Raw genomic sequence first — 72089 nt, forward strand, 5'->3', positions numbered from 1 at the left:
AGCTTATATTTTTGTTGAAATGTGCAGTGAAAACGAGCAAGTTGAACTACCCGTACTCACTCAATTGCCCGAAAACGACGTATTACATCAGGATCTGGCAGATGCACAAAGTGAGGAAGAAAACAACGATTACGATAACAATGCCGATGAATCGGGAGACGAGACACCATTTGCTCGTGAGGATGGTGATGAAGAGGACGAGGAGGAAGGACCCGATTTGAAGAGAGCCCCCAATAGACGAAAAGTGTACGAGTCTGAAGTGCCGTTTCATTCAAGGGAGATTCCTTATATTGATAAATTGCCAGCCGTGCCGGATGTGGAAGCTCTCACACGGGATTTTGATGAAATCCGGACAGCAATGTGGGATGAGTCTAGACCAACGGTGCTTGCAAAGGGGATGTTTTTTCCTGATAAAGCACGCGTAAGCAGGGCTTGTAAAATGCACAATGTTAAAGAGTGTCGTGAGATGCAGGTATCGGAGTCAAGTCCGATGGTATACAAGGCTATTTGCCGCAGGTGGTTTTGGCCATGTAATTGGATGTTGCGTGCGTCGAAGAAGAAGACAGGTATGTGGAAAGTGGGTAAATACATTCCCACCCATACATGCGAAATGGACACTTTCAACGGGAATCACTTCAACTTGGATATTGACTTGATATCTCTTGTACTTATTCCGCACATCGAAGCGTCCATAAGGTATAAAATCAAAGAGTGCATTACAGCAGTCCACCAGGAATATGGCCACATAATTACTAAAAGAAAGGCATATCTTGGGCGCAAAAGAGCGTTTGAAATAGTCTATGGTAACTGGGATAAGTCATTTGCGGATCTGCCTAGGTACATTGCGAACCAATAAGAATCGATAACTGACTAACTGATACCCGATAATCGATATCTTATCGATTCAGTTATTGATTTAGTATATTTATAAATCAATAACCGATATGTCGAATCGATGACAATCACAACCAAACCGAACCGAGCTGGACCGACCGACTCCTTTTAAGTTGTGGCTGTATTTTAAATACCCTGCAAATGCAGATTATGTATGGCTATTGGTGCACTTATCCCGTCAATAGCCCAATATATAATCAGCCCAAGTTTCTATCACCTTTGCGCCCCACTCTGGTCAGGAGCCCAGCCCACGTTACCAAGTTCCGCGACCGGCATTTTTGCACAGAGCTTTCGCGAACTCGAAATCTAGAGTATTAGCTTCTTCGTGCAGATCAAAGCTAATTCAGCAGCCAATTAAAGAAAGATTAGTGAGATTTCCAAAATAGGATAGTCGAATCCTACGAAACCATTTGAGAAAAAATATATTGGTGAAGAGGAATGTCGAGATTGTGGGCGAGGTTTGCGGGTTTATTCAGCAGCAAAAATTTCGTAGGAGCAGACAAAGCGGGCAATCGCTATTTTAAGAGGACAGAGGAGCTTGATGGTATCAGTAAGTGGGTCTCCTTCTTTTTTTTTTTTTACTTTTGAAACTAGCTCTTACGTCATCATTGATTATTTTATTGTTCTAGCAAAAGTTGTATGGGGTTCAGCAAATGTTACTAGACATTTTTTTTTCTTATATTGAACTTTCTTAGCTTTGGTTACTGCAACTATGGCTAATTCTGATCATTTAGCTGTTTGAAAAATTGATTATCTAATGCTTTGGCGCTATTGCCCTATTAAACGAAAGAAAATGAGTAGAGGTACTAATGATTTTTGTATTTTGGAAGAACGCATTCTGGTGTAAGGTATACAAACATCCCTTTTAGTTAATGTGATAATATACTCTACTTTTTGCAAGATTTTGAAATTGAATATTTCATACCCTATTGGTGAATCTAGCCAAGAGCAGTGCCAGAGCTAAAGGTAAAGAAGGACGTTCAATTGAATTCCTTTCGTCCAATCCGACTGTGCAACTAGGGTAATTTTTTTTTTGGTTTGTATATATATAAACTGTTGAATCCCCTTAACATAAGGGAAGCTTCTAGGTATAATATTCTTGCATTTTTGAATCCCATTGTTAGGGTTCTTGCTCCGCCACTGGCCAAGAGGCAAGCTTTCATGATTCACACTTAAACCAAGTCAAAGAAATTAGTTTTTCTTTTCTTTTTGCATGAGGAACATTTGGAAATTGGAATTGAGAATTAGTTACTTATAACTCTACGAAGTCTTCAAGGCTTCAAATAGTTATATTTAGGATGGTTTGTAGTTTGCTTGTTCAGGTGATGTTATCCAGTGAAGTGCTTTATGTGGTAATATTATATTTTTTCAGTGAAGGAAAAGAGATGGGTGACGTTTAAAGGAGAAGATGATCCAACCTCGATTCCAGGTATGCCTTATTGGAGAAACACAATTTAGCTCTAGACCTTGTTTTTGGTCCAAGTATTACACCCTTCTCCCTCATGTTAATACATCATTAGGAAAAAAATCTGCTACTGCTATTAACTTTCCAAGTTACACTACCACGACATTTGCTGCCATTAAACAGTTACTGTCGATTCTTGTAGTTGAATGGATATGTTGGTTGAATGGACAACGGAAGAGTGCTCCAACTCCAGAGGTAAAATTGGATCTTTCTTGTCACAATTTCATACCATAATTCAGTAATCAACCTTAACCTGCATTGTTTTTCTTCTTTCTTTGTATGAATCGCCTTGTTTTGCAATAGCACTTTTATCCTTTTATTGTCTTGTCCTTCAAAAGCTTTTTTATTTTAGCATAAGTCGATTCCTGAACTGTGTCTTGATGGTTATATATTTTCTTTACCAGGAGATGGCTGAATTGGAGGCCAGAAGGGAATTTATTAAGCTTAATGTTGCTCGTAAGTATTCCAACTTTATGCCTCTACTTCGTTCAAGGATTTGTTGGAACCACTCTGGAAATAACAGCTCTACGTTCTTACTTACTCCTATCTCCTAGAACATTTAAGTTTATAAGAGATGGTGGAAGAACACTTCATTGAACTGCTAGGTGGACGAACTTTTAAATGATTTTCTGCTTTTGGCCTGTATTTGACCCTGGGCTGGAGTCAAAAGAGCTCTATGTGCTTAAACTACAGGGTCATCTTGATTTACTTTTCTTTCCTAATTTAAACCCGGCTCTGTTCTGGTAGCTGCTTATGAGTTTAATCTTGCTATTAGTTTCAGTTGGAGATTTTCCAAACTTACATGCTTACTTGAGACACAATTTGGTGATCATCTTGTTGGCTGTCAGTAGGACCACCACCATTCTTGTTATATATTCTCTTTTTTGTTGCTCTAAGGTCTCAGGAAGGAAGAAGAGGAAAGAAAGGCCAAAGAAGGCAAGAGTAAAGCCACAAGCATTGGTAAGTCGCTTACTACGGTTTTGCTCTATCCTTCGAAACTGGAAGATTGCTACATGAACTGCACATTGTTTATACCTCTTCACCTTGTCTCTAGGTAAAGCCGATGGTCCAGATTTAAAGAGTTTCGTTAAACAATTTCCAGATGCTTCAGAAGGTATCACCTATCCTATAAAGCTAGGGTCCGTTTGGTTTTGCGGAAACTTCTTTTTCTTGGTTTCGCAGTGAAAAACTTTTTGGTTTAGAAACCAAAAAAAATGGTTGCAAAATGATTTCTCCTCTTTGATTTCTGAAAACAAAGAGCAGAAAAGATGATCCCCTGAAAGAGCCAGTTCTCCTAGAAAAACAGCGGGCCGTGCGATTTCCCTTTTTGCAAATTGCACTTCCCTTTAGGAAATTCTTATGTTTTCTCTGTTAAAGTTTTTAGTAGCGTCTGAAGATGATTAATCGATTCTATTCTATTAATTTCACAGTATGAAAGCCTCAAAAGATGTTTTAGGGAATGGGATTTCCAAAAGACAAAGCCAACAGCCATTTGTCACAAAACAAACCCAATGGTGAATCTTAAGCTAGAATAAGCATGTGTAATGGATCATGTAACTTAATCTAAGTTCACAAAGCTGGCCAGAGGACAAGTAGTTGTGTAGCCATCTGCAAGGTTGATACCAAGCTCCTATCATAAAAAGACAACTTCTTCGTTCTCCCAATTTATTCTCCATGTTTGTCCTTCTTAGCCCCCAAACCCCCCTTTTTTTCCTTCAACTTTTCCTCCAATGATCTTCAGTTTGTTAAAACCTTCTGACCTTCAATAGCAAATATCATCACCTCTAAATTGGAAAAGAACTTGAATGCGACATGCATTTGAATGTGTACGTATCACTTATGGATGTGTGCAAGCATCTGTAGTATGTGCAGTTTTTGCTATTTAGTTGTCTTGAAGAAACTGCATGAGTACCATCCACATGCATGTCTGCCCCATTTGACTGTAGTGTGAATGAAGCATCACTTTTAAGTAGCTTAACAGACTCCTTTTTTAATAAGAAGGGTAATTGAGAGTAGCTTATTGGTCTAAGGAGAGGAAAAATGAAATGCTGTTGCATAACATGTTAGAGGTTGTTCGATTCGCTGCCTTTTCCTTGTGATATAATTTGTTAGAGGATGTTTGGTTTGCCAATAAGATGCACCTGTGTAATACTATGATAGGAGTATATACATTCAAATTATATCATGGAATTTTGTAACGCTGGGGTTATGACAAGGATATCAATAATAATGGATCCCTTATTATACCATGTACCCTATTGTATTGTTTATCCTCCTTTTGTACAATACCCTCTTAACTAGTTAGACAACTAAATCAACACCACCACCACCAACAACAAAAAACTCAGTTATGATTATGTGTAATATGTTCATTTATGATTACTTATTGTGTTTATTGAGTAATATAGACGTGATGTGTTCCTCGAGGGAGGGGGATCGCTCGCTTGCAATGAGTCTTATAAGCCTTTCTTATATTGCGACCAAATGGCCAAAAACTACTAAAACTAGAGTGTTTTAGTGCGAACAGAATGGTTTTTCCTTTTTTTTTCTTTTTCTCTATTTCTTCTTTTTGGATTGAGACCTGAGACTAAGGTTTGACGCCAATTGATATAGTGATATATCTTTTTGTTATGCAAGCAATGCTCTTTTTCCCATTTTAATTGTTTTTTTCCAGTTTTATGCTCTTAATTATTTATTGACTTTGTTTTGATTGGTCTTCATTTCTGGAAGGTGATATAATCCCAGAAGCATCTGATACACAGAAAGAAGTAAGGTGAGTCACAGCAATAGTATAATCTATTGTGGGCTATTTCCACTAGGTTGTCATTCTTGTCACTATTAATTAAAAATAAGAAGGAAAAATAAAAGAAAAGTGGAGGGTAAATGAGAAATAGGTACATTCGGATAACTTATCTTGCTTTCTATGAACTTGATAGTGTGTTCGCTGCTTTAAAACTTGCATATTGTGTAATGTAGACATGCTAGATCGAAAGAAACTGAAGCCGAGAAAAATATGACTTATCGTCTCAAACAACAACCACTGTAAGTTCTTGTTCCCGCCTGCTGTTTTCATTTACGCTTCTCTTGATGGACCTAACAAGCACCAGATCCCTCGGAATTTTGAGATTTAAATTGTCACTACATAGAATGAATGATAACAGGATTAATTTAGATCATTTGCAACAACTTATATCGATCATTTTTATTTTCAGGTCGTCAGAGCCAACCGGTTCTGGTGAATCCTTTAGACCAGGAACATGGCAACCTCCCACTTGAGATCACTCAAACAGTGGAAGCAGATTTATCTGGTTTTCTTTTGACGTTCTATTTTTTTATAGTGACCCACTGAATGCAGAAGTCGAACACTAGGAATTAAGGCCACATGCTGTAGCACTCTCATTCTTTATCCGCATGTATGTTTTAGAAGAATTATTTCTTTCCTTTCTGTTATCCGTTTCAGGGTCTTGCAACTTTTGGATGAATAGTCCTCAAGCTGTGGAATCTGCAAGTCTGCACTATGCTGCTTTACCGTTAAATATACTGTAAAGTTCTGCTCTAATAATAAGTTCTCAAAAGAAAAATGAAATTGGAGTACTGTGTACATGGGAAAATTGCAGAAATATTGAAGATTTTCTTGCTTCTTGTAGCCTTTTTCTTTTGCATACGGACACAAGTCATTCCTACATCTTTTTTTTTTTTTTTTTTTTTTTTGGTTTTAAACGACTACTTTATATTAAAATTATAAAAGGTTTACATGGAGGGGCTGCTCATTGGCAGCCTTACAAAAAGAACAATATGTACCATAACCTACCCTGGGGTGCGTAACGGCATTAGTTGTACTGGTAGATGCCTTAGTAGTGTTACTATTTAACATTGTTACATCAGAAATATGAAAACTACTGCTACTGCATTCACTACGGGACGATGGCTTTAACAAAATTATTTTTAGTACAACTTATTTTAAAATCATACATTTTTAATTAAATTATATACAACTTTTTAATTCCTAAAATCTCTCCTTGATATTCTCTCTTACTATAAAATATTTGTTTCTGATTCTCACGTATCCCCTTTCTTCGTGATTTCTCCATGATTCTCACGTATATCCCCTTTCTGCTTCAATATAATATATCTGTGTAGGGGCCGATTTTAATAGAAAATATATTGCTCTGAAAATCATGGACGGTGGTAGTAGAGACATTGTTTGTATTGAAGAAATCTCAGAATCATCTTTTGAAAGAACCAAGTTGTTCTCAACCCGCCATCACCCTCATTCTAATTATCAACAAGTTGCATCGAAAAAAGGAAGATGGAGATTGGCATGTGTAAATACTTAACAAGTAATACTTTGCTATATTTAATGTTGTTATATAAATTTCTTCCTTGCAACACTGAAATGTTAAAACATATATATAGTATATTGAAGATATGTATGCGTGTGTTACTAGATAGAAGTAGTAGCAAAGTATTACATGTTAAGTTACTATATATATTATATTGCTTATAGGTATAAAATATAATGTTTTCATATTCAATATATCATATACACCATCGTATTGAATCAGAATTAATAAATTCACCACAGGTTCTTAGAGTACAGTATCCTACCTTAGGTATACAAAGATGGTGATTCAGGAAGAGAATATGCAATAATCGATGATTTTCATATCAATTACGGCTATTACCTATTTTTGGGGAATATGAAGCGTTTGTTACGAGGTAGTGTTTTAGTGGTAACCTAATAGGTTTATATTGATAATTAATAATTAACAAATTAGAGAATATTTAAGGTTTAAATACCTAAATATACGCTTACCAAATATCCTAGAAAAGTTCCATACGTTAAGGATCTGATGACATTCCCCTTAAATAGGGGAAGTTACCTTATTTTTAGAGTATATTTATAATATATATGTTGTACAATTTGTAATTCAAAACCAAGTTGTATATTATGGAATATTTTACAAATCCTTAAGTAACTATGAAAATTTCCCAAATTTGTTCATATGTGTATGAAAATTTGTTCATTCCTACATTTGCTTGTCATCGTGTTTTGTAAGAAATATTCAAGTAAGTCATAGAGCATGTTCAAATTAGCTGATAAACATTAAGTGCTGAAATTGATTTAATAAATAAGCAATTACATGTTTGGGTACAAGTGCTGAAATTGATGATAAGTTGTTATAGTATTCGATAAAAAAGTGTTGATAAGCTCTTTTTCTGTTAAAATGACTTAAATAACCTTAGAACTGTTTATACTTATAAGGGCATAGTTTTTTTAAAATTTTAGATTCCAGATCGATTCAAATACAAAATATTATATTTGTTATTTTATTTTAAATACAATTATACTTAGATAAGATAATTTTTATGATAAATATAATTTATTTTATGATACGCTATAATCATAAGTTATAATAATTAATAAATTGACAAAAGTTTCTCAGTAAAAAATAAAAATAGGACAAAATATTTGAAGAGAAACAAACACTGTCTTCATCACCACAACACTAAGAAAATAATATACCAAAAATTTGATATGTCCTCATTTATTACATACAGTTCAAAGATTAATATACAATCACATAGATATAAATATGTAAAGAAATAGAGAATTTGTTTATCTTAAATAGTCAATGAGAATTGGAGTCTAGAGGGGGGGGGGGTAGGTTCGATGTAGGAGTTTTGTTTTAAAAAGAAATATTTTAAGGATAAAATAGTAAAAATCTTGGTAAAATTTAAAGTGCTCATAAGCTAAAAATTCATAAGCGGGGAGTGACTAGCTTATGACTTATTTTTGATTTATAAGTACGTGACTTACAAGAGAGCTTTTAACTTTACCAAACACGTAAATAAACCGAAAAGTTGTTATAAGCTAGTTTGACCCTTATAAGCGAAAGAAGCACCTTTATTTCCTCATTCAATTTGTCCAAATTCGACTTAAGTTAAATGGAATAGGTTAGAAGAGCAGATATATAGAATAGAAGAATTGGTAGTTAGGTTCTCATAAGCCATCACGTGTATTCATGCTCATATAACTCCCTCCGACTGTACAATCAGCTAAAACCTCCCCACTGTTATTCCCTCACACGTACCACCCCCCGGCAAAACAAATTCATTCTTCCCCAACTCGCCAGCTCCTTCTACTTCTACACACTTCACTCAACTTTTTGCTATAAATATATACAACAGCAAACAAATACAAACAAGATACTATGACCGTTTTTCATGTAAATCTGATCATGTATTTATCCACTCGCTGTTCTTCATCATCCGCCTTTCTTCGAGCTTCCAGGCTTCCCTTTGCTTCCACTCTCTCTACTGTACCTACGTTCACATCTATTTCCCCTGTTTCTAGAATCTTTTCTTTTCCTTCATTTTCCCGCCATATTCAATCTGCAGCGCCGTTTTCTGTTAATTACCGTTCATTCTTCTCCTCTGCTCTCCCGTCGCTCAGCTACTCTACTCCTCGCTGGAGTCACGGCGTTGATTGGCGTTCTCCGATCAGTCTAAGGGCTCAGATTAGAACCGCGAGTCCCGATATTGAACGTCTGGATCGCAACATTGCTACTATGGGTATATCTCCTCATGTTATTCTTTTTAACTATCGAAATTGTAATCAATCCTCATGCTGCTGTTTATAATTGCCTTAAAAGTTAAAACTCCTGTTTCATGTACTGTGCGCTCGAATTAGTTACTTGGTGTTCAGAAACGGCCAGACTTTGTGGCAACGGTCGAGGATTAAAGTAGTTAATTTTGTGAATTCGATTCTTCAAAATTTTTGGGGGAAAAATTTACAAATTTGGAAATTACATAAAAGTAATATGTCATGTAGTAATAGATAATAATTTAAAATATTCAAAATGTATTTAAGAAAAATGTGGTCATACAAGAACCGCCAAATAGTTAGTGACGTTGCCGCATAAATTAAAACAAAGATAGTATTTTTTTTTTTTGGTTTCAAGTATTTAATCTAAAACAATTATGCTTCTCGTACCTGTACTTGTGTAATAGATCAATTGCACGGTTCTTAAAAACCAAAATCCCCTCCAGTAAAATATAAGTACTTAATAACAGTCCTCACAAAGTAGAAGGAAAAAGAAATAATTTTCAAAGCCTTAAGAAAATGCTTCACGGGGTTAACAGATTTATTGTTATAAGCAAAAACTTAAAAAGGACACGTGCTTCGGAATTCAACATAGTTAAAAAGGAAGGAGGAGAATTCAGTTGTTACATAGTTTGCCCAATTGAGAAACTAGAAGTGGGAGCGTGGAGTATTTGCAGTTTTTTTTCCCTTCATCTTTAGCAAAGATCAAACTACAAATGAGCGGCAGAATTGACAGTTCATGGGAATGTCTCCTATGGAATAAAGATGAGTAACAAGTATTACCATAGATATTTGGAAAGTATTTTATTGATTGCTTCAGGTGGTTGAAATGTATTCGCTTATGAAATTGTTAATATTTATCTAAACGCTGCTTTTCTGTGCAATTCTACCAATATTCAGTGATATTCATTGGGATGAAAGATTTGATCATATAAAATATATATGCACCTTAATGTGTTTAACATTACTTTAACAGGGTTTCTAACTTGATTAATTATGAGTTTTCTAGAGTAGGTATAATTGAGGTTGAAACTAGGTTTTTAATGGATTAGCTGTGTAACAAGGTTGTGGATTTCCGTGTCATTGTCTTCTCTGGATTTGGGATTCGCTAGCCATTTGATGCAAATTTCGATGCCACAAGACTTTATGCAGGAATTTGTGATGTATGATTATTTAGTTTTGACTGAGAAAATCCTAAATCAAATGATCTTTTTAAATTTATATCCAGCTTCAGAACATCCTTTCAGAGGAATATTTACTAGTCTTCCCAAGCCTGGAGGTGGCGAGTTTGGAAAATTCTACAGTCTTACTGCTCTAAATGATCCAAGGATTGGTATGCACTTAAATAGTTTTTCTATATTTAAGTCAAACTCCTGTGATGGTTATCTAGTTCCTGCATTTAATATTGAAAGTCCTTGTTGTCAAGCCAACATTTCAGAAATTTCTGCATTTCATTCTTGTGACGCAGACAAGCTGCCTTTTTCTATAAGGATACTATTGGAATCTGCTATACGGAATTGTGACAATTTCCAAGTATCCAAGGATGATGTTGAGAAGATCCTGGACTGGGAAAATACTGCACCAAAGCAAGTTGAAATTCCATTTAAGCCTGCCCGTGTTTTGCTACAGGTGAAAAGCATGAAATGCTGTGATGAGTGCTGATTGTTGTAGCATTAGCAGATTTATGATCTTTTGATGATGTACTTAGGATTTTACTGGAGTTCCAGCTGTGGTTGATCTTGCCTCTATGCGTGATGCTATGAAGGAGCTTGGTAGTGATCCTGACAAGATTAATCCTTTGGTACACTTCTTGTTCGGCTGGTTCCTGTATTGCTCATGACTTTTATTGCTCCGTGGAGGGTTGTAGTGGTTCTTGATTCCTCATCCAGTATATTGAGACAGTGATAATTTGTCCAGGTTCCAGTTGACCTTGTAATTGACCACTCGGTGCAAGCTGACGTGGTAAGATCAGAAAATGCTTTGCAAGCAAATATGGACATTGAATTCCAGAGAAACAGAGAGAGGTTTGCTTTTCTCAGATGGGGGGCCACTGCCTTCCGCAACATGCTTGTTGTTCCTCCTGGTTCTGGTATTGTTCATCAGGTATGATCATGCCTTCTTTTTAAGACTTTTGAAAAAACAAAGAGAGGCCTAATGTATGCTGCTACCAAGCTGCTATCGCCCTTTAAAAAGTTGTTTCTGGTTTTGCACTCTGCTTGCTACTTCTTGTTTGCTTTGAGATTTTTTTTGGACACCATTTCTCCTGTTTGTTTCCTTATTCTCCTCTCAACTATTGGATAGGTTAATTTGGAGTACCTTGGACGAGTGGTTTTCAACTCAGATGGTGTACTTTATCCGGATAGTCTAGTTGGGACTGACTCTCATACCACAATGATCGATGGATTAGGAGTTGCTGGATGGGGAGTTGGTGGTATTGAAGCAGAGGCAGCAATGCTTGGACAGGTATTTAATTTATTTCACCTCCATCAAATATAGTAAATGAGATCTTCCAGTCCGTAATACTGCTATGCATCACCACTCCCCCTTCTTTTGTTGTCACAACGTTGATTGCTTGAATGCCAAGGTGACACTATTGCCTCAGCATACTTGCCTTTCAGAATATATTGGCCTATTAACTGCTACTTGTTGTTACCTGATCGATTACCACTTTTAAATTTTAATATTTATTCGTTAGCATTCAAAAGTTTTCAAGAGTGATAATCATTTGAATGTTTACCTTTTATTCGTCATTGTACTTGCCCCAGTGAGAATATGAGGTTTTTGGGTGATGTTCCCTTTCGGTAGAATATATTTTGGATGAAAACTTGGGTTGTCGTTTATTGATGATTTTGATGCTCCTACCTCTAAGTTACGGACGAGAGAGAACATTAATCTCCTTAATAACTTAGTGGTTGTTTAGCGTCCTGGTTATACCATATAACATTAATCTCTCAACGTCTGGATTTCTATGTTATCACACGTAGCCCCTTGAGGAACACTGCAATTTAATTTATTGATTAATTCTGTTTCTTTTCTTCTTTTTTATTCTGACAGCCAATGAGCATGGTTTTGCCTGGTGTTGTCGGCTTTAGAATGTCTGGAAAATTGCGTGAAGGGGTGACAGCAACTGATTTGGTCTTAACTGTAACTCAAATGTTACGTGACCACGGTGTTGTCGGAAAGTTCGTCGAGTTCTATGGTATTTAACCATCACTCTGGCTCTTTTAAAATGGCTAAACCAATGTCCTTTCTGAATGTCACTCATTTAGTTTCATTGGTATATAGGTCCAGGAATAGCCTCACTTTCTTTGGCTGATAGGGCAACAATTGCAAATATGTCTCCCGAGTACGGAGCTACCATGGGTTTCTTCCCAGTAGATCATATGACATTACAGTACCTTAGATTAACTGGACGTAGTGAGGAAACAGTTAGTTGTTCCCCTTTTTCCTTCTTTAATTTGTGGTCTGTTGATAGAAAATAATTTGTTTATTGCTCCTAACAGTCTCAATACTTTATATTATTAGATAACAATGATTGAGGAGTACCTACGGGCAAACAAAATGTTTGTTGACTACAATGAGGTAAACTTTCTATTAGATTGTTATACCAAGGTAATGTTTGACTTTTTTGTGATGTACCTTTGTGGTGTAATTTTACACACAGCCTCAAGAGGAGAGAGTTTACTCATCTTATTCGGGATTGGATCTTGCTGATGTTGAACCCTGTATCTCGGGACCAAAAAGGTAATATTTATAAACTTGTTACGTACCAAATTTTTGCATAGCTCATTGTTAGATTCCGTCTAGTGTTCTCACTGTTGTCATTTTTAATAGGCCAAACGATCGTGTCGCTCTGAAAGATATGAAAGCTGATTGGCATGCATGTCTAGATAACAAACATGGATTCAAGGTCGTTCTTTTCCTTGGCGAACGGTTTGAATTTTGGGGATATTGTTTTCCCGTGTCTTTTTCATCTAAAACATGCAAATTCTGACTGACGAAGTATCAATTCATTTTAGGAGCTGACACAAGAATGTCATAGAAGTGTTTACTTATCAAAAAATATGTCATGAAGTGTTGATCGACACAATAAATAAGCCTTTTTTTTTAAATCATGCAGGGATTTGCTGTGCCCAAGCAGGAGCAAGATAAAGTTGCAAAATTTACATTCCATGGGCTTCCTGCTGAACTTAAGCATGGTAGTATCGTTATAGCTGCTATAACGAGCTGCACAAATACATCTAATCCAAGTGTCATGCTTGGAGCTGGTCTTGTTGCAAAAAAGGCCTGTGAATTAGGTTTGGAGGTTAGTTTGGTGCCTAAACTTAGCTGCAAGCCTTGTAGTTTGCCATGTGGCGATTCCTGAGCTAAATTATTTGAAGATGGAGCATGCTTCTAAAAAATAAGTTGTGTGATTATTGAATAGGTTAAACCATGGATAAAAACAAGTCTAGCTCCAGGATCAGGGGTTGTTACAAAATACCTCCATAAGAGGTACTGTTGGTGATCAATTGTTACTTATCTTGGCCCTTCCCTTGTCCTGGAACATTATTATTTGTTCACTCTGAGTTTATTTCTGACCTTGTATTGCAGCGGCCTACAGAAGTACCTGAACCAGCAGGGCTTCCATCTTGTTGGCTATGGTTGCACAACATGTATTGGTAATTCTGGAGATCTTGATGAATCAGTTGCTTCTGCCATCACTGACAATGGTACAGTCCAATTTATAACGTGATCCTTGCTATTTTTCTTCCATCAGAGGGAAAAAGTCTAAGTTATGCATTTTCTGAGTACGTTCGCATGGTGCTGCAATGGCATTCAGTCTGCTTGAGCAGGTCAACTTTTAGCAAGAAAAATAATTGGCTATGTTGGTGATGTCTTGGGATTCTTTTCGCAGATATTGTAGCTGCAGCTGTGCTTTCTGGAAATCGGAACTTTGAAGGCCGTGTTCACCCCCAAACAAGAGCCAATTATCTTGCTTCGCCACCGCTGGTTGTTGCATATGCGCTTGCGGGAACGGTATGCTGAGATGAATTAGTGGAGCACCTTGTAACAGCCCAACCCGATAGTGATATTATCGGCTCTGGGCCTAGGCCCTCACGGGTTTAAAACGCGTCACTAGGGTCTAAGGCTTGTTAACTTATATATCCAGCATCCCTCTTGTGTTTTGCCGATGTGGGACTCTGCCTAAAGTTAGGGGGTGTTACACACCTGTTCCACATTTTCTCCTTTAGATTGATACCCAAGCTAAAGGAGTGAACTTTCTGTGCCAAGATAGCTTCTTTCTGTGCTTTATTTCTCATTAGCTACTCAAACAGTAGCCTTCAGTTTCACTAAATGTGTGTACTAGATCCCTTTCGAACCTTGTTTAGCATGTTTCTTCTTTATAGTTTATGACCTGCTGCTTGTATTTTGTTTCACTTATTTTTACTTTTGTTTTGGCTACCGAAATTTCCATTCTCTCCTTTTTGTGGGATGGGGTGAGGGGTTTGTTTCTGAATCTTGCATGTAATCACTAGATTACCTACTTTGCTAGCATGTTTTTAGTTAAAATTCTTTCTGCTATATTTTTCAGGTGGACATTGACTTCGAGAAGGAGCCTATTGGAATTGGAAAAGACGGAAAAGGTGTATACCTCAAGGACATATGGCCTAGTAATGAAGAAATTGCGGAGGTATTATTCTTTTGCTGTCCTCAATAAACAATGATTATCTCCATGGCCCCTTAAATAAGACTAAAGATGATCTTCCTGTAGGTTGTTCAATCGAGTGTGCTCCCCGAGATGTTTAAGAGCACTTACGAAGCTATTACTCAGGGAAATCCTATCTGGAATCAACTCTCTGTCCCGTCGTCCAATCTCTATGCATGGGATCCAAATTCAACCTATATTCATCAACCCCCATATTTCAAGGGCATGAGTGTGGACCCTCCCGGCCCTCATGGGGTGAAGGATGCCTACTGCTTATTGAACTTTGGTGATAGTATAACCACTGATCATATCTCTCCAGCAGGTAGCATTCATAAGGACAGTCCTGCTGCAAAGTATCTTATGGAGCGTGGAGTTCAGCGGAAGGACTTCAATTCATATGGCAGCCGTCGTGGCAATGATGAAGTGATGGCTAGAGGTACTTTTGCTAATATTCGCATCATCAACAAGCTCTTGAATGGGGAAGTCGGTCCAAAAACCATTCACATACCGAGTGGGGAGAAACTTTATGTGTATGATGCAGCAATGGTGAGTTAAAATGTCTATTCAGGAAGTGTTCCACTATTGTTTGGCTAAGAGCTTTTGTAAATAAGCTCTTCCTCTTATTTTATTACATTCTCCCCTCTTTTTCATATGTAAGGAGTAAGGACTAATTAATGTTTCTTCCTGCTCTATTGAACTACTCACAGCGATACAAATCCGCCGGGCACGGCACCATTGTTATTGCTGGAGCAGAATATGGGAGTGGAAGTTCCCGGGATTGGGCTGCCAAGGGCCCAATGCTACTAGTAAGCATTTTAGACCAGTTTCCGCGGTTTAAAATTTCTTTCTTTGTTTTCTTTTTCTCTATGATGTTACACTAATGTTCTTGAAAAAAGGGAGTAAAAGCAGTGATTGCAAAAAGCTTTGAGAGGATTCATCGCAGTAACCTGGTTGGAATGGGCATTATACCACTTTGTTTTAAGCCTGGCGAGGATACAGAAACACTAGGTTTGACTGGTCATGAGCGTTACACTATTGACCTTCCACATAGTATTTCTGATATAAGGCCTGGACAAGATATTACTGTGACAACTGATAATGGAAGATCTTTCACCTGTATTCTGAGATTTGACACAGAGGTATGTATTTTGTTTCTACCATTTTTAACTCCTTGTCTTTAAAATAATGACCTGCATTGACTTGTGCAGAGCTCAAGTAAAATGTTCGAGTAAATAAAATTAATTAAAATGTGTTTTAAGAATGAATATAAAATAGTTTGGTTACACTGGAAAGCAATTGAATAAAGTTTGAGATTGGTTGAAAGTAGTCTTGTTTGTGATGAACTAGGAGTAAACTATTTTGCGAAACAGGTCATTTTATCTTCGGGGGAATGTTGAAAAAAGAAGTTTTTCAGTTTTACTGTAATGGAGGGTGCATTTTAAGTGGTTTTATTTCTCTTTTTCTTTCTTTCTGATAACAGAATTAATGCTGGAGACTCCATTACCGAAGACCTAGTTTTACAGTTTTAACTTTTAATCATCATTTGATCCTTTGCGTTTCATTTTTTCTTTCATATACTATATACTAAGCTGCAATAGTTGGATTGTCGCAAGTCTTGACACTTGTTCAAACTTGGGCCCATTGGGAATAATGTATGCATAAGAGTTCATAATTCGTTTATCATCTGGTGGTTTCTTCTTTCTTGTAGGGCGCACCCCTCATCTTATCAACTTATTATGGTTAAAGACTTAACGAAGTGAAAAATATGTTAATTAACTTTGGCTCAGTGAGAGAAGTCTATGCATTAACGCATGTCATGTATTTATTATTTTGGTGTAAATGTCCGGTGGGACTACATTTTATCGTATCATGATAGATTTTATATTGTTGATTTGGAATTTTAGGTTGAGCTGGCATATTTCGACCATGGTGGCATTCTTCCTTACGTCATTCGGAACTTAAGCAAACAGTGAACCACAGTCTAGGGCTCATATATGTTGTACTACATGCTTTGCCTATATAGGAGCGTTGTTTCAAGAAGATGGATGTCCTGAACTCGTTTATGTATATAAGAGAATAAGAGATGATATGGCCTATGGGTTGAAAATATCTTGTAATTATTAGATCTTTTCTGCCCTTGTGTTTAGATGACAATCGGAGCGATTTCATAGAAGAGTTTAAAGACCGTCTCAGCAGCCATTGATAACCTCCCTCTTATTGCAAGCTAAGTTGGGATCGCGTAAAACGAGAAAAATACTCTGTATAACCCTTTAAAATTTTAATAGCCCGTATTTTTTCCCTTGGACCATCCCTCCGACCTAAACTTATAACATCTAATATCCCATAATCCATAAATCATTAACGCCTTTTAACTCGCTCCGTTATTTTTCTATTGCACTCGGCTCTCTCAAAACACCTTTCTGCTCAAATACAACTTCTCTATTTTTACTCTTGCTCTCAATGTAAGTCAAAATTTCAGTAGTTTTTTCGATTTTTATTCATAGTCGACTCTATAATGGGGGAAAAGAAGTCTGTAAAGAAAAAAAGGAAGTTGAAGGCATCTCCAAATTCTCTGAAATTAGCTGGTAAATTAGTGAAATATAACTCTAATTTCATTAGTAATGATGATGACGATTTTGAAGATTTACCCGAATTTGGGTGCGATTTGGGGCATGCAACCCCTATCTGTTGAAGGAATGCAAAATACTCCTATTGAAGGAATGCAAAGTACTCCTATTGAAGGAATGCAAAGTACTCATGTTGATAGAAGGGCTTGTTCTCATAGCGGGACTCCCAGCGACAGAGTAACGAGGTCACAAACTGCTCAGCGTGAAGTTGTTGAAAAAGGCACAAGTTCAAAAAGAAAGATTAAAATAGTGGGAAAGGATGTTGTGAAGGATAAGGATAAAGGTTCTAAAAGGAAGGCTAAAAGGGATGGGGATGATGTTCCATAAAAAAAGAGAAAAGTTCATGTTCATCAAAAATGTTCTAGCTCATCTGATTTGAAGGTATTTTCTAATGATATAACTTTGACTTGTGTGCGCTTAGTTTATTTTAGTATGTAGAAAATTAATCCAATATAGCAGTTATGTTCCAGATTTGTATATAAAATTTATCATTTTTTTTCATATTGTATATAATTTGTATCAAGTCAATAAGTAATGTGCAACTTTTGTATAGTGTATCATCTATTCGCATAGTGAATAAGTAATGTTTAAAGTGCGTATTTGTGATTGTTATAAAGCTTATATATATTTATATTTTTGTGTTGTTTGCAGCTTTGGGATTACTATGTTCCTTTGGGTGATCATTATAGTACTCGTATCAGTGTCCATACAAACTGTAGTATAGTGAAACATTTGAAAGATAGTTTGGATAATAAACAGATTGAGATGTTTAGAAGAACATGTTTTGGTTATTTTGTGAACTTGCCCAAATTTTTTATACAAAACCAACTTATCTGTTCACTATTGCTTAGGGAAGTAGTGTCACCTAAAGATAATGAGTTATGGATTAAAGTGAATAGCACCAAGTTGTGCCTTGGACTTGCAGAGTTTTGTATTATCACAGGTTTAAAGTGTAATGGTGATTCCAATAAGGATTATGAATCTGTCCAGTCGAGTCGGTTGATGGAATTGTACTTTTCAAGCATGTCAAAAGTGTATAAGAAATTGTTAACTAACTATTTCTTAAAAAAGATGTGAAAATTTGATGAGGATGCATTAAAGATTGCAGTATTGTATTTCATTCACAGTTTCCTATTTTCTATTACGAATGATGATTTGATAACAAAGAATGATTTTCTGTTGATTGAATCTGGTGATTTTGAGACTTTCCCTTGGGGAAAAGTGGTTTTTAATGCTACGTTGGAGTCAATGAAGGATAAGATTCGTAGCAGGAGAGAGATGTACCGATATGGTGGTTTGCCTTTGGCATTCCAGTATTGGTTTTATGAATGCTACCCCTATACTCGCAAAATACTCGCTTACCGGATTGGAGATCTTGTGTCACGCATACTTAACTGGCATGTAAAGAAGAAGGTGACCTTTAAGAGGTTGAGGAAAAACTTTTTTCTTTTAAGTCAGGAGCAGGTAAAAAAATATACATTTCTGATACATAAATTATGCATTTTTGATACATGAATTATGCATTTCTGATACATAAGTTGTCTTTTTTTTTTTTTAAATTTCATGATTGCTAACTTTTATTTATTTATTTGTAGTTGGTGTTTGGTAACATTTCCCCAACAAATGATGAACAAAAAAGGCTTCAATTGCATAACTTCGTCCCGGTTTGTGAAGATAAAAATGAGATTCATATTGAATCTGGAGTCGTGACTGAAGTTAAAACAAATGCTAAGAAGCACTCCAAAAATAAGTCGGAATCACAATCTATCAACAATGAGAATCCAGATCCACAGCCCAGTAACTTGAATTCAAGCGAGAAAGAGCTGAAACTTCTGAGAAGTGAAATCAAAATGGTACAGTTCTATTTTGTCTTTGAGCAGTTCTGACAACTTAATTGATACTCGGTTTCACTTTTTCTTTTATAGGTAAATGACAAGGTTTCATCTTTGGATCAGTTAATGATTTCCTCATTTGAAAAAGTTTTTAAAGCTCTAGTTGAACGCGATGCTTCAAAGGTATTCTCATGACTATGCTTATTTGTTATTTTTACCTGTTACTATAATTTTACAACTTTTTGTATATTTTTTCTGAACAAGGTAATCGAAAAGATGATGACCATCATGATAAGGAAGTTGCAGAGAATAATTTTGGTAGTGAGGAAGTTATGGAGAAAAATATTGGCATTAAAGAAGTTGTAATGGAAAATGTTGACAATGAGGTAAGTCTAGAGCAAACTGTTGATGTTATGGAGGGTCTGGTGAAGGATTCTATAGAAGATGGTAAAAGTAGTGAAGGAGTTGGTGATGACGAAGCCTGGATTGAGGATGCCGAGCCTGAAATCACTACAATCACCCAGAAGTTCTGTGACAAAAATACTGCTAAATGGGGAGTTTGGTGGATGATTCTGTACAACTTGGTAAAAATAGTTGTGAGGAAGTTGGTGAGGACAATAGCTGGAGTAGTGATGTTGAGGCTCAAATAACTGCAATCACCAAAAAGTATTTCAATCAAAATATTGTACATGGTAATTGTTTAGGAGTGGAGAAAAATATTGCTACTATTCAGGAAGATCGTATAGTTGTTATTTATCATGACTGTCACGACCCTAAACCCGGACCCGATCGTGATAGAACCTCTCGTGAAGACAAGGCCAGCCGACACATTCTCATTTCAATCTTAAGCAATTTAAAATAATAAGAATTACGTCTTAAACCTCATAATAATAATCCCAAAGTGATAAGCAGTGAACATTACGGTTTGCGGAAATAAAATCCAACACAGCCCGATACCGTGGTGTCACTAGTCATGAGCATCTATAATCCGGATGATACAAGAAATGTCTACATAGTCTAATACAAATCTAAAACAGAGGAAGATAAGATAAAGGAAGAAGCTCTGGGTTGCGAAAGCTGGCAGCTACCTAGAGAATCTTCAAATCCGCCTGAGCTGGAAAAATCAACACTCGCTAGCGGGACCTGGTGCGCCTAAATCTGCACACGGGGTGTAGGAAGTAAATGAGTACTCCAACTCAGTGAGTAATAATCATAAATAAAGACTGTAAACAAGAAATCACGTAAGGCACATTATAGGCTATAAGGAAGCAGTAAAAACCAATAAAACAGTAAAGCAGTAAAGATGTGCAAAATTACTGAGTTCAGTTTAAAACTTCATAAAAATGCCTTTTTAACAATTAAGCAAGCAAATGACAGGCAAATGGGAAAGATAAACACATAAAGGATCGCCCATCGGGCAATACCATATAACAACACCAGCCCCTCGGGCTATCTCTCACATCACAATGGGTATCCGCGCTCACTGGGGGTGTGCAGACCCCTGGAGGGGCCCCTTACGACCCAAGAGCAATATCAAGCCATCTCGTGGCATCATTACTAGGCTCTTGGCCTCATACCAACAAGCCACCTCGTGGCGTACAAATCTCAGACCCTCGACCTCATAATCATAATTAGTGTTTCCTCACAACATAGGTCCTCAGCTTACTCAGTCAGAATCTCACAGCCACTCGGGCAACAATAAAACATGGCGCTCAGCCCAAAATATCATTTAAGTGTTAAAACAGAGTAAACATGGCTGAGTTATGAAAACAGTAGAATATAACATGACTGAGTTCAAGTATAAAGTCAAAACAGTGAGGAAATATCAATAAAAATCCCTTAAGGGTTCAAATAGTTTGCACGAGGCCCAAATATGGCATTCCGCCCAAAACATGATGGTAGCAAATAGTTTTCAGTCAAATACGCGGTAAAATAGTCATTCAGGACGGACTAAGTCACAATCCCTAATAGTGCACGACCACACGCTCGTTGTCTAGCGTGTACGTCATCTTAATATAGCACAACGATGTGCAATCCGGGGTTTCATACCCTCAGGACATCATTTACAATCATTACTCACCTCAATCCGGTCCAAACTCTAGCCCGTGACGTCCTTGCCCCTCGAATCGGCCTCCACTCGCGTCGAATCTATCCAAAAGTCAGAACCACGATGTCAAAATATGCTAAGGGAATGAAGCCCAAGCAAAAATATTCAATTTACAACATAAATCCCGAAATTACCAAAACTCGAACCTCGGGCCCACGTCTCGGATTTCGGTAAAAATTGCATCGATGGATTCCTTATCACTCCCCGAGTTCATTCATACCAAAAGCATCGAAATCCAACCACAAACGACCCCTCAAAACTCAATTTCTAGGTCTCCAATTTCAAGCCCTAGTTCTTCAATTTTAGGCTTAATTTTCGTGATTAATTAGGTAGAATTCACATTAGAATCAAGTATTAAGTCCATGAATCTTACCTCCAAGTGTTTTCCCTTGAATCCCTCTTCAATCCTCTTCAAAAAGCTCTAAAATCGCTCAAAATGGTGGAAATAAACCCCAAAATCGCGGATAAGACGACTATTTAAACATTCTGCCCAGGCCTCAATTCCTTCTTCGTGAACGCGGTCAACGCCTCGCGTTCGCGAAGCACAAAATAACTTTGACCAAAAATTCCTCTTTGCGATCGCGACCAGCCACTCGCGAACGTGATGGCTCCTCCACTTAACCCTTCTCGAACACACTCCCTCTCTTGCGAACGCGATGAACAAAACACCTTCCAACCCAGCTGCTCAATTTCCTCTATGCGAACGCGACTCCACCTCGCGAACGCGATGCACCTCATCCTAGCCCTTCCCGAATGTGGCGCCTTCCTCGAGAATGCGAAGGCTAAAATCTCAGCCTTCACCAGCTAACTCTTCGCAAACGCGAGAACCTATTCGCGAACGCGAAGGTCTAATTTTCTGCAACACTTCAACAGTTTTTGTGCAATTCCAAACAACATGAAATGGTCCGATTGACCACCCGAAATTCATTCGAGGCTCGCGGGACCTCAACCAAACATGTCAACATATCCCATAACCTCATTCAAACTTGTTCCAACCTTCGGAACGCTCAAAACAACATCAAAACACCCAATTCGCATCGGATTCAAGCTTAAGAATTCCAAAATCTTTTAAATTACGCTTTTGATAAAAAAAACCCAACCAAACCACGTCCGAATGACCTAAAATTTTGCACACACATCCCAAATGACACAACGGAACTACTTCAACTCTCGGAATTCCATTCTGACCCCTATATCAAAATCTCACCTATCAACCTGAAAACGCCAAAAATCTAATTTTGCCAATTCAAGCCTAAATCTACTTCGAACCTCCAAAATACATTTTGAGCACGCTCCTAAGTGCCAAATCACTCTCGAAGCTATCCGAACCATCAGAACTCACATCCGAGCCCTCTAATTATTAAGTCAACATCCGGTTGACTTTTCCAACTTAAGCTTCCTCAAAAGAGACTAAGTGTCTCAAACCTTACCAAATCCTTTCCGAACCCGAGCTAACCAACCTGGTCACTCATAGAACCAATAAACAAAGCAATAAGAAGCAGAAATGGGGGAAACGAAGTGGTAACTTATGAGACGACTGGTCGGGTCGTCACAATGACATACCTGAAATGAACCCTTGAGAAAGGAAACCAACAGGGATCATGAAGTCACCATTCATGAACACATTTGACTCCGGTGGAACCATCCAAGTTGTTCAAAATAAGCCAACTAAGTCAAAGAAGCTCATCTTGACTATAAAGTATCATTTTCAGCGAAATATTGACAATCCTGTTGATTTCAGAGTATTGTGTAAGTTGAACACTTTCATCAATAGAGGCTTAAGGACTAATGCGACGTAAGTTTTATGTTTCAGTTTTTTCTTTTTTCTTTTTTTTTTCTTGTTTATTTTCGTGTTTCGTGTTATAAACCATATATTTTTATCATGATTCATCAGGGATGGTGTTTATACAGAGGCTAGCAATAAACTAAATAAAATCTTTGAATTTGGAGTTGATGATATTGGAGAAAAAAATGGTTCTTCACATTTGCATATCTCGGCCTACCCTTGTGTAATTCAGTAAGTCAACGCTTTAACTGTAAAATATAAACTGGTGATATAATTTTTAGTTTTCTCATACTGTAATTTTCTTACTATGTGTGTATATTCTTCATGTTTCAGCATATTGATGTAATTTTTTACTATTTGAGAAAGAAAGAGAAGTACAGTGTTGATGTTCCAGTAAGATTCATAACTACTGACTGTTGGTTTAACTGCTTAATTTCAAATTTGTACAAGGAGTTTTTGGAGAAAAACAGAGACATGAATTTGATTACTGAAACAGATCCAATTGTTGAGTATATATTTGGGTATTTTTTAAGATGTAATGTTCCCTGGTCTACTGTTGATGAAGTCCTTTTCCCTATAAATCTATCTGATAAGTAGCACTGGATATTGGCGAGATTGTCATTCAAAGATCTGCGCATTTATGTAATTCCATGAGTGGCGCACAACAGAATAGTGCAGTTTGGAGATCAGTTGAGCCATACTCAGTGTTTCTCCCATATTTCCTTCATCGTATTGGTTTTTGGGACATAAAGGAGAATCCTATGTGAATCCCCGCCAATGATCCTTTTGATATTCACGTCGTTGATGGGTTGCCAACGCAAGATAACACGTAAATTATTATTGAATATTTCTGATTCTTATTCATTTTTTGTGCATGAATTCCTATTTGGATATTATCCTAACTTATTCAATGTTTATGTGCCACCTTGTATGTAGTGATTGTGGTGCTTATGTTGCTGCATTTGCTGAGTACATCATTCAAGGCAACACTAGTCCTAAAGCTATTGATATTGATGGGATACAGAACCGATATGGTATATTGCTATGAGATTATGAAGTGAAGAAACAAAGAGGACATGCAGCTAGTGATGATGAGTCTATTGGTAGATTAAAGGATCAGACAAAAAAGGATAACAAGAAAAAGAGCAAGTCGCATTCCATTGTTGATGACAAGTCTTTGAAGGATATCAAGAAAAAGAGCAAGTTGCATGTTGTTGGTGATGACGAGACTTTGAAGGATATCAAGAAAAAGGGCAAGTTGAAGGGCAAGATGAAGTAGTTTGGGATAGTTTAACAAAAAAATCACATGTAGTTTTAAGATGGAAGTAGTTTGGTTCTGATATTATCTATGATTGGATACAGTTGCATACTTATATCACGTTTTATGCTTTTTGTTTGGGATGTTTTTGAACAATATGTTTGAAATGCTAATGTTGAATATTACTTTTAATTGCGACTTGTTGTGTAGTTTTCAGTTAATAGTGAAATTATAAAAATTTCAGATTTTGTGTAGTTTTGACTTTTCTACAGTTTTATTTTTATAATTTATACAGTTTAATCTGTTTCGACAAGTTTTGCATTTTCGATAGATTTTGCAAATTTAACTAGTGTTGCTAAGTTGTTATAGGAAGTCTTGTGAACGAAGTTTTGGGGGAAGCTAACTGTATAGCGGCAGTTTATTTTGTATATATTTTGTATAGTGATATCTATCTGTATATTTTTTGTATAGTCACAGTCTATTGTATGTAAATTGTATGTACAATAGTGATGGTCTATTTTTTGTATAAATATACATTTCTATTTTGTATATTTTTTGTATAGTGACACAGTCTATTTTGTATATTTTTTGTATAGCTATTGTTTATTTTGTATTTTTTTGTATAGGAAAAAAATATTACATATAAATTGTATAGTGACAGTCTGTTTTGTATATTTTTTGTATAGTGACATCCATAATAGTATTTGGAATAAAACTTCTACCAATACTTTATTATGACAAAAAGTAGCATCTTAATTCATACATCATAGAGAATCTGATTGCAAATCTCATTATTTTTTCATATTTTAATTGTAACATTCAGAAAGAAAAAAATTACAAAATACTAAATCACTGTAGCAACATCTACTAGTTATCTTGAGCATTCCTGCATGTTCTTCTGTTGTATCCTTGTTTCCCACACAATCCACATGTAACAGTTTCAGTATACAGATATTCATAAAGTCTCTTGCGTCGCGACTTTGTCGGTCTTCATGGTTTTCCCTTCACTATCGATGGTAGGATTACATTATTTAACACCTCTGTTGGAAGGTCCCGTGTAGTTTTATCTGGAAGTGGATTAACTGGGACTTCATATGTCTTCTTGAAGTATTCCTTGGTGTAATAGGCAGAACAATATTTGGGTACTTCCATGTGTGTGTAGTCCAATACTGCCATAGCATGTGGACAAGGAATCTCATCCACTTGAAATCGTTTGCATGAGCATTCTCTTTTTTGCATGCAGACTATGTTCCGCCTTTGTTCAGCATCCATTACTATATATACATAATCGGTTGAAGGCCTCACCTAAATTTAAATAGATATTATTAGTAAAACTAAAACAGGGATATGACAAGTATTAATGCATTTTTGTCAAAGTATGTTATTCAGGCGTATGAAGTAAGACATGATAAAAGAATATTTACCATCATCTTCTGTGACAAATAGTTATTTTCCTTCAGTCCTGCATGATATTTTTTTCCTAGGACAGTAAATGCACTTATTGCAGTCATTCTATTTTTATTATTCCATTCCATAACCAAATTCATTTTGTAATCTAGCAAACTCATGATTGGTAGCTCTCTTGCCTATCTGTTTCTTGCATTGAGTGACTTGGCAATATTTGAAGTCATCACCATGGATCTATTAACAGTGGAATGCACTATGGACCACTTTTCATAACCAACTTGGAACAGGTAACCCCATACCCTCTTATCAATGTTGTCCATATCTTCCATGAGGCGATTAAAATCTTCAATTTTGTATGCTCTGGCCATTGCAAAAAATACTTCCCTCAGCCGGTCATGGTTCTTCTTGAACTGCTTCTTTATGTTATTCCAAAGATGAAAGATGCATACACAGTGAGATACCTCTAGATACACAATCGAAGCACCCCTCAATATGTCTGCATGACGATCGGATACGATGCACATCCTTTCCCTTTCCCCAAAAGCCTGTCTAAACATTTCAAAAACCCATTCCCAGGAAGCATCATTTTCAGAATCCACAACAGTGTATGCTAGTGGAAATTTTTTACATAGTTAAGCAAATAAGAAAGCATCCACATGTTATTTTTGTTATACACAGATAAGAACTATCTATACCATATATAATTATTATACGAGTCTGCAACATATTCACCTGCCGCATCTTGTGCGCTAGCTGTTAACATTGTTCCTCTGTGTGATGATTTGAGGAATGTCCCATCAACCACTACAATAGGGTAACAATATTTCCATCCTATGATTAATGCATTTAGTGCGACAAAACATACATGAAGCGCCCGTCCTCTGATTTATGTAACATTGTGACAGAACCAGGATTTGTCATATTTATCATATACAAGTGACCCGGTAGTTTTCTATAAGATTCGTGTGGTATACCTCTTAATAGTTCAAGTGCCTTTTCTTTTGTTCTATAAGCTTTTACTAACTCATATTAATCTCATACTGTTGTTTTATGTCGCTCATGATGTCTGCCAGAGTGTATATTATTTTTGGATTGGCATATTTGTTGCAAATCATTTTTGCAATGGCTGACGAAGTAGCATGACGTTGTGAAAACAGTCTACTCATCTCTGGGCAAGTGTGAACATCATTGAGCCATCTAACCTTGAAGACATTTGATTTGTGTAGACTTGAAGATCTACGACTCCATTTGCAACTTTCATTCACGCATGTAAGACAATACCTATTTAAAATATAGTGTTATGATAATGCATTTCTTCAGATTTTTACACTTGTCTCTCAAATAAACAAGCAGTATACATATGCAATCTAACTATACAATAATTATACATTTTTGTACAAGCAGTATATATAAAATTACAGAGAAGTGCAATCTCATAAGTAGAAATCATACCTTGTTGTAGATGATCTATCCACTATAAATTGACATTTTTCTCGTATTGTGTAGTGCTTTATTACACTAATGAATGTATCTTTGTCCTAATACAACTGACCTTCTACAATTTCTTCATGTTGTGGATTGTCTATTATACAATTTCCTTTCAATATCTCAATTTTGTCTTCTTTTACATGATTATCCACCATCTCAACAATATCACGTCATTGCGCTTCATACTTTGAAATGGGATCTAATATGTTTAAAGCCTTCTTTACTAATGAACTTAAAGTTGTGATTTTCGGAATATTCTATATGTTGATGTTTGATGGTGATCCTTGAAAGTAAGGAAAAGAAAGTGTGGAATATGAAATATGGTCACTGTTGTGATGACCCGCCATGTCATCATGCCACATAGGCGCCATTTGGCATATATTAATGCCATGTGGAAGCTTACATAAGAAGAAGGCTAGCATTTGTGAGAAGATTCTAGAGAGGTATGGACATTTCCTTAGGAAGAACCTAAATCCTTATGGATTTGCTAGGAAAGTCCTTGGAATTTTCTAGGCTTGTAGAGAATTCTAGAAAAAGCTCTTATCTTGTAAATATCAAGGACTTGTGTAGTAATTAATATTTACACACTAGCCCCTAGGAGACTAGTATATAAAGGGGGCCATTCATTTGTAATTCACCAAGCAAACAATTCAAGTTCTCTCTAATACAAAACTTCCTTTAACAATTCTTTTGTGTTCTTTCTTCTATTCTCTTAGCGATCTTGAGTGTAGTAAGACTGACTTGACATAGCAAGAACGTGAGAAAGTTGTGCAAGATCGTGAGAGAGTTGTCAAGTGCCGTACGTGTACTTAGTTAACAACTAAGGACATGACAACGTGGTATCAGAGCGAAAGTTTCAACTAAGGGAATGGCGAACGACGGAGAAATTAACGCTGCTAACACCTTAGCCAACGTCATCCAGGATGCTGCTGGCAAGAACGGCCGTAGCAAAAAGAGGAATGCCACCAACAAGAGCTAGGAGGTGCCACCTGAGGTTGTGTCAAATGAAGGGCTTACATCTCAATAACCATCCGCCACTGAGGCGAGCGAGGATGAAGTGGAGGTCTTTCCAAAGGACGTCTCGCTCGGTAAAGAGTGGATGATAAAGATGAACGTGGGGATGGATGCCGTGGAGATATTTGGCCAACGCTTGGGGGAAGGTGGAAGGCACTCTTAATGTTCTTGAGGGGCACACTCTTGAAGAGATTGAGAGTATCCGAAATGACTTGGAGGGACATACACAAACTGAGATGGAACTAAAGCAAACTATCACTGCCTTAGAGTGCAGACTCATGGAGGCTTTGAGTACTATCGATGCTATGAAGGCAAAGATAGTCACTCGAGGAGCATGTCAATGTTGGCGTGACCGAGGTAGCCAGCAATGTTGTGGTGACGAGGGAGGCCAAGATCGAGGCTCCCAAACCCCCGGTGTTCAAAGGTGTTCGTGATGCACAAGAAGTGGAAAACTTCCTTTGGCACTTGGAGAACTACTTCAGGCACGGCAAAGTGAGGGACGACGAGGCCAAGATCAATACTGCGGTATTGTACCTCTCAGAGACTGCCATGCTATGGTGGAGAAGGAAGATGGCCGACGTGGATAAAGGTCTAGGTACTATTAGCACATGGGATCAGTTCAAAGCGGAGCTCAAGTGACAACTCTTTCCAAACAATGTCTTGTACGAGGCAAGGCGCAAGCTTAGGGAATTGAAGCAAACAGGGAGCATACGTAACTATGTCAAGGAGTTCACTACCCTTATGCTTCAAATACCCAACCTGACCAATGATGACTTGTTGTTCCACTTCATGGACGGGTTGCAAAATTGGGCTAAGCAGGAGTTGCAACGCCGACAAGTCACTAATATAGACCAAGCCATAGTGAAGGCCAAATCATTGATAGATTTCAGGCATGACAAGCACGACAAAGGCAATGGCAAGGAGTCAAAGGTTAACAATGTCAAAGGTGGGGGAGACCGTGGCAAAGTCAAGTGGATACAACAACAATACTCCAAGACTCAAGACTTCAAAAAGTCGAGTGGTCATCAGGGCTACGCCGAGAAGAAGGCATAGGTCGAGAAGAAAGGATGCTATATATGCGGAGGGCCACATGCCTTCAGGAATTATCCTGACCTCAAGAGCCTCAGTGCCATGGTACGTGAGCGGAAGGAGCAGCCACAAGGAGAGAGTCTGGGAACCTCACAGTTGGGTATGATCGGATTATGTGGTGCTGTAGCAAGCTATCCAACCTACCGAGAATGGCAATCAGTACGTGGATCTCACCATCAACAACAAGCCTGCTCGTGCAATGGTGGATACTGGAGCAACTCATAATTTTGTGACTGAGGCTACCGGAAAGAGACTAGAATTGAAGCTTGCTCCAACCAACTCTCGCGTCAAGACCGTGAATGCCGAGATACAGAATGCTCGTGGGGTATCTAATGGAGTTGGTGTCAAATTGGGAGCTTGGAAAGGTATGACAAACTTTACCGTAACCGCTATGGATATCTTTGACATCATACTAGGGCAAGAGTTCTTTAGACATTATCATACTTTGATCGACTCCTACCTCCAACATCTCTTGGTTATGGAGCGAGAAGGAGCTTGCACGGTACCTACAATGACTATGCCACACGGACAGAGCCAAGCACAACTCTCAGCTATGCAGGTTGTCAAGGGGATCAAGAAGGGGGAGCTGACGTTCGTGGAAACCATCACAAGTCTAGAGGAAAACATGAGTTTTCAAGAGACACTGCCGCCTTGCATAGAGAAGTTGCTTGAGGAAAACAAAGATGTCATGCCCGAGGAGTTGCCTAAGCACCTACCGCCTAGGCGAGAGGTGGATCACAAGATTGAGTTGGAGCCAGGGGCTAAGCCACCCGCATTTGCCCCATATCGTATGGCACCTCCCGAGCTAGAGGAGCTCAGGAAACAATTGAAGGAGCTGCTAGATGCTGGTCACATTCACCCATCAAAGGCACCTTTGGTGCACCAGTATTGTTCCAGAAGAAGAAGGATGGATCATTGCGTTTGTGCATAGACTACCGAGCACTTAATAAGGTCACTGTGAAGAATAAGTACCCGATCCCGCTCATTGCTGACTTGTTCGATAGACTTGGGCAAGCCAAGTACTTTACCAAGGTGGATCTTTGAAAGGGCTACTACCAGGTTCGCATTGCGGAAGGGGATGAGCCAAAGACAGCATGTGTAACGAGATATGGAGCCTTTGAGTGGTCAGTGATGCCTTTCGGCTTAACCAGTGCACCGGCCACATTTTGCACCCTTATGAACAAGATCTTCCATCCCTACCTTAATCAGTTCGTGGAAGTCTACCTAGATAACATAGTCATCTACAACAACACCTTGGAGGAGCACATGGAGCACTTAAGGAAGTTTTTCCAAGTCTTGCGAGAGAACGAGCTATACATCAAGAGGGAGAAATATGAGTTCGCACAATCAAAGGTGCACTTCTTGGGCCATGTCATTAGCAATGGAGAGCTACGCATGGACGAGGCTAAGGTACGTGCTATCCAGGAGTGGGAGGCACCTATAAAGGTAACTGAGTTGAGATCCTTCCTTGGCTTTGTTAACTACTAACGTCGGTTCATCAATGGATACTCAACAAAGGCCGCTCCATTGACTGAGTTGCTAAAGAAGAACAAGCCATGGGTTTGGACGGAGCATTGTCAAAAGGCATTTGAATGCCTTAAGGCAGCTGTAACAGAGGAGCCAGTCTTGGCATTACCTGACTTTGCCAAGACTTTTGAGGTGCACACAGATGCCTCAGACTTTGCCATTGGGGGTGTCCTGATGCAGGATAAGCATCCCATAACATTTGAGAGCCGCAAGTTAAATGAGACGGAGCGGCGTTACACGGTACAAGAGAAGGAAATGACTGCCATTGTGCATTGCCTTCGTACATAGAGACATTATCTGCTCGGGTCGAGGTTCGTGGTCAAGAATGATAATGTGGCTACTAGCTACTTTTAGAAACAGAAGAAACTCACACCAAAGTAGGCTAGGTGGCAGGATTTCTTAGCCGAGTTTGATTATGTGCTGGAGTATAAGCCGGGAAAAGGTAATGTTGTAGCCGATGCCTTGAGCCGGAAAGTCGAGCTTGCTGCAATCACTTCAGCGAGATGGGACATTCGGGAGGCTATAAAAGAAGGCATGCAACATGATCCAACAGCCAGATAGCTTATCGAGTTAGCTAACCAAGGCAAGACGAGACGGTCAACAACCACAAACTCCACATTCATTACCAACCGCATCCAAGGGAAAGAGTTTGGGGGCTTATCATATGGCTAAAGGATGGGAGGAACAACTCGACACTGCTAAGTCCTACTTGGATAAGGCAGCTAAGAAGATGAAGAAGTTTGCTGACTGTAAGCGGCGTCCCACAGACTATAGAGTTGGGGACATGGTTATGGTGAAGTTTAACCCAAGACAGTTCAAGGCACTACGGGGCATGCATCAGAATCTGATTCACAAGTATGAGGGGCCATTTAAGATCGTCGCCAAGGTAGGCAAGATCTCATACAAGCTTGATATGCCATCGTATCTTAAGATCTACCCTGTCTTCCACGCCAGCATGCTTAAGCCATATCATGAAGATAAGGATGATCCGAGTAGGGGCCAATCAAGTCGGGCGCTAATGACATCACCGCCTCGCATGATCGGGAGATTAAGGCTATCACAGATTACCAGGCCAGGCGAAAACAAGGGCAAAAAGCCACCGCTATGTTCCTCGTTCATTGGAAAGGGCAGTCACCGGAGGAGGCCACGTGGGAACGATATGAAGACTTGTGGCAGTTCAAAGATAAGATCTGAGAGTTTATGCAACAGCATTGTGCCGCGGTCGTCGCAATATTGGGTGGGGGAGAGTGTGATGACCTGCCATGTCATCATGACACATAGGCTCCATTTGGAATATATTAATGCCATGTGGAAGCTTACATAAGAAGAAGGCTAGCATTTGTGAGAAGATTGTAGAGAGGTATGGACATTTCCTTAGGAAGAACCTAGATCCTTATGGATTTGCTAGGAAAGTCCTTGGAATCTTCTAGGCTTGTAGATAATTCTAGAAAAAGCCCTTATCTTGTAAATATCAAGGACTTGTGTAGTAATTAATATTTACACACTAGCCCCTAGGAGACTAGTATATAAAGGGGGTCATTCATTTGTTATTCACCAAGCAAACAATTCAAGTTCTCTCTAATACAAAGCTTCCTTTAACAATTCTTTTGTGTTCTTTCTTCCATTCTCTTAGCGATCTTGAGTGTAGTAAGGCTGACTTGACATAGCAAGAACGTGAGCAAGTTGTGCAAGATCGTGACCGAATTGTCAAGTGCCGCACGTGTACTTAGTTAACAACTAAGGACGTGACAGATATCTAGGTTTTTCTTTTTCATCTCCATATACAAGCGCACACTCATATCATTGTATATTGGAATTGCTATATAGTCATCTTTCACTGTATATTTTATCTCCATCACACTTGTAATTGAATCTCGACCCAATTGATTGTATATTTCATCAAAAAAATAATCATAGCTACAGTCTGAATTGATCAATACGCCATTAACAAGGAAATTAATAAATTTAGTCTCACTTACCCATTCACCACTGTGTTGAAGTAAAATCGGAATCAAAATTGGAACAGTAGTTCCAACATTCACAAATTCCATAGATATTAGTTGAGTTTATCGATTTTGTATCAATTTCACAATTTAAGAACGAAATCTCAACTCTATTAAGCTGATTGTAGGCAGCAATTGTGCAAAAACTTTGAATTGCAGCGTGAATTTTTTGGAGCTCTTCTCTGGGTTTAATTTTCAGAAACCCTAGAATTTTTTTCACAATGTGAATAATTGGGCGACTTTTATAGTGTTTGGAGGTTGAAGATCCCATACTGAACGCGTGAATTTAGGATACAAAATCGATTAGGACTGCTTTCCTTTTCATTTGCGTTGAGCGTATAGTTTCAGCTTTTTCAGTTGCTAGCCTTTGTTATTGTTTTTAGGATATGACTTGTAAGGGGTTATTTTGTGGCTATCAGGTGATATAAGTTTGGCCCTAGTGGCTACAAATGAAGTTTTCTCTAAGATTGAGTGGGAACGTTTGTACTCTCTTTTCCCCCTCAAAATATAAGGAAAAATTTAGGAATTTTTACCTCCTAGAGAAAAAGTTGATACCTTATTTATTTTAAATAAATACCTTTTTAAAAAACTATATTCCATAGATACCTTTTGATTTTTATAGCCAAATATCTATTTATGGTCACCTTCTACCCTTAAGCCATAAAATACGCTTTGTATTATTTTTTTCTCTCATTCTTTCAGATTTTTCTCCACCCTCTCTCTCTCAACGCTAGTCTTTCTCCACTGATTCATCTCCATTGTCTCGGAAAATTTTCATTTGAGTGATCATCGACGGCGGAGAATGACAGAGAGGGGCAAAACCACCAATTGAGTTCATTGTTCCTCTTCCTTCCTCAATTCGTCATTGAAGGCTTGAAGGCTTTGAAGGATATAAGTTTCTGTGATATCCTTAATTCGTCTTATCAATCAATTCGTCATTTAAGGATATAAGTTTCTGTAATTTCTACATCTTCTGAGATATGGCATTGAAGGTTTTGACGTTGTTTTCTGCCATTGAAGGCACCATCGCCGGACCAAGGTGGTGCGTTTTCAGTACCGGCTTCCGGTGAACGGCGAATTCATCGAAAATTAGGGTTTATTCTTGAACAAAGATGACGGAGTTTGGGGCTGAGCAACTTGATTTTCTGTTAATATATTTCAATGTATTTTCATTGTATTCATCGCCTTTTTTTCCCATTGTAATTCAATGTATTTCGTTATATTCCATATATTTCATTGTATTCACTGTCTTTTTTTTCATTGTATTTAAATGTATCCCGCTATATTATATGCATTTCATTATATTCACTGTCTCGCTATATGCCATAAATGTATTCATATGTTTTTTTTAATTAATATAATTTATGTATTCAGATGTATTATATAATTTCTTTGAAAATTGCTATGTTTTTGGAATATTTTTCGGTTGAGAATTTTTTTATAACTGAAAATACAAAATTTGTGTGTTATAATTGAGTTTGTTGAGTTATATTAGGAGTCTATTATGTTAATTGATTCACTTTCCGTTTTAAAAACAGTGTAATCCCCTATTTCACGCCGTGAATACAGTCGAATACAATAATCTGTCCAGCTGTAATCTCACGTTTCACTCCATGAATACAGTCAAATACACTCGAATACAACAACTAATTAGCTGGACTTCCCTGATTCACGCCTATTTTTGCTATTGTATTCATTAATACAATAGCTTAAATACATCAAATATATCTTATTACCACAGAAAAGGTATATATAATCCGTAATATAACAAATGGTATCTATAGATGACTAATTACTACTAAAATATAGTGGTTTATGAAAATTTCCCAAAAAATTCTCTTGAAATACCAGTTTTTGCAAATTCTTCTTTGGGATCATTGATAAAAGTGACTAGCGATTACCAAAAAATTAAGTAACTAGTCAAATTGGTAGTCATAATGATTTTTTTTGCGAGAGGACTAAGCAAGAATGCAATCCTTAGACCTCTTGAACCCTTAACGTCATGCATAAATACATCAACGACCTCTTTAAGTTGTCCTCAACGACCAGCTGAACACTTGAATTGAGCCTATTTTCAGCTAGACGTTTCAAGCCTTTAATAAAGTAGGTCAATTAAACACCTGAGACCAACAAATCTTATGCGTGTGTTACAATTACAGATGACATGTCAAACGAACAAATCATTAAATGACATGTGTATTTGTTATAAAGAAACAGATTATGTATTCACTTTTCCTACCCAAAGAAAATCCCAATTATTTGGTCACCATGGCCGCCAAACCCCCTCCAATTTTTTTTCTTTTTTTTTTTTCTCAAAACCAAATAAAAAATCGTCCTAACTCACTTAAGTGATGATTTTCACCAGCGAAGAACCAATTACCAAATTCAATTGTGGTGAAATTGGAAGATTTTAGATGAATTTTTTCTCTAGATCTAGGGTGAAGGGAGATGAAGGAGGTGATGGTGGTTCTTTGGTGGTGTAATGCTGGAGATGATATTTAAAGGAAAGGTCATTGGTGTGTGTTTTGTGAGTGATTGGTATTTGGTTTAATGGAAAATGGTGAGAGGAATATGTTACGATAGATAGGTGTATGTTATAAAGGTGTATAATTAGGCGATGGACATGACAGTGGAATTAGCTTTCAGATTTGATATTTTTGGATTTGTTTAGTGGTGGACAAAGGTTGTGATGGTGATGGAAATTTCTGTGTATTTTTTTCTTTATGGGTTTCTATGGAACAAAGAAAAGTAAAAAAAATAAATATCTTCCCCTGTAATTCCAAAAATGGTGAAGTTTGAGTGATAAGTCTGGCGATGGCGGTACCTGGTGGCTTTATGGCATGAAAGGGGAAGATGGAGAGAAAGGTCTGGTGCGCTCGAACGGTGGAGGAAAAGATTGGAGAAGAAGGAGGTAGGGGTCCACATTAAGTTTCTGAAGAAAAAAAAAAGGATAAACGTAATTTTAAAGACTTTCACGCGCTCCAATATGAGTGAAACACACAAATTTATCCATATCAGCATAAGAGGTTTAAGTCTTTTAAGAGACACGTTTCTACTTAGCAGAAAGTGTCTATTTGATCATTAGCATTTTTGACGTGTTCAGTTGGTCGACAACTTAAAGAGATCGATTATGTATTTCACCTTGCGGATATAATTTTCATTAGTAGTGGCAAAATGAAAAAATAAATAATTATTATTAATGTTATTCGCTAAAAACTTAGTTGAATAGTAAACTTTTTGAAAATAGGTCAAATATGGATAAAACGGATATTATTCACTCAAAAAAAGTGACGACTAATGGGTTTAACCTTTACAATTTGTAAGAGTGATCATATTCTAGAAGCCATAAGTAACATGGACCGTTGGATAACCCATTATCTGTGTATATTAAATATGGGTTGGGTTGGGTTGGGTCGGATATTTTATCCGTTTTTGCATTACCTGTTCTCGCCCCATCCGACATTGATCTGCCCGTTTGCCCCCCACTAATTTCCCAACCGTGGATACAGTATCTCTCGTGCACTAGATAACTCTTTAACTTAATAGAAATTGATCAGGAAAGCTCCCCGTGCATAAGAGGATTATAGCTTCGGCCAGACAATGAAAGCTTCCATGTACTCCCGAGGCAAACCTTGAAACAATCGCAACTGTGTGCTCAAAAAGTTGTTAATAATATTTAGTATGGGAAGCAAATGAAATTCATTATCCTCAGCAGCAAAAAATATAATGTACAATTGTACACACATGCAGGAAACGACTACCAAGAATAATACACGGACCTCACCAAAGGATTGACCAGAGGGAGGAAAGCTCGCTTGACAGTGGCCTTCCTTTCAACAGTGATGACCCAAATACACTCTTCCACTGCCTGAAAGAAACTACTGTATGTTTTACTTTGTTGGAAGCTCACGAAATATTTGCCTTCCTCTCAACAGCAGTTGCAAAGAAAGGCTTTCCCAGTTAACCGACGTGAGGCTTGCTTATAATTTGCTTGCTTCTGTCAAACTGCTGCTAAACAGAAGCTCTTTCTATTGGCTGACAAAGATGAAATACAAGTTTATAGAAGTACACATCTATTTTCAGTTCCGAATGTTCAGCGATTTGCTAGCCAGCGAAGCAAGTGCTAGTGCTTTTGCCCTACTATTCATCATTACCCACTGCTTTTCTGCACGTCGCTGATGTTGTCTTGCATTCTTTGCTCGCTTTGGTGCTAGCCGATTATCTCTCTCTAGAAATGCAAGTCTAAACTTTTCCGCCACGGGCAACTCTTCTGTGCTTGAAACTGATGATGCTGATGTTCTAGGCACAAATCCAGATACAGCCCAGGTTTTGGGGTCGATATCTTCAACAAAGGGATCATCTAATGATACGTCTAGTCTTGCTCCTCTAGGAACATCAACCCCCCTGTAACCCAGTGGTGACGGCTTTGGATTTACTATGATTCGTGGGCATTCGTCAGACAAACTCTCCAGCTGGTCCTTTTCAATTTTTGGCTGCAAAAGGATTAGATAAAGATGAACTCTGAGCTCAGAAGACTACTTCCAGGGCAGCCGGGGATAAGGGAAAATCAATGAAACTGGAGGTTAAAAAGATAATCTACTTTGCTACTCCAGTTAGGAAGTCACATGCATAACTCCTAACAAGAAAGACGAAGTTGCAAGCCTGAACAAAAAGAATTCATACCCATAAAAGCCAACGCAAGGATGTCGCACCATGCGCTATTTCTGAGGTATCGAGTTCCTCCCATGACTCTCCTTCCACATGCTCTAGTGTTGGTTTCAACAAAGCGAAGCATCTACGAGCTGTGTTCTCACTCCGAGGGCAGCCTCTGCAACATTAACTCCAACTCATTCCAGTTATGTGGTTAATTTTTACATTTTCTTTACTTACTGAGAGAGAGAGAGAGAGAGAGAGAGAGAGAGAGAGAGAAGAGAAAAGATCTTTGAAATATATTTTATCAAGCAAGACATATGATGAACCAAGGTTTTTCACAAGGGATTTCTTTCGTAGAAACACTTCAAATGATATGGCGTAAATAGTTGAAACATGCAATGTTCCTTCTTCTTTTCTTTTTCCTTTTTTGTATTCCCCGTTAGAACGTCTTTTGGCTAGCTTCACAGACAGACTCTAGTAAGGCAGGCTCACAGGGAAACTAGAGGATTCACAAGAAAAATCCTTAGGAATCAAAACAGATCTAGTCAATAAGCCGAAACTTCCTTACAACAGGACAACACCCATGCGTTTAAGCATGCCAAGCTTATCATGTAGGATGCGTCATTATATTATGTCGTTACATGAAAGTGATGAGAAGTTAAAGCCAACAAAAGAAAACCATGGCAAGCGACTATTCAAGATAATGTTAAATTGCATAATTTATATATATGATGCATGCATTAAAACATAGAAGTCCTTACCCCCAGAATATACCCACTTGAAAAAGAAAGCTCATAATTAATGACAAGAAGCAAAAGCAAGGATGAAATGCCAAACCTCAAATGTTTGACCATTATAGTCCTAAGGATAGAAAATAACAAGAACCTCACACAAACTCTGTAAGGAATAACAATCATGCAATATATATATATATATATGCGCTAGTCATCCTGTCGAAGAACATGATCAAAAACTATAAGATTTTTCATAGCAAGTAATGTGCAGAATCAAAATGAGACAAAACATATTGGATCTAGAATCAATCAACACAGCTTTTTGCCATTTGCTTGTCTAGCCTCCTCTATGCCTTCTACACATGCACGCACTGCTTCAAACATGAATATATTGAGGACAACAAGGATTGGGTTACACAGCGAAACCAAATGCATCAAATTAGGCCAGCTCAAATATCTAAAACATAGCCAACAAATGCTTACTATGCACATATTCGAGGAGAATCTTAATACCGAATGTACTCCCTGGTAACTAAACCAGAACTTAACATGGAAAGGCCCACAGGTTATAAGCAGCAGTTATAAGAAAACCAAATGGACGACAGGGTAACCAGAAAATCATTTCTGAAATGTTAGCTTAGGAGAAATTCAAGAAACTGGATCTTGTAATTGTTACATACAATTTTTTAAAGCTTCATGCCTGAAAGAAGTGACTTTATTAAGAAAGGGAACCTACCCCCATCTCAGTATTTCAAGAGACTGGCATTTCTGCAAGAGTTCTGATACACCAGCTGACGTGAGCTTGCTGCAGCGACTGTGACAATGGATGTTCACATTTAGCTTTACATTTCAAAACCAAATTTAAGTTGAGCAGCAGAAAAAGGACTGAAATAGGTGATAGTGTACCCTGCACAAAGTGTGTAATGCAACTTTAAAGAAAAATGAAATTCAAAAACAGTACTTAGCATAAAATTGTTCACACGAGTACAAGATCATGAACTAGCTAGAGAAAGCAAGAAGAATAGAAAATGGGAGTTAACGCCTCATAACCTAATTTTCTGGGAGTTAACGCCCCATTATCTGATTTCTGAGCCATACAATCAGTACACTACTTGACTTAGTTTACTAGTAGTTGAGAGCCCTGCTCCTTACTGATTGCAGAATTTTGACATAGGACAAGAAAACTTAGTGTGCCTCAGCAGAAATGAGAGATGTTGTGTAGAAAGCCATAGTTGGTGCACCATGCATATCCATTAAGGAAGTCAAACCAGAAAATCCTTATCCCACTTGCATGTTATTTTTAAAAACAAAGAAACCCTCAAGTAATGAAATGATCAAAAAAGCAATACCTTATATCAACTGCTTGCAGATGTTTGCATGTTTCAACCACTTGTAATAGGCCAATATCAGAAACCTCTGAGCCAGACAAGTCCAGAATTTCCCAGGAGCTATCAGCCAATGCAACAATAACATTGTCATCCAATAACCTTCTCCTTCTTGCAATTGCCACAAGGGCCATCTAACAATTAGAACAGATTGTTCAAGTAACAAGAAAAAATTAGAGTCGAGATAAATAGCTAGGACACAAATCAGCATATTAAAGTAATGTCATTAAATAGTTTTGCAAGATAGCATGGGAAGACAACTGGCTTGGCCAAAACACACTAAAGGAGCTATACCCTGACATCTACAACTTGAACCTACAAGAAGGAGCTACTGTTGGAGAGATATGGTCAACTCAAGGTTGGAACTTCAGCTACAGAAGACTACTTAACGACTGGGAAATTGCAAGGATAAAAGAATTCTACAACACATTGAATCAAGGGGTTAACATTCTCTGAAAATTGTATCTTATGGCAAGGGAACAAGCAAGGAAACTTCACAATCAAATCAGCATACAAGGAATTCAACCTAACCAACAACCAGATTGGTTCCTGGCCATGGAAGCTAATTTGGAAAGTCTAAATTCCACTTAAAGTTGCCTGCTTTACTTGGCTGTTGTCTAAAAAATCAGTTTTGACTCCGGACAATCTCATCAGGAGGGGCTTTCAACTATGCTCCAGATGCTACCTATGTGGTGAAGAAACTGAGACAATCAACCATCTTTTTTTACACTGCAGGATTACAGAGCAAATATGGAGGATTTTCATTAATCTGAAAGGGATCATGTGGGTGATGCCTAGGGGTACACTGGATGTTCTAAGATGCTGGAAAAAAATGGTACTTCCCCCAACCAAAAAGAGAGATGGAAGATTGTCCCACCTTGCATTTGGTAGACAGTTTGGGTAGAGAGAAACCAAAGATGTTTTGAAGACAGCATTATCCAGAAATTGAAAATGCAATGTTTAGTCCTTCTCCACTTTTGCTGTAAACAAGAGTATTTGGAAGATCCAGAATCCATTATTGATGTTTTAGGAACCTTATAGTACATTAAGGAATCTGCATCTTCCTATACCACTTTTTGTAAATTGGGTAACTGTTTCCCTTAATGCAGTCAATATATATATATATATATATATATATATATATATATATACACAAAACAATTTACAAATAAAAGATAGCATGGATCGACAATTTTATTTTTATTTTTCAGTCCCCCCCCCCCCCCTCCACCTTCTCCCCCCACCACACAAAAAAAAAGAAAAAAAAGAAATCCCAATTACCAAAGAAAACAAAAGAAGGAAGAAACAAATGTATTCTCTGATAGCCAAGGAGCAGTCTTTTGTCAAGAGTTGGAAGAAAGATTCCAGGGAAACACTGATTCACTATTAATTTCACCCTTAATATGGTGGAGTAACAAACTTGCCAAAATTTGAGCTTGCTCTACTAGGATATAGGACATTCGTAATTTGCCATTTTATGGATTGAAAACCTGATCATCTTAAGGGAATGGAAAAAGAACATATGGTTAATTGAAGAAGCAGAAGTTGTCGGGTTAAATGATTGCCAACTAAAAACTAGCAGTATTCACGTTTACCAATCTGTAGAAAATAAGTATAATAAAAGCGGGCATAAGAATGTTGAACCTTCAGATTGGAGGGAAAATTAGCAGATATGTCGGTGAGATCTTCGAGGATATCCTCAAAATGTCTGCCAATAACTCCAAGACACAAGCTCACCAAGCTGGGAGGCTTTCTCTTCTTAATAGCTAATACTGTGTAACAAAACAAACCCTACTCTATAAATAACTCATCACAATTCACAAGCCCATCACAATTCACAACGGAGAAACGTACCCGATGCCTGAAACGAGAGGCTGTAATATTTAGCTTCGGAATTAGGATTGGAGTAAAGTTTCGGTACAGAATCCTTAACTTCAGGGGCTTTTGCTTTGTCCATCAACTGGAAAATAGTGTTGATTCAGGATCGAAGCCAACTGGGGTGAATCTTTGCCGGTGCTCTTCTTCCCTTGTTTTTTGGTTCTTGACTTTCACTGACGGCCACTGTTACCGATATTTACTCCATTAAAGGTTGTAATTGAAATAAATGATACGCTATATATTTTAATTAATAAAAAAAATTATTAATACACCAACAACAGTCCAGAATAATAATTTTAATGGTCTATATTCCAAAATTAGTACTTTCATATCTTTTACACTTCAAATTCAAAAAACAATTAGTTAATAAATATTAAAATAATTAATATTCTAAGCTAAAAGATACATTTAAATTCTAAATTACAGAACTAATAACGTTATACATTGATAACTCTTAAAAAATATTAATACTCATAATAAACATGTTGAAACTTTATTATCTTTCAAAAATAGGAATTATAAAAAATACTTAAAGCTATTAAGTAAAAAGTCAAAAAGGAACCTTAAAACCTTTAATGACAATACCCTAAAATTAATTTGTTGTGTCTCATGTTCAGATATATTATCTTTACTAGCTTTTGGACACGCACGTGTTCACCTGATATTCATCATTACTTAATTTGTAGCAAATAAATAAAATTATAACAAAATACATAGCTTACTCATCTACCTTGCAGTGAAATCTCCGTTACACACATTTTTTCATGAGAAACCTTTTACACATTCAACCTTTTAAAAGTGCGTCTAAGACACACTACTTTTGACCAAATAACACTTGCATGTTTACACACAAATAAAGCGCGTGAAACCGATCTCCCCTCCCCACAGGAACCCTCCCCCTCCCTCTTGTCTTCTTCCTCACCACCCTCCTCATTTTCTTCCCCAAATAGAATTTTTGAAAGAACATATTAATTTTAGATCTAAAATTAAGCGAATTTTGTTCATTTGTTGTCCAAATATTATGAAAACTATTTATGTAATAGATTTAAAAGCTTTAACAGTAGTATTGAAAGTTTGGTGAAAAAATCTAGAATCCACCATTGTTGGAGTATCGAAAAAAGTTTGAAAATTCAATTGGGTCTTGTTGATTATTGGGTTATTGAACTCAATTTGTTGCTCGATTATTTTCGACTACTTGTTTAGATAGTGTGGTTGAATTTTGGTGGTATTGGAAATTTTCTCACAAACAACCATGATGGTAGCAACAATGGTACGTAAGATAGAAAATGGATAAATGAAAAGATGGATTTTAATTTTAATTTCTAATATTTTTTTCCTTTTTAAAGTCAATGACACATGTCACGACCCTATTAGCGCATGTCTTTCACGTTATCTAAAAAAGTCAAGCATAAAAGTAGTGTGTCTAAAACACACTTTTGAAAGGTTGAATATGTAAAAAAAATTCCGTAAAGAGAGGTGTGTAAAAGAGATTTCGCTGCAAGATTGATGGGTAAACTATGTATTTTGCCTAAAATTATCAATTAAATTGCATAATGTTCTAAAGTGTTTGAGTTTAAACAAATTTATAGCATACAAAAAGTTAACCATTGTTTATCGGTTAATATCTTTAATTTTTTAACTTTCTTTCTTGAGTGATGTGTATGATTGGAAGTAATAGTTGCGTCTTTAATTTGTTTGTATACTATATAAAGAAAAAAAGAAAGGAACATTCAATTATCCATACTTATGAAACTTCTTGCTTGAAATTTTCATACGTATTTTCGCAACAGTTTCAATTATAGTTATCTCTTTCAAGATCAACCAGTCATCGACTGATAAAAAAGTACTACTGCTCAAATTTATAATGTTTACCGTCATAATAAAACTCATAAAATCTAAAGATCTAAACCTTAATAAAAATGACAACAGACGAAATCTTGAAAATAGGTAAACATGAAAAGTGAAGTGGTCAACCATTTGATACGACCTCCAAATACCCAAATAATACCCTTTATTTTGTCATAAATAATTACTATCAAATACTATATATTTTCTTTTTTATCTCAAAAAATTGTAATCATAATATACTTAAACCTTTTGAAGAAACCAGCCTTCCATATGTCACGAGTCTCCGCTAGCGTTATAGGCGATTTTCATCATCCGTGAAGTTGAGAGTAATGGGAGTTGAAATCCAACATATCTACATGCTTCTTTCTTCAAGGGAAAAGAAAGGAAAGGAAAGGAAAAAAGAAAGAAAACAAAAATATAAGATCAAAGAAAATCTACTGCCCAAAAGTGTACTTGTGGGAAATTAATGGAAACCTTTATATAGTTCTTTCTTAGTTGGTGTCTTTGACACTTTCACATATTTATTAATTAATAGAATTAACCAGCATTAATTTACTTAATATAACTCCTCGTATCCTACAGATTGTAAAACTGACGAAGAAGTTTTTTCTTTAAAACACCAACTAAGAGGTTGGCTAATAATTACAAAATACAGCTGAAATTATTCATTTAATATAAGAATTTTTTGGGTGAAGGATAAATGGTCGCTCTACTTTTAATGGACAATTTGGTAATTCAATCTTAATATTTGGAGGTGAAGTCATGGCGACATTATATGCCAAAATAATGAGTCTAAAAAAACATACAACATTTATTTCTTAATTTTTACTAATTAGCATAAAGGACAAAATGGAACATACTTTTTTAAAATTCACGAGGTAGGACTCTTCCCTACACAAAAAATTAAATCTGAAACATATAATTGATTTAGAGCTAATGAGGGATGGAAACAACAAAAGATATTAATTATGAGAACAATAGGAACTTTTCTTAGTGAAAATCTCAAATAAATTAGTTGCAAAATTATAAAATCTGAAGCCATTTATAAACTTCAAATATAACAAAATTAACTTTTCTCATACACAGATTATAGAAAAAAATTATTAAAGTAATGTTTTTCATAACCTCGAAGCAAATTATTTTTGTGCAATCATATCATTTTTACTGCGCAAATCAAAATTAAATATTACTTCATAACAAATAATAGATTGTAGTAAGTTGGAAATAACCATAGCCTCTAAATTTATTGAATTATTTCATAGAGCAGCACATAATGCTTAATTTTTTTAAATCTCCAAATCCATATTCAAAAATGACTTATCGGATGTTGACTTCAAATTAAAGATAATGAGTTCATATTTGAATTGAAAATTACTTGCAAGATAAGAAGTCATATTATACCTTCTCACTACTTAATTTAATTGGATATAAGTACTCGTTCTCACCTGAACTTCTTCCATTTTATCTTCTTCTTGCCATTATGTTAATATGATCTTTGTTTATGCATCAATTTTAGTCATATCCTATTTTATGTTTCTATCTTTTCACTTCAGATCAATCTCTAATGCAAAGATTTATTGAATTAAATACAATATAATAATCTTCAGATGGCCATATTATAAAGCAAGCCAAATAAAATGCTCCGACCTAACGTCAATTAAGTGCTTTAATGTTATCTTCTATTGAGTTATCATCCAAGATATAAGGCACAATGTAGCCAACCAGATTTAATCATAGTAGAGTGATTTATTTTCTCAACTACACAATGAGTAATACTATAGCCGCCAACACCAGCCTCAATAATAATAAAATCACAATTAAAGGTTTGAAGGAGTTTAGAGAGACAAAACAAAAAAAGAGTAATTCTAATAAATAACAAAAAGAAAGCACAAAAGAATGAAAGAAAATGATTCTTACACGTAGACTTCACTATTCCTTATGTGTGTCAAAATCATCCTATAGTATACCGTCATCCTAAAAGAAGCATATTTAACCAATAAAAATAAGGAAAGAATTGCATACTAAAGTATCCAAATTAGATTCACAAACTAAAGTGTCCAAATCTGTCTGCGTACACACTATCCTCCTCAGACCTCACCAGTAAAATTTAATTGGATCTTCATCATTGTTGTTGTTGTTGAATCATAACAATTACCATAAGAAATTCATCTTGAGAATAGAAACCTAGAAGAAAAAAGACAAAGCAATGAAGTGATTTGATACTTTGGTGTCTACTTTTATATAGTATACTATAGTGAAGTATAATTAAAGGATAGACAAAGTTATTACTATAACCGTTAAAACTCAAAGAACCAAACAAATAAAAATTGGAATGTGAAAAGGTGTTATTCTAATCCTCCCTCATTTACCTGGGTAAAAAACTATCTTTTAGACTAGTAAATTTGTCTGCGCTTCGCGCAGTCGCTAAGACATACTAAATAATTTTATAAATGATTTGCTGGTTTATAACAAATTTAAACTACAGCTATTTTTGTGACAAAAAAAACACCTAAAATAACATACATCTTGGTTAATTCATAAATTTGCTTTGGTTAGCATAATAACATGCACAAAATTGAAAAATGAAATATGTTTAAATGTATAATGTTTTTCCTTTATTCAATTGTTCTACACAAAAGAGATGGATAAAAATATGCAATTAACTCTCCTAAAGTCTAAATATAGATAAACTCATGGACTACCTTTTATACTAAGAAATTGTGAAATAGTGGAAAGAAAAATCTGAATTTTTCTTCTTTGGCATGTTCATGAGCAAGAAAATATTTCTGCATTTACTGTATCCTCTGGCAATGCTGCAAGTGATTGCAACCAAAGTATGAAAGTAGCATAAATACTTTTTTAATTTTAATATTGTGAAAAGTCATGAAGGTAAAATATCCAAAAGCTTGACACCTTTCTTTTCACATAGAAAAATCAATACTTGTTTTGTGTAAACTATTGCATCTACCCGAAGCACGCGTCAAATTAACTTGTTATGTATAAATTTTGCGTCCATAATTTCAAGCAAACATTCAAAAGACTATGTATAATAATGATGTATCAGACATATATTTAAAAGATATAACCTCATAAAGGCAGAAATATGGTTTACCCCCTGAAACTTAGCACGAATAACCTTTTACATATCCAACCTTTTCAAAATGTATCTAAGACAAATGAAATATTATGTGGAGCAATTTACTGCATTAAATTAAATAATTTGCTCGATTTCATGAATAAGCTGGATCCTCTGGTTACAGATAGACAAAAGAATTATACAAAAAAAGAAGAAGAATAAAACTCAATGTCAGAGTAATTTACTGCATCAGATTAAACAAATTTCTCCATTTCCCTCTCTTTAGTTATAACCTCTTTGGCCAAGTTTCTTTTGAGGCAAAAGTGCTTTTTTCTAAAATGAAGGTGTTTGGCCAAGTTTTTGAAAGTAAAAAAAGTAATTGTGAGGAGAAGCAAAGCAGTTTTTGAGAAGCAGAAAAAAGTAGCTTATCTCCGAAAGGACTTTTTTTTAAAAATACTTTTGAGAAAAATACATTTAGAAGTACTTTTTAAAAGTTAAGCCAAACAATAATTGCTACTCAAAAATACTTTTCAAATTAAATAGCCAAACACAAACTGCTTCTCACTAAAAGTATTTTTTTAAAAAGCACTTCTCAAAAGAAGTTGATTTTAGAAGCTTGGCCAAACAGGCTATTAGTCCGAGGGAGTTACAACACCAACAGCTTCATAAAAAATTCTAAACGTTTGAATTGAAACAGTTTTCAATAAATTGTTGTCTAAAAGCATATCCCTCCTCATTGCCCTCGCAGTTCTTCATTGCTGTTGTTACTCTTCATTGGTCTCTTCTGTTACAACAATTATATGGAAGGAAAAAAGAGCAAAGCAATGAGAAGAGAAGAAGAAAAAACAGCAAAGAAAGAGAATGTTACTAAGTATCGAGTTCCATGTTTCAGTTAAAAGGTAGTGACTTATGCAATACATTTGATGGGATTTTCTCTGATTTTAGCTTGAGAGGAAATTTGTTTTGACTGATTTTTTACGGTGAAGAGAGAATCCCAAAGTCACCAGATGTTCTTCTATCCTTCTTTGATGCATCATTCAATACAATCTAAAAATTGAAATTGGGAAGTTATTCTCAATTAAAACAACCCCTCGTTTGCCTTTGTAACTCTTCATAAAAAGGCAGTTACGGAAAAAATAAAAAGAAGAGCGAAAATTTGCAACTCTTCGTAAATAAGGAGTTATTGAGAAATAAGAAAAGAGCAACAATAGAAAAAATTCAAAAAATATGAGAAAAAAGATAAATAGCTTTCTTGGCTTATTAGATATGCCACATCAACTCTTTCATTCCCACCTTTATATTTATATATAGATTCTAACTCCTCCCCCATAATTACTGGCACACGAAACAATTTTCTCCCGCTGATCCAACTCAATGCACCTAACGATTCAATGCACATGAAATTGTCTTTTATATTTATCTATATTATTATAAAAGTGGGAAGCCCATAATCTAAAAGTCAAATCTATCTATATCTATATTATTATAAGAGTGGGAAGCTCATAATCTAAAAGTCAAATTACATAAATGCCCTTCTAGATAAATTAAATATCTTACTTACAAAAATTGAAGAAAAAAGCCAACGGTTCATGCTATATGAACAGTCACGCCTATTAGTGGAACCTACAAACAAACTTCTGTTTGGCACCATATATATTTTGACTATCCGTTTGGTATTACATTTAATTTTATACCAAGACCACTTTGAGGAAAAAATGTCTTGAAGTGATTCCAATAACAAAGGCCACTCCAAAATGTGGCGCGACATAACAGAAAGGTAAAGATGGGTGTTATTTTGTTGGCAGAGTCATGAGACCACGTCTCCAGTTATCAAAAGAAAAGGATCATTTGGCAACATTTCGATCCATATTATAGATAGTTATTTTAACCTTTATATGACGGTGGCTTTGGGAGATAAACCAGTCACTTGGCTTGGACGAGAAATAGGAAATTGCACAAGCACATATGAATGGCTAAGGTTTTTTATTTTTTTTACTTATTGTCTTATGATTTATTCTTGAGAAATATAAATATATATATCCTTGTCAACTTTCTTTTCCCCGAAAAATGAAAAAATGAATATTATGCTGGTGATAATGTAGCAATATTTTGCCTTATTTTTTCCTCCATTACTTACTTCTGACTTGATTTATAGAGAGCTACGACTTCTGTTTGAGTGAATGCTCATTATCTATTTTTTTTTTGGAAGAATGTCAAGCATTTTATTTCGTTCGTTTGGAGGGAGATTTGATTATGGTAAGTTAAATTATAGGTGTTCATGAAAAATATTCATTTGATGTACTATAAAGATAAGTTAATATAATTTATGCAATTTATAATTTAAAATATATGTGTAATCATAACTGCTACTTTATGTGGTGATTTTGTTGGAAATAACGGTTAAATTCTTAAGAAACTAAAAGATGATAAACTAAGCTTTGGGGATGTTAGAGTCTCAATTTACAATTTTTTATATATATGTGCTTATATATCATATTTAATGGACTAAAATTATGCTAAATTATTTATTTCTTCTCTAACTAGGAATTCTGACTATTCTTGTCAGTATTGTGTTAAAATAATTTAAAAGGCAATAAATCTCCGAAATTGATAATGTTTATTCTATTTGTTTATAGCAAAATTTTACTCGTGCGTTGTGATAATACTATTGCATTCGAAGTCACTTGCGAAGCTTATGCGACTTTTAAATTTACTTGCCCTTTATTATAAAATCAGAGTTAGTGTATATTCTATAATAATTTCTTTTGTGGCTTAATTGCTACAGTGGGTGAAACTTATTTTTTCCTTAAGTAACTGCATTTTATTCTAATTGCAAATTTCATCTTTATATACATGTCAATACTTTTCTTTTTTACTTTTTCCCCAAAAAATGAATAATACATTTTAACATAAACAATGCATATTACCATGAAGACGGCACATAAAGGAAACCGCTAATTCCAAGTACAAGGTACCGTCAGACTTCTCTATAACAGTATCTCTATATAATAGTCATTCATTATAAAAGTCAAAATTTTTCTCGAAACCAACTTTTTTTTATTTTTTTTTATATATATCCTCTATAACAGCACTTCACTATATATAGTAGCCAAAAAATATTGAACAAATGATTATATTATATAGAGGTTTGACGGTAATAAAAAGAGTTAAAGAAGTGAAGATAGCCGATCTTATATGTGTGTAATATAATCTAATGAATTTATTAGTTTTAATGATAGGATTCATATTATTAGTTCATGAGAAGATTAAAGACGTTATAATAAAAATGAATCTTGGTATTCTTTTTGAAAAAGACGGACGTTATAAATAATAGTACGGCTTATGGCTACTGTAACATAGAGAATGTTGATTAAGAAGGAAGGTGAGATGCATTGAAAAAATCTTTTCCTTTTTCATAATAAAAAGAGTTATTAATTTTTAATTAATGTTGTTTTATCTATAATATATATATATATATATATATATATATATATATATATATATATATATATATATATATATATATATTATATATGTTGTATTACATATTTGTACAAAATAAAATCGAATAAATAAAAGAATTGCATGTATCTATTAAACTTTACTTGTTCATTTTTGTAGGTTTAATTATAGCCAAATCATCTTTACAGAGCAATTGAAAATAAAAAATACTAGGAATATCATTTATAAGGAAATATTAGATGAGATATACTTCATTACATGGTTGTATCAAACAAAATCAAAGCAAAAAAACTCGCATGTATCTAATTAATTTTGATTATTTATCGTAGTAGGTTCAAATGTTATCCAATCATTTTTATTTCGATGAACAAGTTATAATACGACGATCTACATTGATCATTCACAAGACATACACGTGCATTACATCACAAGTAAGTTTACATAAATTGTATACTTCATCACTCGGTAGGTATACACGTGCACGTGTCGAGAAACTAGTGTAATTTAATAGAAGGAATTGTTTTTGTTTAAGGGCAAAATTGTCAGTCAAGTTTTTATGGGTAATTTTGTAAATTAAGTTAAACTTAAAATGTTCCCACTTATACTATAGTATGATGGATCGCCCGGTTATTCACTCTGATCCTTATACATCATTTTCTTAGGTTAAAAGTGGGTCATAGGTCTTTTTTTAATTTAAAATGGAGAATTGCAACATCAGAGCTCTGGTTAGCGACACATCAATGATTTTTGGGAGCTGAGTAAGGACCGCCCTCTATATTCCCACATTATCGAGTGTTTGTCTGCCACTGATCTTTACTATGTCGTTGAGGTGGATCGATTGTAATTTAATTGGTCACTGATCATGGTATTGCTTGAGTGTTGGAGGCCAGAGACACACACATTATATTTCATTGGAAGATTCCTTCGAGCATTCACTAGGGATCCTTTGAGCATCGCGCTTTAGACTTTTATTGTATTTCGTATGCTTAATATATTTCATTTGCGTGTACAATTTATTAATTTTTTTCGTATATTATTTTTATCAACAGATGGGCATGCAAACTCTATGATAAATACAAGCGATCAGCACGATAATTCATTGATTTTGACGATCCCGCTAGTCCTGATGAGTCATCTTCACCAGTTAGGATTGTTAGTTCATATGGAAAGAAGCATATATGGCCCAAAAAAAGCATGCTCTTCCTGATGTTCATGCTATAGAGCATCGCATAATAAAGAGGCGATGGGATGAGGATGACCCTAATATAGCGAGTGATCGGAAGGTATGCGCGTAAAGCCGACAAATAGGCTAAGGCATACGAAATGTGGGACCCCTCGATGATAATGACTTTATATATACTAAATTATTTCTTAACTTTCTTGTGTAATTTTTTTTTTTGCATGATGAATTTATTTAAGCTTTCAAAATACACATTTCAACACATAATCCGTACTTCTTTTGTATAACAAATCCAAAATACACAACGCATAGTACATGAAATAGTCTAAGTATGAAAAATATTGAACGGATTACCATCTTTCGGCTAACCTAGCCTCCTCGTAAACCCAGTGATCTTTTACTTTCAACCGTAGCCTTTTCCCCTTTGTATGAGAGTTTAGAGAAATTTCTCTGATCCTTCTCTTTAGCTAGTACCATTTTCTATCTTTCGCTAAGCTCGGTATGACTTGACTGGGTTCAAACAACCATCGTCCGATATCGACCTCCTTATTAACATTGAATGATCTAATTTACTTGAAAATCGGCTCCTTTCTCTACTCCTATTTCGGCTCTTATACATGCTGTTGTCACCTTTCAAACCAAGCTCTTAGTGCCTGCTTTAGCTTGCCGAAGGCCGTAACATAAATCGCTTTCTTGAGCTTGCATACCAAGTTAGGATTACTAGGAGAAGAGAAGCCTGTGAAAAACTAAAGAGAACAGATTCAAGTTAAGTTAGCCCAGGGGTAATCCAGCTACAAATGAAAAAGTAAAGCGCATTATCTTCATTCCACTTCTAATTAGTTGTATTAGGCACAGTGAGATTTGTCAATCCTCTTAAAAATCAATTAAAAAAGAGATCAAGAGGTTGAGGTCTGAACTCCGACGGAGAATACGCGTCAAGGGTCTTTGATTTCATGCTCCTGAAGATAGGTATCAAACGTGAGCTATCGTGTGCTCATGCTCTGCTGCAGAATGGGGTGTTTGCCATATAGTTATAGTTGAACGGCAGAGACCACCCCTGGCTTCACCCTAATTCCCATCTAAGGTTGATCCTTTTGTTCCAGGAGGAATAGCCTCTCTACCGGGAATTCAAAAAGTTTTTTTGTATGCTAAAACAAAAAATAAATAAATAATAAAACGTTCAAATAATTTGAATCAACTTGAAAATAGAATTCAATTATTCTTAAATTATTCAATTATTATCAAATTGAATAATTTAACGATTTCCCTTTCATATTTGATATTGATTAGCTCACCAATCAATACGCAAGATGCTTAAAGCCTTTCGAGTTGGTGTCGCTCATTCTTTCATTGTTGCTAGCTTGCGGTTACTCGTCACACATGAATAACAACTTACAAAAGCAACAAAATTAAGGCAGTCATGTGGTTCTTCAGTCTCTATCACCTATTATGCACTGGTTCAGTCGTCATTGTAATTTCTCTTGATCTCTTCTTCAGCTTCTTTCAGTTTCCCTTTCGTTGCCTCGACCTCGATCTTTTTCAAAGTTGTAATATTTTTCTTTGAGTTTTCAGGTCTTCTTTTCGTTCTCACCGGTACGTTTCCAAAGTTCTTGCGTCACTGGTTTGTAGTATTCCTGTTGAAAGATTCATCATACCACTTGTCAAAACTATATTGATCCTCCTCCTATATATACACACAATCAAAACAAATGATAATCGATGTATCAACTTATAGAATAATTAGTACAATACAAAATATAGATCTGCATATTCATTATTCACATAATATTTATAAATCCAACGCCTCTTACCCGGATTGAAGGGAGCCCATGAAGGCCTCAAAATTGTGTGTTTCCTGTAGAAACACATAGGGACATCACCTCAACCAAACATAATTTGTTGTTGGAACTTAGAAAATAAGCAGGCACATATAGCGCATGATAGTCATGTGCTATACCAGATCCCGTTAGGATGAGCCTTTAGCTCAGAGTGGTATAGTGCATGGATAACATTGCGCTATATGTAGTTTTGTTTCTTTCTTTTTTTACACTTTAATTTGGTTTTTTAAGTTTCAAAATGCGTTACTTTGATTCTGGATTCCAAAATTTCTCTTCAACGATGCGTTTGGACGATATTTACACCATTAAAAATTGTTGAAATAATATTTTAAATACGAAATAAATATATAAATTAAATTTTTTTCGTGAATCTTATTTGGAAAAATTAAAAGTTTGTAGAACTATGTTTTAGTTAACAGACTTTCCAAATAAAATCTTAGTTTCAGATATTGACTTCCTATTTATAAATACTGCCAGCTAAATCAAGACTTACAAAAATTAAAATTTCCTATTTTAGGAATTAGTGCTGAATTATTGCATTGTTCACTTGCTATTTACGAATGTCTTTTATCCTTTTCTTTTTCTTTTTCTTTTTACTTCTTGTGGATAATAGTAAAGTAGTACATTTTTCGTTCCAGTTTATGTTTTTTTTTTTGTTTTTTGTCTATTTCAAAAAGAATAATTCCTCACTAACTTAAACTTTCAATTTTATCCTTAATGAGAAACTTTTCTAGCCGCACAAATGCTCTGGCATGTTTAACACCATAAGTTACAAAAAATTTATAACCATAAAAATGTTTATAACTTGTTTAAGATCACAAGTTTCAAACTTTTTCATTTTTTTCTGAAATTTTGTGCCTAATCAAATAGATTCAAATAAATTAGAATGGAGGAAGTACTAACTAAAGAGGTTCAAGAATGAGTTTGCAGAGAACTGGCTTTATCTATTACATGATTCTTTAAATACAAGATGGAGGAGCAAGGTTGCTCAGGTACAAAAGGAAAGAAGGACCCTAAAGAATCGCAATAAAAGATATACATAGAAGAATAAGAATTGTAACCAGAAAAAATAAATTACAGAATAATAAAAAAAGATTATAGTGAAACAAATATAAAAAAAGATTGTGTTGCCTTATTATGCCCCGCAAGATAAGCGGTGACTCGACAATGCCAATCTAAAGCCAATCTTGGATCGATGACGAAGAAACATTATAGCTGGTACCACCTTAGTAAGAGAATCAACAAGCTGAGATTCAGAAGGAACATGACGAACAACCAATGCTTAGTTGCGGACCTGCTCTCGTACAAACTGATAGTCAAAAGCTAAATGCTTCCTTCGGCAATGAAAGATTGGGTTCTGATTGAGAAAACCTAGATTATTACAATAGATTGTTGGAGTGTTAGAGCTAGAGAAATGGAGTTCATTCAAAAGGTTGACAATCCAATTAGTTTATGTGGCTACGTTGGCAATGGTCTTATCTTCAGCTTCAGTGGAGGAGTGAGCTACTGTCTGTTGCTTCTTAGAAGACCAACTAATAGGTAAGATTCCAAGGAACACAACGTAAGAACTAGTAGAGCATTTATCAACTGGATTTCCACTCCAATCAGAGTCCAAGTAAGTAATGAGATCAAACGAGGCACAGATCAAGATAAAGAGAAATGGTAGATGTAGCCTTGAGATAGCACAGAACACGTTTGGCAGCTCGCCAGTGGAGGTGGGTTGGCTGGTGCATGAACTGTGAAAGCCGGTTGACAGCAAACGCAATGTCAGGTCGAGTGATAGAGAGGTATTGAAGAACACCTACAAGCTAACAATATTGCTTTTGATCCGTAGGGGCAGATCTATCTGTAAGTTTAAGTATAACAGAGCCTGCAAGAGGTGTGGTAACACCTTTGGCATCAAACATATTGAGCCGATGAAGAAAATCAGTAATATACTTCTTCTGGGAGAGATAAAGACTTGTGGTAGTTCGACAAACTTCAACACCAAGAAAATAAGTGAGCACAGTTGAGTCTTTGAGCGAGAAGCGGGCAACAAGTGCTTTGTTGACTTGAAGTATCTTGGCGTTGGATGAGTCCGTCAAATTAATATCATTTACGTACAAGAGTAGGAAAAGAACAAAACCTGGACCACGCATTGTAAACAGAGAGGTATCTAATTTGGAACGAGCAAACCCAATGGAACATATGAAATTCTTAAACTCCATATACCAAGCTCGAGGTGCTTTACGAAGACCATAGATTGCCTTGTGAAGTCTGCAAACATGAGAAGGGTACTGATACTTCACAAAACCAAGGGGTTGTTCCATATAAACTTTCTCTTCTAAAGTGCCTTGCAAGAAAGTATAATTGACATCAAGTTGACTTGAAATAAGTGGCAAATGTGAGAATGAGCCGAATGCTACTAGGCTTGACTACGGGACTGAATGTGGTTTTGAAGTCAATGTCAGAGCGTTGATGGAAACCTTTTGCAACTAACTGAGCCTTTAAACGATTAATGTTTCCATCTACTTTTTTTTTACCTGAAATACCCATTTGTAACCAATAATATTTTGTGTGTACGAGGGAGGTACTAGACTCCAAGTTTTGTTCCTCACAAGCGCATCAACCTCTTACTGACTTGTATCTTGTCATTCTTTAGATTTGGGTGCCTGCTTATATGTGTGAGGAGTAATCATGGAACTTGTCGATACAACTAAAGCCGAATAATCAAAAGGCTTATTTGGTTTAAAGATTTTATGCTGAGAACGAGTAACTATATGGGTAGGTTCAGGAGTAGAGGTACTTACCTGCTGCAAAGGAGAGCTGGAAGCATCTTCACTCAATGTCGGAGTAGAGGTGGAATGTAATTTTACTGGAGACTTATGAGAACTGGTGGTCGAGGGCAAACTAGAAGTAGCAGGTGATGAGATAATGGTGCCTGATGATTGAAATAGAGGAGCTGAGATGACAGGGAATAAAGGAAGATCATGTGAAGTGATTATAGTATTGTTCTGATCATGAAAGGTAGGGGTGATTGATCAGTGGGTATAACATTAGGCTAGATGTGGAGATTAGATTTAGTTATCCTTGGTAAAAAGGAGAATATGGTGGCAAAAGGGAAGTTATTTTCTAAGAAAAGAACATGGCAAGAAAGGAAAAGCTTAGAGGTAGAAGGATCAAAACATTGGTAGCAATGGTATTTGGTAGAATAGCTAAAAAAGACACATGGTTTGGATTTTAGATCAAGTTTATGGTCAATATAGGGACGTAGCCAAGGATAGCACAAGCAACAAAATGTGCGAAGTGATTTATAATTTAGAGGGGTATGAAACAAAGATTCATATAGAGATTTGCCTTGTAGTATCGACATGGTCATTCTGTTTATAAGATAGACAGTGTTTGAGCATGCATAAGGCCAGTATGCAAGTGGTATGGAGGCTTGATGTAAAAGAGTCAAAGTTGTTTCCATAATTTGACGACGGCGTAGTTCAACACTACTAAATTTTTGAAGAGTGTAAGGGGTGAGAAAATGTGTTGAATTTCCATGTTTGAAAGTGTTTTTGTGAGACCCTGATCCACATCCAATCCGCACTCAATAGTGAGTGGAAACGGTCGTTGCAATTATAATACCCAACTAGATTCGGGGTCGAATTTCTCAGAGAGTTTATTAAGGGTGTTAAGGCATATACTTGTCGAGAGTATGTGAAACAACCAAATTACGCTTCCAAACAAAGAGTGATTGTTTTCCAAATTAATACTAAGATATTTAAACTAATTGCTAATAACTAAAAAGAGAATAATTATTTTGGTATTTTTAAACAAATGGCAAAAAGCCTAGGGATGTAACCTTCACCTAAGTGCAAACCTAACGTGTAAATTACGTTAATGCTTGTTTTGCGGATTATAACTCTCAATCTCAAGTACCCACTCAATACCTCTCGGTCATAGAGTGGTTATGCCCAAATTGGCTTTCTCAAGACTAATTGGGTAGCAATCCAATTGATATGAGTCCAAGTCGAGTTTTTCCTATCTCTAGTTTAAACCCTTTAATTAAACTAGTCAAAACTTTAACTAGCTCAATTCCTTGTTAGCCAAAATTTTTCTAGATTAAGTTCCTCTTTCTCAAGTAAGAACTAAGTCAAATAGGCATGAATCAATGTTTACAACCATTAATTCTAGAAATAATGCATGAATAAGGCTAAATAATAAACATCCAATCATAAACAAGCATTAAAATTATAACCCATAAAGTTTACACACTAGGATTGGATCACAACCCTAGAAAAAATCTAGCTACTCATGTTAGAAAGTGAAAAAAACAAAGCAGAAGAAGTAATTAAAGCCATAAACTATACTTAAATAATAAAACTAATGATTCTTCACCAATAATTGTCACTACTTTCCCAAAAGGTAAAATATAACCGCTATAGCTCTCTAGAATACAAAACTTACTATAAAAAGTATTTCTCGTCTATTTATAGTGACTTCACTAACAAAAATGCCCTTCGGGAGGTTCTGCGGCTGCACAATTTCATGTGCGGTCCGCACTTTTCTTCTCTTCTTCATTTGGGAGAAATTCTGCAGCTGCACAATTCTATCTGCGGCTGCACTTCAGCTTCTGTGGCCGTACTTTTCCATATGTGGGACCGCACTTTGACAAGGCTCACATTTGGTCGTTTTTCACCTTCTCTAAACTTTTTAAATCTTGTCAGTGTGACCAGCTTTTGCAGTCGCACAATTTAATGTGTGGACCGCGCTTTTAGAATTTCTCTGAGGCTTCGGGGCTCTTTCTGCAGCCATATGTGCATTTCTGCGGACCGCACTTTCCTCTGCGGCTGCGGACCGCACTTTTACCTATTTTTATCCTTCTTGTCTTTTTGAGTTGGAATACTCTTTTTTGAGTTAGATTTATTCCTTAAGCTCCAATCCTCGAACATGCCTGCAATTTATACACTTTAATTAGTTTTGGGAATAAAAATCAACACTTTCAGATTAAAACTAAATCAAGACGGTACTAATGAGTGTTTAAAATTCACACATCATACCCTTGTATTCTCCACCACCATTAGAATAAATAGTAAGAATTGGAACACTAAAATATTTCTCAACAAGCAATCTGAAGTTGATAAAAGTTAAAATAACATCAAATTTCCTTTTAAAGGGAAGAACCTCATGTATTTGGTGAAATTAGCCACAAAGATAACATAGAAGCGAAATCAATGAGAGGACGTGATTGGAGAAGGTCCTCAGTAAATAGTAGTTCTAGTGGTCTTGAACTTTTCAAAGTCAATTGTTTAAATGGTAAACGATGACTTCTATTGCAACAATAATAACAACAACCCAGTGAAATTCTACTAGTGAGGCCTGAGGAGGGTAGTGTGTACGCAGACCTTACCCTTATCTCGAGGGGTAGAGAGGCTATTTCGGATAGACCCTCAGCTGAAGAAGACAAAAAGAGACAGTATATTAGTACAATCAATAAAGAAATTTATTGTTTGCATATGTAGCTCGGTGTTTAAATTGTCAGCAAGTAAAGTACGAGCATCAAAGACTTGGTGGTTTACTTCAAAAGATTGAGATTCCTGAGTGGAAGTCAGAGCGTATCACTATGGATTTCATTGTTAGACTCCCACGGACTCAGAGGAAGTTCGATTTAGTATGGGTTATTGTGGATAGGCTGACCAAGTCATCTCATTTTATTCTTGTGGCAGTTTCCTATTCTTCAGAGCAGTTGGAAGAGATTTATACCCGTGAGATCATCGTCTCCATGGTGTGTCCATATCTATCATTTCTGATCGAGGTACGCAGTTTACCTCGCATTTCTGGAGGGTCGTACATCGTGAGTTGGGTACCCGGGTCGAGTTGAGTACAAAATTTCATCCTCAAACGGACAGACAGTCCGAGCGTACTATTCAGATCATGGAGGATATGCTTCATCCCTGTGTCATTGACTTTGGAGGTTCTTGGGATCAGTTCTTGCCGCTAGCGGAGTTTGCAACAACAGTTATCAGTCGAGCATCTAGATGGATCCCTATAAAGCATTGTATGTAGACAATGTCGATCACCGGTCGGATGATTTGAGCCGGGGGAGGCTCGGTTATTGGGTACAGATTTAGTGCAAGATGCCTTGGATAAGGTTAAAATCATTCAGGATAGGCTTCGTACAACTCAGTCTAGGCAAAAGAGTTATGCCGACCGTAAGGTTCGTGATGTGGCATTCATGGTCGGAGAGAGAGTATTGTTTCGGGTGTCACCCATGAAGGGTGTGATGCGGTTTGGGAAGAAGGGCAAGTTAAGCCCTAGGTTCATCGGGCCTTTTGCGATTCTTGATCAAGTGGGAGAGGTGGCCTACAAACCCGCGTTGCCACCAGGTTTATCAGCAGTACATCCAGTGTTTCATGTGTCCATGCTTCGGAAGTATCACGGTGATTCATCCCACGTGTTAGATTTCAACATTGTCCAATTGGACAATGATTTGACTTACGAGGAGAAGCCGGTAGCTATTCTAGACCGGTTGGTTCATCAGTTAAGGTCGAAGAGTTATCTTTCGGTTCGTGTATAGTGGAGAGGTTAGCCTATTGAGGCAGCCACCTAGGAGTCCAAATCCGATATGCGGAGCAGATATCCCCAACTATTCACTGGCTCAGGTACTTTTCTATGTCCCTTCGAGGAAGAACGATTGTTTTAGAGGTAAAGAATGTGATGACCCAAAGGGTCATCTTATGTTTTAGAACTCGATTCCATGTTCTGAGGCTTTAAAAACCTCATTTTATTTCTCCTCGATTTGCATACACAGTCCGGGCGTGATTACGGAAAGCCTTTATTTGGAAAATTTATGAAATAACAAATTTTGGCCTAAAAGTTGATTTTAGTTGACTTCGGTCAATTTTTGAGGTAAACAGATCCAGAACCATATTTTGATGGTCCCGGTAGGTTCGTAGTAAAATATGGGACCTGGGCATACGCCCGGAATCGAATTCCGAGGTTCTAAGCCAGAGAAATGAATTTTGATGTAAGAAGTAAGACCGAAAATCTAATGATTTAAAGAATTTGATTAATGTTTGATCTTGTTAGTATCGGGCCTGTATTTTGATTTCGGAGCCTCGTACAGGTTTAATATAACATTTATATCCTATCTATGAAATTTGGTAAGAAACGGGACTGATTTAACGTGATTCGAACCTTTGGTTGGGAAAATAGAAGTTTTGAAATTTTCTTGAAAATTTTATGCACTTTGGTGCTAAATCCGTAGTTCTAGATATTATTTTGACGATTTGATCATACGAGCAAGTTCGTATGATGCTTTAAGACTTGTGTGCATGTTTGGTTTGGAACCCCGAGGGCTCGGGTGAGTTTCGGATAGGCTACAGAGTGATTGGACTTAAAATATTTTGCTGGTTGCTTCAGGTCTGCAGACTTCGCATTTGTGGAGTCTGGATCGCAAATGTCAGCCTCCCATTTGCGAAGAAATGTCGCATTTGCGAGCAGAAGGGCTGGGAGGGGACCTTCACAATTGCGAAGCTCAGGATCGTAATTGGGATAAGCTCAGAGACCGCATTTGCGGACAATTGTTCGCATTTGTGATGGTAGCGGGATAGGACATTCTTCGCATTTGCTAAGGGATGTTCGCATTTGCGAACCCCTGATCGCAAATGCGATACCAGCAACTGTGCAAAAATAATTTTTGACGGAATTTTTCATTCTCCCATTTTTCAAAACCTAAACCTCAAGAGGCGATTTTCCAAAGACCATTTCTTCCCCAAATCATAGGTAAATGAATCGTACCTCATTTCTTTCAATGTTTTACTTCTTTTTGCAAGGTTTTATCCTAGAATCTAGGGGTTTTATGGTGGAATTGAGGATTTTTGGATAGAACTTAGGAATTTCAAAATTTGAGGATTTAGACCTTAAATTGAGGTCGGATTCCAAAACCAATTGTATATCCGGGCTCAAGGATGAATGGATAATCGAGTTTTAGTCCGAATTTTGGGTTTTGACCAAGCGGGCCCGGAGTCAGTTTTTGACTTTTTGGGGGAAATGTTGGGAAACCTATAATTATGCATTGGAATTAATTTTTTTTAGCTATAATTGATGTTATTAAGTTAATTATGACTAGATACGAGTGGATTGGAGGTGGAATCTAAAGGAAAAGCGGTAATTGATCTTTGAGTTGGCATGTGGATCGAGATAAGTGTTTGATCTAACATTGACTCGAGGGATTAGGGATCCCCGACTTAATTGCTATGTGAAATTTCATGTGTGTGGCGTATAGGTGTGGTGAGGAGTACCTGTGCGCGACCAAATTATTTGTTTAGCCTGTTGCCTTCCCCAATCCTAATATATTGTCTTTCTATCTTAATTACTACATGTTTATTGGTGCTTCCATATCTAATTGCTTCTTGTTATATGTTGTTTTCTTTATTGAAGGTATTAGTTATTTCGAAGTTTCATTGTGTTACATTATTGGTTTAAGCTGGTTTACCAGTGTTTCATAGTATATTTTGTTTGGTCTCGCTGTGTAGTATTAATTGAGTGAAGTTTCACGATTGTATAGCCTTCTGTTTGCTTTGGTTTGAGGCTTAAATATTGTGGAGGGTTTTGAGCTAAATTGTGCAATTTCTATTCTTATTGTGTGATTGGTACTGATATGGTGGGATCGGGTTGCACGCCGCATCAGGAGGAATAAAGGTGATATATTGAGGAGGAATAATGGTGAAATATGATTGTCTGGTAGGATCGGGTTGCGCGCCGCAACAGGAGGAATACGGGAGATATATTGAAGAGTACTAAGGGTGGATTACTATTGTCTGGTAGGATCGGGTTGCACGTCGCAACAGGAGTAATAAGGATGGATTGATACGGAGTAATAAGGGTGAATGTTCATATTGTTACTGATGATATGGTGGGGTCGGGATGCGCACCGCATCATTTTGTTATTTATGTATTCTTCTTCTGCTGTGATTTTATTCTGTAGCATTGTAACTCTCTTAAGGATTTGTTATAGCTGAGTACTAGCAAGATAATTGAGTTTCGTATTTATTTTTGCTGCGAGTTACTATTCTATTTCGTTTCGTACTTCCTTTTTGCTTTATTATATACTGTATGCAGGTTGTATTGTAAATGCCTTGCCGTAGCCTCGTCACTATCTCGTTGAGGTTTGGCTCAGCACTTACCAGTACATGGGGTCAGTTGTACTGATACTGTACTATGCACTTTCTGTGCAGATTTTGGAGCTGGTAGTGGCTGATCGTGAGGTCGCTTGCAGACATTTCATCTAGGAGGCCCAAGGTAGTCCTGCTGGCATCCGGAGGCCCTGGCGTGCCCTTCTATGTTTCTACTTTCCCGTTTTCTTTCCTTTTGAGACAGATGTAATTTCTTTCAGATCAGTATTTGTAGTAATTCGTAGTATGTTCGTGGATTGTAACACCAATATTTTGGGTGGTAACAATTTCAGTATTGTTAATAGCATATAGATAACCAGTTTATTATGTACTTCCGCATTTATTTATGTTTGATTTAGTTTTGTTAATTTTAACTACAAAAATATAAAGAAAAAAGGTGAATATAACTCTAACATTGGCTTGCCTAACAAGTGCGATGTTAGGCGTCATCACGGTCCCGATGGTGGAAAATCCGGATCGTGACAGCTTCTCATTGAGGATTAATTTGAAAGCTTAAATTAAATTATATTCAAATTTAGAAGGAGGTTATTCTTTTTGAAATGAATTAAAAAATAATAGGTTCAAGGGAATCCGGTGAGATTTAATTTGTTTTATTTTATATGAGGTTACAGGTTAACTCTTTTATATGTCTTCACATAAATTGGAGGCAGAGTGATGTCAAAATCTTAGGTCAGCACTCAGCAGGTGCAGCGTATCACTGCCTCCACTTACGCATAATACATGCTACTGGAATGGACTTTCAATTGTCTTTTACCTATGATAAACGGTTAATTCGATATGTAGGAAGCTTTTTCTATCTAAATTTATTTGATATAGTTTCATGTTGAAGTTTAAGATGTTTTTTTGGTTTCTTACTCAGTGTCTGATATTTATATTGGGGCTGTTCTACAAATCCTACATCTGCATCTAGGCAAAGACTCCCTAACAAAAGTGACTTCATACCAAGGCTCGAACCCAAAACCTACTCTAGTTAACAATGAAGGAATATTTACCACTCCACCATAAACCTTGTTAGATTTCCTTATTTGATTTCGTAAAAACGATAAGTAGTGACATTTAAAATTTTAAGTCGGAGCCTGCGGGGTACAAATGATGCAAATTTAGTCAAATATGTATATTGTGTATTGTTATATATATGCATTATGCACATACATAAAATGACAAACTAGTTTCGCTATAAAGAGTATTGACTACTATCAATGTGAAAGATACACTACTAGAAATTCGGTAAATACCGATCAAAGTTTTTCGACCGACCAAATACACTACTAGAAATTCGATAAATACCGACCAAAATTTTTCGACGAACGTTGGTCGGTCAAAAAAACCGACCAAAGTTAGATGGAAACTGGGAGAAAAATATTTTACATTTACTTTTAAAAAAATACTGACCAAAGTTGGTCGATAAGTTGGTCAACAAGTTGACCGAGCTGGTGAGACTTGCTTAGTCAAAGAAACTTTCACATTACCGACCAAAGCTGGTCGGTAATGTGGACCCAATTTTTAAAATTTTAATAGTTATATTATTATTTAAAATATTTTATAAAATTTAAAGAAATTTTATTTAAAATTACCGACCAAAGTTGGTCGGTTAATTCAAAGGAAGCATTTACCGACCAACTTTGGTTGGTATATTTTAATTTCTGGAAAATAACCGACCAAAGTTGGTCGGTTATTAGGTCAACATTGGTCAAAATTTAAAATCACTTTTATATTTACTATCTAAATAATATAAATGTGATCCGTTAATACTTTTGTAATACAAGGGATGAATACACTAACATATACTATAACATGCTATATATGTAGTTAAAATAGTACAACGATGTCACGACCTAAAATCCACTAAGGGTCGTGATGTATATATATATATATATATATATAGGTCAGACGTTTTGTTTTTAATATTCAACGATGCATCTAAGTAAGTTATAAGTCGATGAATCAATTAACAAATAGATATATTTGATGATAAATTATATATACTAATTAGGATCTTCACAAGTTTATCAATCCCTAAAAGAACCCGACCCTTTGGAAGGAACAATACGTCGATGAGCTTTAAATGGTTGGTTTTTTAAAGCACTCTCGTTTTATAGCTAGTTTCTTATATGTTTCAATCTAAATATGTATTATATTATGCAGATGGAAGGCAAGGGTCAAGGTAACAATGACCCTACTGGTTTTCGGGATCGAGAAAAGGCTAGGAAGGGAAAGAGGAGGGTAGATAATAATACTCTCTCTTTTCCACCCTCTTTAGAGATGCCTATGTCTTATCCTCCACCCCACGGCTTTACTGAGCTACCACGGCATCACGAGCCCTACACCTTCATCCAGATACCAGGTCTTTCATCACAAGGCCATAGGACTATACGTCCGACATACAGTCCAGCTGCCTCACGACCACGTGGATCGCAGCCATCTGCATCACAGCCATCTATATCACACCCCTACATATCACAGCTATCTATATCACACTTCTACATATCACAGCCACATGGATCGCATCCATCCATGTCACAACCACTCGATTCACAGCCACTCGGGTCACAACTATCAGTATCACAGCCACTTGGGATCCATCCAGATATGTCGCAGTCATAGGGATCGCAACCATCTTCATCAACGACTCTATATCTTTCAACCCTTCGCCTGCGAGGTAGTAGCTCTGACCCCCTACACCATCCACACATTCCTCTGATACACATGCTTCGGACAATGATGATGATGGTAACGAGGAAGTGCATTATGATCAATATGACATGATCATCATAGTCGTTGAGGGTGATGTGTAAGGGTTATTTGTTATTTTTGCTTTTATTGTTTTGTAACGTTTTTACTAAGATATTAATGTGTTTTTATTGTTAAATTGCAGATTCATCCCGAGTAATAAGACTACGAGGATAATCACCAAAGCCATCAGAAAGCATTATGATGGCCCTTATGCGACTTGGACTGATTTTTCATTCTTGCTGAAGGAGCAAATTTTCAATCAATTTAAGGTATAAATGTTCTTTTAAGCAGTTTAATAATTTATATTTATGATATTTCCATAAATAGTTAACTTTTGAAATACAGAGCAAGTGTGTATGGGAACACCGCTATAGCGCGAAAGTGGCTGCAAATTTTCATCATAAAGCTCGCAAGCGATTGTCAGATGCTTTCTCCGATGCTATAAAGAAGAACAAGAAGCCTGACTGGCTACTTCAAAATTTATAGGATGATTTGAAAAGGCAGTGGCTTACCACAAAGTTCTTAGAGAAGAGCGGAAAAGAAAACAAAGCTCGTGCATCTAAGAAGGGAGGCTCCTTGCACACCGGAGGTGCGATCAACATAGGGACAATAAAAAGAAGATGGGTACGTAATTGCTTAAATTATTTATTCTGTTTATTAACGAAATTAATTTTTTTTTCAGGAAAAAAAGTTGGGGCATCCAATGAACCATGATGAGCTATTTAAGGAGACGCATATTGTAAGAAGAAGAAAGAGATAGATCAAGAAAGGTGGGTCGAGGATCGAGCCTCGACTGTACATGTAAGCTTTCACTTTTCATTAAGTATTTTAATTTACTTTTATATAGATTTTGAAATACTAATTTAATTTAAATTTTCGTATAGGGTCTCTACCAAACTAACGTGGAGGAATTCATCCGCACTCAGCCAGCTAGTGAATCGGGCGAGCCAACCTAACCTTTGGACGAGGATGATGAAAGAATATGGATGGAGTCTGCTGGCGGTCCAAAATGGGGGAAGGTATACGAGCTTCCTACTAAAATGTTCCATCGCTATAAGTGTGGAATGCAAGGAATATGGACTTCCTCACAAGGCGAGCAACTTAATGGAGAGAGCCTCTCCGCTATGCGGGAGACTATGACAAAGCTCACATCCGAGCTAGAAGCGGCCAAGGAAAGAGAAAGGGTTAGAGATGCTCAATTCCTTGGCATGCAAGCTTGTGACGACCCGGCCAGTCATATCATGAGTTACCGCTCCATTTCCCATATTTATGCTTCTTATTGCTTTGTCTATCGGTTCTATATGTGATTGGGTTGGTTTGCTCGAGTTCGGAGAGGTTTTGGTAAGGTTTGAGACACTTAGTCTCTTTTGAGGAAGCTTAAGTTGAAAAAGTCAACCGGATATTGACTTATGTGTTAGAGGGCTAGGATGTGAGTTACAATGGTGCGGATAGCTTCGGTAAGTGATTTGGGACTTAGGAGCGTGATCGGAATGTGTTTTCGAGGTCCGGAGTAGATTAGGCTTGAATTGGCGAAATTGGAATTTTGGCATTTTTCGATTGATATGTGAGATTTTGATATAGGGGTTGGAATGGAATTTCGGGAGTTGCATTAGTTCCGTGATGTCATTTGGGATGTGTGTGCAAAATTTCAGGTCATTCGGACGTGGTTTGGTAGACTTTTTGATCGAAAGCGGAATTTAGAAGATTTTGGAATTCTTAAGCTTGAATCCGATGCGAATTTGGTGTTTTGATGTTGTTTTGAGCATTCCGAAGGTTGGAGAAAGTTTGAATGATGTTATGGTATATGTTGGCATGTCTTTTTGAGGTCCCGGGGGCCTCGGGTGAGTTTCGGGTGGTCAATCAGATCATTTCTAGATGTTGAGAATTGCAGAAAACTGCTGTTGAGTGTTGCAGAAATTTGACCTTTGCGTTCGCGAGTGGGCCCTCACGTTTGCGAAGTGTTAGCAGGTAAGGATAGAATTTTAGCCTTCGTGTTCACGAAGGGCTGGGGTCTTATGCACCGCATTTGTGAGAAGGGGAGACGCGTTCGCGAAGTTTGGAGTCTGGAGGCATCGCATTCGCGAGAGGTAGGACGCGTTCGCGAAGGAGGAAATTTGGTCAACTTGAGTTTGTGCTTCGCGAACACGAGGCTTTGACCGCGTTCACGAAGAAAGATTAGATGCCTGGGCAGAATGTTTAAATAGCCATTTGGTCCGCGATTTTGGGGTTGAGTTCCACCATTTTTGAGCGATTTTGGAGCTTTTTTGAAGATGAATTCAAGGGGAAATAATTGGAGGTAAGATTTATGAACTTAATACTTAATTCTTATGTTAATTCTACCTTATTAATTATGGAATTTAAGCCCAATATTGAAGAACTAGAGCTTGTAATTGGAGACCTAGAATTTGGGATTTGAGGGGTCGTTTGTGGTTGAATTTTGGTGCTTTTGATATGAATGAACTCGGGGAGTGATAATGAGACTATTGTTGTAATTTTTATCGGAATCCGAGACGTGGGCCCAGGGGTGGGGTTTGGCCAATTTCAGGATTCGTGTTGTAATTTGATTTCTTTTGGGTGGGCTTTGTATGGTTTTGCATTGATTTTGGTTAGATTTGGAGCATCCGGAGGCCAATTCGTGAGGCAAAGGAATTGCGAGCTAGAGATTTGGACCAGATAGAGGTGATTAATGATTGTAAATGTTGTCCTAATGGTATGAAACCCCGGATTTCGCATCGCTATGCTATATTGAGATGACGCACATGCTAGATGACAAGCGTTGGGTCGTGCACCGTTCGGGATTGTGACTTAGTCCATCCTGAATGACTGTTTTACCGCGTATTTGATTGAAAACTATTTGCTACCATCATGTTTTGGGCTGAATGCCATATTTGGGCCCCGTGCCAGCTATTTGGACCCTTAGGGGATTTTTATTAATATTTCCTCACTGTTTTGACTTTATACTTGTACTCAGTCATGCTATATTCTACTATTTTTCATAACTCAGCCATGTTTACTCTGTTTTAACACTTAAAATGATATTTTAGGTTGAGCATCATGTTTTAATGTTGCCCGAGTGGTTTATGAGATTCTGATTGAGTAAGGCCAATGGCCTGTGTTGTGAGGTTATTTAGCTGATTCATGATTATGAGGCCGAGGGCCTGAGATTGTACTCCACGAGATGGCTTGATATTGCGCTTGGGTCGTAAGGGCCCCCTCCAGGAGTCTTCACACCCCCAGTGAGCGCAGATACCTATTGTGATGTGAGATATAGCCCGAGGGGCTGGTGTTGTTCCATGATATTGCCCGAGGGGCGGATTTTGTTGACATTGTGCCCGAGGGGCGGATTTTTGTTCTTTATGTGTTTATCTTTCCTAGTTCCCTATTATTTACTTGCTTAACTGTTAAAAAGGCATTCCAAAGAAGTTTAAACTAAACTAAAAGTGACTTTACATATTTTCACTGCTTCATTGCTTTTACTGACTTTTACTGTTTTTTTATAGCCTGTTGATGTGCCTTTACGCGATTTCTTATTGCTCAGTCTGCATTTATTATTATGACTCACTGAGTTGGAGTACTCACTTTACTCCCTACACCTTGTGTGCAGATTCAGGCGCTTCAAGTCCTGCTTGCGAGGGTTGAGAGCTTTTAGCAGACTTCGGAGATTCACTAGGTAGCTGCTCGGCATTCGCAGCCTAGTGTTTCTCCCTCTATCTTATTTTCTCCTATTTCATCTATGTAATAGCTGGTGTAGACTCTTTCAGACTTGTAGTTTTTTTATAACAGATGCTCATGACTGGTGACACCCCGATGCCGGGCTATGTCTATTCCGCAACTGTACTGTTTCACCTTCTTTTGGGATTATTATTATGTTAAAGACTTAATTTGTATTATTTTAATTGCTTAGAATGAGTTGGGAATGTGTTGGTTGGCCTTGTCTTCACGAGAGACACCATCACAACCGGGTCTGGGTTTAGGGTCATGACAAAGCTCATATCAGAACTCTCCTATCTACTAGAGCTTTTCCGTTGCCCCAGTCTCGTGAGTCATCGCCAGAGGCTCGACCTGCACATGATCGTTCCTCCCGTCCTCCACGTGATCGTTGTTTACCGTGAAATAGTAATAACAATTAAATTTGATTATGGGACTCTAAAAATACGTGATCTATTTTTATGCTAGTTGTTAAGCGGATGATGATGTGTATGAGACTTAGAAACTAGATAAGAGTTAGGAATAAGGTGATAACCAAACCGATAGGACAATGATCGGGGCCTCGAGCTTGTCGATCTGGGGGCCTCGAGATCGATTCCGGTGCTCGGCTGGGAGCTATTGGAGGCAGTTAAAGGGCGACTAACAATTATAATAAAATTAACTGTCACGACCCGAAATTCCCACCCTCGGGAGTCGTGATGGCGCCTACTAATATGAGCTAGGCAAGCCAATCCTTAATAGCTTACTTCATTAACAAATCACTTCATTTAACGATTATCAGTGATAGCATGAAAACAACGGAATATAATGATTATACAGAAGACTTAAATTAAAGAAACTGAACAATAATACGGAAATCAACATATGCCTCTACTCAAGAACTGGTGTCACATTACTCACGAACTTCTAAGAGTACTAAATACAACCATTTGAAAGAAAAATATAAAATGTTTGTCTCGAATACATGAGATAACAGACTGAAATAAAGATAGAGGAGACGCCGGGCCTGCGGACGCTTGCAAGGATACCTCGGTGTCTCACTGGATTGAAAGCTGGCTCTCGCGCTACTACTGCTGTCCCAGACCTGGATCTGTGCAAAAGAGCACAGAGTGTAGTATCAGCACAACCGACCCCATGTGCTGGTAAGTGTCTGGCCTAACCCCGGCGAGGTAATGACGAGGCTAGGACCAGACTACAGATAAACCTGTGCAGTTATATACTATATGGTGGAAAAGTAAACAGGTAATAAGCAATCAAAGCTGGGAAAGGGGAAAACATGCTCCAGAGGTAGTAGATAAAACATAATATCAAAGAATAGTAAGGAAACTACAATTTAACTTCTAACACGAATAAAGAGAAATAAGGAAACTTTCACTTTCAGTTTCATCTTGTTGCAGGCGTGCAACCTGATCCCATTTATCATATCTTGTGGTAGGCGTACCACCCGCTCCCATTTCAGTATATCTTGTGGTAGGCGTACCACCCGCTCCCATTTCATCATATCTCGTAGTAGGCGTACCATCTGCTCCCATTTCATCATATCTCGTGGTAGGCGTACCACCCGATCCCATTTCATCATATCTCGTGGTAGGCGTACCACCCGCTCCCATTTCATTATATCTCATGGTAGGCGTACCACCCGCTCCCATTTCATTATATCTTGTGGTAGGCGTGTCACCCGCTCCCTTTTACATTTTATCACACAATCACAAGAAATCCCGGCAAGGGAACATAAATAATATAATAACTTCCCGGAAAGGGAACACAACAATATTATAATTTTCCCGGTAAGGGAACAACAATATTGAATTAGTCATCCCGGCAAGGGAGAATCAGCTATAACCAATCTCAACTCAACTTGTACTCAGTTCAATTTTTGAAAATGCTCAGTCATCGAAGATCATTAAGTAAATCACCCAAGTGTCATTTAAGAACACAACAACTTTCAATTTAAGACTCACTGTCATGCTTGACACCAACGTATAGATACTCGTCACCATGCCTATACGTCGTACTCAAAAAGAAGCAAGTAGCAAGTATGACTTAACTCCTAATCCCTCAAGCTAGGGTTAGACCAAACACTTACCTCGATGCCTTGATCACCACTCAAGTCTCAACTATAGCTTTACCCCTTGATTCCACCACCAATCCGCTCGAATCTAGTCACAAGTTACTTAATTACATCAATAAGTGCTAAATGAATCAACCCCAATGCATGAAAATGAGTTTTCTAAAGTTTTTCCCAAAAGTCAGAAATCACCCCCGGGCCCACATGGTCGAAACCCGAGGTCCGGACCAAAATCCGATTACCCATTCCCCCACGAATACAAATTTATAATTTGTTTTGAAATCGGACCTCAAATTGAGGTCCAAATCCCCAGTTTTAGAAAAACCTAGGTTCTACCCAAAACACCCAATTTTCCCCATGAAAATCTTTGATTTGAAGTTGAAATCATGTTAAAAGATGTCAATGAGTGAAGAAAATGAGTTAGAAATCACTTACAAACATTTAGGTGAAGAAAGGTTGTTTGAAAAATCGCCTCTTATGTTTTTGGGGTTTTGAAAAGTGAAAAATAGCTGAAATTCCCATTTATTTATACCCCTCTCAGACCCCGAGTGCGGACCGCATCAAATGGACTGCGGCCGCACAGCCTCCACCGCGGACCGCATATAGGTGTCGCGGCCGCGCTGGCTGCTCCCTGAAGACCTGCAGTTGAGCACCCTGTGCGGACCACACAAAGGCGACTACGACCGCACAACTTCCACCGCGGACCGCACAAAGGCGACCGCGGCCGCGCTGGCCCCTCCGCAGTCGCACGCGCTTTCTTGCGGACCGCACTAGAGGGTTCAGAGACTGTGGCTTCCTGAAACTGCAACACCTGACTTTCTAAGCCTAAGGCATCCCGGAACCTACTCGAAACTAACCCGAGCCCTTAAAACTCCAACCTAAGTATACACACAACCTCAAAAACATCCTACGGACTTATTCGTGTATCAAATTATCAAAATAACATCATGAGCATTAAATTAAACCTCGAGATCACTGAAATTTCTCAAAAATCTTTTAAACTTCAAATTTCTCAATTAAGGTCCGGATCGCGTCAAACGACGTTTGTTTTTAACCAAATTTCACAGGAATGACTCAAGTCATATGTAAGACCTGTACCGGGCACCGGAACCAAAATACGGGCCCGATACCATTGCTTTTTAATCAGTTTTCATTTCAAATTTCCTTAATCAATTTCTGAAAGCAATTTCACTTAAAAATTCATTTCTCGGGATTGGGACCTCGGAATTCGATTCCGGGCATACGCCCAACTCCCATATTTTCCTATGGACCCTCCGGGATCGTTGAATCACGGATCCGGGTCCATTTACCTAAATTGTTGACTGAAGTCACGATTATTCCTTTTAACATCAAAACTTAGCATTTTTTTCCACAGAGTTTCATATTTAAGTTTTCCGGCTACGTTCCCGGACTGCGCACGCAATGCGAGGTGACTCTAATGAAGTTTTCAAGGCCTTAGAGACATAGAAATCAACTGAAAGCAAGTGATGACCCTTTGGGTCGTCACATTCTCCACCTCTAAAACAACCGTTCGTCCTCGAACAAATAGAAGAAGGAAGTACTTGAGTC

At 37.0% G+C, this 72089-nt stretch overlaps 4 protein-coding genes across 6 annotated transcripts; 2 read left to right on the forward strand and 2 right to left on the reverse strand.

Annotated features, from left to right (window-relative positions):
- Positions 1-1101: 1101 nt before the first annotated feature.
- LOC107779740 (uncharacterized) lies at positions 1102-5960 on the forward strand. 3 transcript variants are annotated; one of them, XM_016600242.2, is made up of 9 exons: positions 1102-1448; positions 2267-2323; positions 2502-2554; positions 2764-2815; positions 3257-3319; positions 3414-3473; positions 5090-5132; positions 5336-5401; positions 5572-5960. In XM_016600242.2, the coding sequence occupies exons 1-9, from the start codon at positions 1436-1438 to the stop codon at positions 5633-5635; spliced, it is 471 nt and encodes a 156-aa protein (XP_016455728.1). In that variant the 5' UTR covers positions 1102-1435; the 3' UTR covers positions 5636-5960. The 3 variants fall into 3 exon arrangements, with proteins under 3 accessions (XP_016455728.1, XP_016455721.1, XP_016455709.1); XM_016600223.2 differs by having other exon boundaries at positions 1104-1444; XM_016600235.2 differs by lacking the exon at positions 3414-3473 and having other exon boundaries at positions 1102-1444.
- Positions 5961-8419: 2459 nt separating this feature from the next.
- LOC107779772 (aconitate hydratase, cytoplasmic-like) lies at positions 8420-17156 on the forward strand. Its single transcript, XM_016600261.2, has 20 exons — positions 8420-8935; positions 10195-10299; positions 10435-10595; positions 10675-10767; positions 10884-11069; positions 11268-11429; positions 12021-12165; positions 12252-12394; positions 12492-12548; positions 12631-12710; positions 12801-12876; positions 13087-13272; positions 13393-13460; positions 13560-13678; positions 13864-13985; positions 14542-14640; positions 14722-15201; positions 15363-15461; positions 15552-15794; positions 16560-17156. Exons 1-20 carry the CDS (start codon positions 8575-8577, stop codon positions 16626-16628), a joined length of 3054 nt encoding a protein of 1017 aa, XP_016455747.1. The 5' UTR covers positions 8420-8574; the 3' UTR covers positions 16629-17156.
- An 8099-nt stretch (positions 17157-25255) lies between these two features.
- Positions 25256-25776, reverse strand: LOC142165265 (uncharacterized). The gene is made up of 2 exons (XM_075223857.1): positions 25690-25776; positions 25256-25570 (listed from the first exon to the last, which is right to left on the reverse strand). Exons 1-2 carry the CDS (start codon positions 25774-25776, stop codon positions 25256-25258), a joined length of 402 nt encoding a protein of 133 aa, XP_075079958.1.
- A 10672-nt stretch (positions 25777-36448) lies between these two features.
- On the reverse strand, positions 36449-41659 carry LOC107769644 (uncharacterized). The gene is made up of 6 exons (XM_016588875.2): positions 41420-41659; positions 41210-41337; positions 39530-39699; positions 38917-38994; positions 37477-37621; positions 36449-37286 (listed from the first exon to the last, which is right to left on the reverse strand). The coding sequence occupies exons 1-6, from the start codon at positions 41520-41522 to the stop codon at positions 36873-36875; spliced, it is 1038 nt and encodes a 345-aa protein (XP_016444361.1). The 5' UTR covers positions 41523-41659; the 3' UTR covers positions 36449-36872.
- Between the last annotated feature and the right edge of the window lie 30430 nt (positions 41660-72089).

This window comes from Nicotiana tabacum, chromosome 10 (assembly GCF_000715075.1).
Source record: "Nicotiana tabacum cultivar K326 chromosome 10, ASM71507v2, whole genome shotgun sequence".
In the NCBI taxonomy this organism is placed as follows: domain Eukaryota; kingdom Viridiplantae; phylum Streptophyta; class Magnoliopsida; order Solanales; family Solanaceae; genus Nicotiana; species Nicotiana tabacum.

Coding starts and splice junctions, on each gene's coding strand:
- LOC107769644 (XM_016588875.2), bottom strand. CDS start 41,522: ATGGACAAAGCAAAAGCCCCTGAAGTTAAGGATTCTGTACCGAAACTT. Junction 41,338..41,419: donor CCTCTCGTTTCAGGCATCGG/GTACGTTTCTCC, acceptor TTTGTTACACAG/TATTAGCTATTAAGAAGAGA. Junction 37,622..38,916: donor CTTGAAATACTGAGATGGGG/GTAGGTTCCCTT, acceptor TTAATGTTGCAG/AGGCTGCCCTCGGAGTGAGA.
- LOC107779772 (XM_016600261.2), top strand. CDS start 8,575: ATGACCGTTTTTCATGTAAATCTGATCATGTATTTATCCACTCGCTGT. Junction 12,395..12,491: donor CTGGACGTAGTGAGGAAACA/GTTAGTTGTTCC, acceptor TTATATTATTAG/ATAACAATGATTGAGGAGTA. Junction 15,462..15,551: donor CCAAGGGCCCAATGCTACTA/GTAAGCATTTTA, acceptor TCTTGAAAAAAG/GGAGTAAAAGCAGTGATTGC.
- LOC142165265 (XM_075223857.1), bottom strand. CDS start 25,776: ATGACTGCAATAAGTGCATTTACTGTCCTAGGAAAAAAATATCATGCA. Junction 25,571..25,689: donor ATTTGTCACAGAAGATGATG/GTAAATATTCTT, acceptor ATTTAAATTTAG/GTGAGGCCTTCAACCGATTA.
- LOC107779740 (XM_016600223.2), top strand. CDS start 1,333: ATGTCGAGATTGTGGGCGAGGTTTGCGGGTTTATTCAGCAGCAAAAAT. Junction 3,474..5,089: donor ATTTCCAGATGCTTCAGAAG/GTATCACCTATC, acceptor CATTTCTGGAAG/GTGATATAATCCCAGAAGCA. Junction 5,402..5,571: donor CGTCTCAAACAACAACCACT/GTAAGTTCTTGT, acceptor TTTTATTTTCAG/GTCGTCAGAGCCAACCGGTT.